The 72,089-nt window shown below is 39.5% G+C and overlaps 1 protein-coding gene, 1 long non-coding RNA gene and 1 pseudogene across 5 annotated transcripts; 1 reads left to right on the top strand and 2 right to left on the bottom strand.

The window, feature by feature from the left end:
• Window positions 1-6,463: 6,463 nt before the first annotated feature.
• Window positions 6,464-6,658, bottom strand: LOC112911812 (cytochrome c oxidase subunit 8A, mitochondrial-like). The gene has a single exon (XM_025988483.1). The coding sequence runs from the start codon at window positions 6,656-6,658 to the stop codon at window positions 6,464-6,466; it is 195 nt and encodes a 64-aa protein (XP_025844268.1).
• Window positions 6,659-22,991: 16,333 nt separating this feature from the next.
• LOC112911817 (uncharacterized) lies at window positions 22,992-61,099 on the top strand. 4 transcript variants are annotated; one of them, XR_011998198.1, is made up of 7 exons: window positions 22,992-23,821; window positions 40,667-40,762; window positions 51,497-51,708; window positions 51,975-52,237; window positions 52,601-52,730; window positions 54,001-55,781; window positions 60,748-61,099. It is a non-coding gene; the product is annotated as an uncharacterized lncRNA (long non-coding RNA). The 4 variants fall into 4 exon arrangements; XR_011998199.1 differs by having other exon boundaries at window positions 23,016-23,764; XR_011998197.1 differs by having other exon boundaries at window positions 23,016-25,143.
• Window positions 61,100-69,849: 8,750 nt separating this feature from the next.
• Window positions 69,850-72,089, bottom strand: part of LOC112911801 (centromere protein N-like) — a 3,002-nt pseudogene continuing 762 nt past the window's right edge.

Below are 72,089 nucleotides of genomic sequence, written 5' to 3'. Positions count from 1 at the left end.
CTGAAGCAGGGAGCCTCTTCTCCTTCTGCCTCTGCACCTCCTCCTGCTCGCGCTCTCTCTCACTCTCTATCTCTCTCAAATAAGTACATTAAAAAATCTTTTAAAAATCCCCTGAGAGAGTAAGAATGAGGTAAGGCAAAAGTTTACTTTTTTAGTCTGAACGGGCTATCTGGGAAAGGCACAGAAAACACACACATACACACTCTTTCCTCCTCTGTATGTATTTTTATCTGTATGTGAATATGTGTCTAATGTGTACACATATGTGTATTAAAATATAATGTATGTGCTTATGGGAAAGAATCTTAAGTTATACATAGCATTGCTTTCTTGGCACTCTATGACTTATGCCATTTTTCTAGGAAGTGATTAAATGGCTCCAAGTTATTTTTCTAAGATTTTCTAGATTGGTACCATAGCAAGCTGGTAGAAGCTGGTAGAAGAAGCATTGCCAAGAGAAAGAAAGGTGCTGTGCTTGAATCTCCAAGGGCAGTGAGTGGTAGACTCACTGCAGCCAGGCTCAGTCAACCCTCTCCCTTATGAAGCTTTCCTTCCTTGGACCTTAATTCTGGACTGATTATACCACCAAGATCCACTGAATTTTCTGTGACAGATCCATGGAGATCCCAATTATCTGGATACCATTTTGAGAAGTAGCAGCTTAGGCCTTACATCTCCAGTGGATAGCCAGGTGTCCACCTCTAAGACTAGACCAAAAGGTGAGTGCTAGTGGCACTGGGTAGGGAGGGAGAAGTGAGTCTCAGAAAAATTAGATAGCAGGTGAAGCTGAATCCTAGCATCTCTCCTTTCCTGAGACACGCATATCTCTCAAGTGCCTTGTCCACTCCCATCTCATTTATTTACCTGACATTTAAAACCTGACCCATTTCCTGGCTATTAATGAATGGAATGTGGACCATTTTCCCACGTAGACAGCTATTTCTATCTGAAAACTTTTAGAGATCATATATCCAGTTCTCTCAATTCTTATCTAGGAAACTGAGTTCCATAATGTGTACAGGATTTGTCCAAAGTTACACAGCAAGTTGTAGAACTGCAAATGGCTCCTAATTCCCTGATCTATGTTTTCTACTACAACACAGTGAGTCTTGACCTCTGTTTTGTTGATTAAGTGCCTTATATTTCCATTTACTTTCCATAGGTGGAAGAACAGATCTATCTCCAGGTTCAGGTTACCCTATTTATGTCTTTCAATGTAAGAACAATTTTTACCAGTTTCCTCATTGATTTACTTCTATATATGTCACACTGGCTCCAGCAAAACTCATTTGTTTGTCAAGGTCCCCATTGCTCAGTATAAAGAAGGAGATGGGCTTTCCAGCCACAACCTGGGAGGAGGACTCTGCCCTATATAACTTCCTATGGCTTGATTCCCAAGGGATTTGATGGACATACTCTTGGAAGAACAATTGGTTATAAAACTACAATAAGTATGATAGTGAGTTGAAAGCCACCTATGGAGGCCCAGATACCTCAATATTAAGGCTAAGAACTGAGCAGGAAAAGCCAGAGATTCTAGATAGGGAGCAAAAAATATTTCCTGTTTGAAACCTCCTTGTCATTGTTTACCCTTTATGCCTGTCCCACAAAGTATAAAATGGTGCACTTCACTTTAAAAAAAGACAAAATAAGCTCCAAGAGTTTCAGTATACTGTTCACAGACATAATGAAATTACAATTTCTATTGAATCCCAATTCACTTCACACTTCTCTCCAGGTTTACCTCCTAATTTACTCATTAGAGGTTTTACCCATTTGTCATTAACCAAGAAAGATCGAGATGCATGTCTGAGTGTTCAACTATCTTTGATATTTTTAAAGATTTTATTTATTTATTCATGAGACACACACACACACACACACACACACACACACACAGAGGGGGGGGGAGGCAGAGACACAGGCAGAGGGAGAAGCAGGCTCCATGCAGGGAGCCCAACGTGGGACTCGATCCCTGTACTCCAGGATCAGGCCCGGGGCTAAAGGCGGCCCTAAACCACTGAGCCACCCGGGCTGCCCAACTATCTTTGATTTCTGTATCTTCAGCTATTTCTTCATTTAGCTTGAGTAGGTAGGTCATATTTTTCACCAAAAGACTTGATTGTTCCTTAGTGTTTGATGCCACAACCTGATTTTAGCAAATAATGCCACTTCTTTTTTTTAAAAAAGGATTTTATTTATTTATTTGAGAGAGAGAGAGAGAGAATGCATGAACAGGGGGGAGCGGCAGAAACAGAGGGAGAAGCAGAGTCCCCAATAAGCAGGGAGCCCAATGTGGGACTTGATCCCAGGACCCTGGGATCATGACCTAAGCCAAAGGCCAATGCTTAACCGACTGAGCCACCCAGGTACCCCACAAATAATGCCACTCCTAAATGGAGAGAAAATAGAAGAAAATGAGAACGAGTTTGGAATATGTTTGTCTTTCTTTTTCTCAGATTGATCTTTTTCTGGTGAGCAGAACAATGGCTATTCAAGTCAGCTCGCACATAGGGCTAGAGATTTGGGATTTTGTAATGGGGGAAGTAGGGATGAGAAAAAATGAGGAATAAAAGAGGAGTGAGTGAAGATGAGAAGTAGGTGAGTATGGGTGCAGGTGTGGAAAGTTAGAAGGGTTAGAATGATAGGAGCAAGTGCTGAAATAAATGTCCAAGAATAGAGGCAGAAGTAGGGAGTAAGGGGGGGGGGAAGTTTTGAAAGAGGAGCTCTAAAGTTTTAGTCCCAGAGCCAAGTGCTACATATTTGAGTGACTGTAGCTCAGAATGTGTGTGTGTCTGTATGTCTGTGTGTCTGTGTGTGTATGTGTATGAGAGAGAGAGAGAGAGAGAGAGAGAGAGAGAGAGAGAGACAGAGACAGAGATAGAGTTTAATGGTTGGCATCCCAGAATTCAGAAGTGTTCAATGGCACACTCATGAATAAATCTCTATTCAGATGTTTTCTCAAGAAGCAAAACAAGAGAAAATGAGTAGATGAGTCTTCAGGGTATTTTAAAAATATTTATTTTAGAGAGAGAGTGTGTGAGTTAGCGGGAGTGGCAGGGAGAGAGAGAGAGAATCTCAAGCAGACTCCTTGATGAGTGCAGAGCTTGATGCAGGGCTCAAACCCATGACCCTGAGATCAAAACCCTAGCCAAAACCAAGAGTCAGATGCCCAAATGACTGAGCAAAGGTGCCCTGAGTCTACAGTTTTTGATTAGACATTTCTACTTGGGATTTTTCTCAGAAACTTCCAAAGTGATATAAACTTGATCAAACAATTAGTGGTGGAAAATATTTCATTTGTAAATGTAGCCAAAACTTTCCAGAGAGGAAGCTGTTTAGTGTTTGTTCAGACTAGTAACTACCTCTAAACCCCTCAGCCAAGGAATTTTGAGGCAGAGAGTAGGCAAGAACATGTGATATGGACCTGTTAGGTATTTTTCTTTAATGCAGTAAAGTTAAACTCAACTTTGTCTTAGATATTCTCCTCCCCACTATTCCTACCCAGGATGCCTATACCTTCAACTCTACAATTCCAACTCAGGTATCTATACAAATTTGCCTATAAGAGCTCTAGGCCAGAACCATGCTGCTCCAGGGGCATCTCTCCGGAGCCCAACCATATTTCATTTTGCTTCTCTCCTTTACCTTCATTTATATACAAAGAAGAACAGTAATATTGTCATCTTCCCTGAGCAAATCGGTTGTTCCCTCTCCTGGGTTGATGGCTTTGTCTGTATCTACTCTATCATGAACTATGACCTCATGTACCCCCTGTTCCAGAATAGTCACTTGATCAACCTGAGCCCCAACATCCCTATGGTGCTGGTAGCCAACAGGAGTGACATGTTGTGGAACCATGAGGTATCACCAGAAGGGATTTCATAGCTTCCCAGTGACCTGGATAGTATTTACTCCAAGATCTCTGACAGGGAGTATGTTTGATAATTTCTAGAAGCTATGTCAGGAGGTGCATCACAAGTATATTTGGAGTGGTTGACAGGGTCAACAACAATGCTTGGGTCAGTGGGAGGTGGGTGGAGAGCAGCAAGGGAGACATGGGGGAAAACACAGGAGGAGGCTCCTTTCTCACCCCGAATCTACCGATATACACACAGGGTCTGACCTCTAAGAGCAAGGCATTTGTTATCTATACCTGAAGAGTCAGAAATGGTGAACTGAGAAATGGAGCATTTTTCTCTCTCTTCCTCTGCTACTAAAACTTCTCGATTCTAAGTTTGTGGTTTCTACTCTTATTGGTTATTTCTTATGGAAGCAGAAACCCTCTGAGAAGATCCATCCCTTCATACATTCTGATGCCTTTCATCAGATTACACCTTCCCTTAGCTTGGAAAAGGTAGAATTAGGTCCCTTGAAATTTTCACTGTTTCTCAGTACTTTAAGGAATACCCCATTTGCAGTTGCTCTTTAAGTCTTCTTTTCTCTTTTCCAAATTATTCATCTATTTCTAAAATCAAAGGTATAACCTTACTTCTGAGATTTCATTTGAGTCCACCTCTTCCTTTCCTCAAATGATCCCAAGGGTCTCCTTCCCAAAACTGGTAAACAACACAGCATCATAGTCTAATGGTTCTGAAGTCTTATTTTCCCCATCCCCCCCCCAAGCCCCTGTTGTGTTTTCTTGCTTCTGTTTCTTTTTTAAATTTTTCAAAATTTTTTGTATATTATTTTATTGGAGTTCGATTTGTCAACATATAGTATAACACCCAGTGTTCATCCCATCAAGTGCCCCCCTCACTGCCCGTCACCCAGTCACCCCATCCCCTCTTCCACCACCCCTTGTTCATTTCCCAGAGTTAGGAGTCTCTCATGGTCTGTCAACCTCACTGATATTTCCCACTCATTTTCTCTCCTTTATCAAAAGTCTCCTTTATGCAAAGAAGCATAAAGTGGCAAGCAAAAGAAAGATGAAATAAGTGTTGACAGCCTAGACTTCAACAAGAAAATCCTTCATACAGCCTGGCACCCCAAGGAAAATATCATTGCTGTAGCTACTACAAACACTCTGTATATATTTCAAGACAAAGTGAATTAGGGTTGACATTCCCAACAGAAGAGCCCACTTCCTGCTTAGTTGAGATAGTTGAATCTAGCATTCGTACCTAAAAAAGAGAGAGGTCCATTGTGGCACCCTTTTCCAGTGTTTGACAATGTGCCATTCGACAACACATTTTTTATAGCTACATGGAGAGATCTCTGTGGATTCATTACTGTGGTGTTCTCCATGTCTGCTAGCCATGTAGGATAGGGCACTTTTAATTTAAATGACTTCTTGCACCATCTTGCCTAATGGACTAGATTGGACTGTATCAACATTGATTTACTCCACTTTTTATGCCTTCCATTGTGATGACGTCAAACACAGTGAAAGCCTTCAGTCATGCTTATGGGATTTAATTGTGTATCCTCATTACTGTATCATTTGTGGGGTACACCTCTCCCCCCTTTTTAAAATTAAATACAGCTCATTCTTACTGTGAAAAAAAATTCACTATTTTTTATATTCCCCAAATGAATGAGACCATATAATATTTGTCCTTCTCCGATTGACTTACTTCACTCAGCATAATACCCTCCAGTTCTATCCACGTAGAAGCAAATGGTGGGTATTTGTCATTTCCAATGGCTGGATAATATTCCATTGTATATATATATCCCACATCTTCTTTATCCATTCATCTTTTGATGGACACCAAGGCTCCCTCCACAGTTTGGCTATTGTGGGCATTGCTGCTATAAACATTGGGGCACAGGTGTCCTGGAATTTCACTGCATCTGTATCTTTGGGGTAAATCCCCAGCAATGTTCTTAGCTGTTTTTCTCCTGCCTACCATTCCTCCGAGTTTAGGTTCCCTGGGATATGCATAATAAAGTGAAGAGGACAGCTAGGTGCAAGGCAGAATATTGATATCATTCTTTAGTGTGGTAACAGCTAAATTTCTGTAAATGTGTGTTTATGTATGCATTTATGAAGGGTAATATTTGGCTCTTAAATTTTGATATTTTCCTAAATAAGTGAATATGAGAAGAGGAACCATTAAATGACAAATATATCTTGTTTTTCAATAAAATACATTATAGCTTCACCACTATTTTAGTGAGGCTGTCAGTCTGACAGAAATGCTATTTTTATGGAAACTCATACAAATTTCATTCCTGATAAGAAATAAGAAGGGAAAGATGCTGAATAGGGTCTACTTGTTTATTTTTTCAGATTTAAATAGATTTTATTGTTACACGGAGGACCTACCAAGCAGGGCCTTGTAAACCAATATATGTAGTTCCAGGATGTCACCATGGAGAAATCAAGAGTTATGATTGCAGAAGAGGTTATTGTAATTGAAGGACATGATCTAGGGAAGGCCAGCCAAGAATGCAGCAAACATGATCAAGATAGGCCAAGGGTGCTCAGGTCACAGGGCAAGGGACAGGACAGCCCCCTTCACTCCCACTTCTTATAGCTCTCCAAATGTGACAGGACCCAGCCCAATGGCAAGAGAAAACATAGGAAGCAGGAGGTGAGCCCAATGGTACTGAGCTGCTCCCATGGCCTGTGGAATGGATCTAGGCACGGTACCAGGAGCCTCCAGGCTAGGCCTGTCAGGCCCCTCAGCAACAATGCTGTCAGTACAGACATGAGCACACAGAATGAGTTCAGACAGTGGCCACAGGAACTCAAGTTTGGGAACCATTTCTTTATTAAAGAGTTCTTACTCTGTGCCAGCTACTGGGACTAGAGCCAAGGATACATTCAAATATGAATAAGCCATGTCCCCTGCTTTCAAAGATACAGCACTATTAGCATCCTACAAATACTTTTATTTTTTAAATTTTAAAAAATTCTATTTGTTTATTTGAGAGTGGGGGAGGAGCAGAGGGAGAGAGAATCCTGAAGCAGACTCGCCACTGATAATCAAATCTTAAAAAATAAATAAATAAAATGCTAGAAGAGTTGATTGAAGGAAACAATTTCTCATGATGTGATCATTAGATAATGCTACAAGGAGAAGTAAGACTTGGATTGGACTTTATATTAAAATGTGTACTTTTCATGTAAAAGCATAGAAATAGGAAGATGCAAAGTTTGGCTGACGTAGAAAGCACATATATGTGAAAAGTGAGTGTGATAAGTAAAAAAGGCAGAAAGAGCATAAGCTGGAAACTCAGAACCCCAAGGCCTGTCTTTTTTTTTAAGATTTTATTTATTTGTTCATGAGAGACTCAGAAAGAGAGGCAGAGACAGAGGGAGAAGCAGGCTCCTTGCAGGGAGCCAAATGCAGAACTCAATCTCTGGGCCAGGGATCACGCCCTGAGCTGAAGGCAAACACTCAATTGCTGAGCCTCCCAGGCATCCCCCAAGGCCTGTCTTATTCATGGGGTTGGTCCTTGATTGGAGAGGCTCTAAAGCTCCCAGAGTCATCACCATAAAACTTTGTCCAGCTCAGATAGGTGACAGAAACTGTAGTCTTTGGCATGAGCTGAGTGAGTAGAATATATAAGGGTGAAAAGAGGGTAAGGAAAAAGAGTATTTGCATAGAAGAGGGAACCTGATCTAGGGCTAGTTAATAAATGCATTGGAGCCTAGGGTCCTGAAAACTAGAATGAGGGCAGAGGGCTAGAGGCAAAAGAAACATGAATTTTCTCACTACCACACAGAAATGCAGGCAGGAAAGAAGAAAGTGTAAGGGGAAATAGGAAAACCACTGTTCCATCTTTGCTAGAATGTGCTACATGACCCTGGGAAGGCCATTGCTCCTGTGTTGGCTTCAGTTTCCCCATCTGTGAAAGGGAAAAGTTTATTCAGTAATCATTAAAATACCTTCCAGTTTTGACCTTGTATGTTGGGTAGTTGGAGACGAGAGTTGTGATGAAGGCTGAGCCTATCTACAATGGGAGTATAGAAGTGGAACAGAGCAGCCTAGAAAGCCCTGGTGCCTGCCTGAAATACATGTAGTAGAGGACAAAGCCTTCCATTCTATTATCATATAAAGCTAATGTATGAAGAATCTTTCCTGAAACTGAAGAGAGAGGTAAGTCCAGAACACTGCTGCCTGTGTGGCTCAATGGACAGGGAACACCACAGAGAGGCCCAGAAATGAAAGTGTCTGTGCACTTAAGTCAAACATCAAGTTAACAGTCTAGCTTTGGTCCTTTCTGTGAACCAATCAATCCCTCCACTGGTTATAGCAAGTCAGTGAAGAGTTATCTGACTTCAATATGATTCCCAGAACCAGGTGGACGTGGTATACCATCCTGTATCACAGAGTCAGTCCTGCATCTGGGAAGAATAGGCAACCACATATACAACACCTATATTTGGAATTCCACCTCAATCAGATTTTGCCAAAATGCAAACATTTGGGGGATGCCTGCCTGGCTCAGTTAGTAGAGTATGTGACTCTTGATCTCAGAGGCATGAGTTTGAGCTCCATGTTGAGTGTAGAGCTTAATTTACATAAAAAAGTTACAAAATGCAAAATGTTATCTGAGAGTGGTAGACGAACTTATTAACTCACAATTAGTCATGAAAATCTTAGCTCTTTTCAAATTATCTGAGTTAGCTGGAGAAAGGGCGGATACAATTTAATAGAGGACCTGGGACTGAAGAAATAACTGAAAGGTTCTGGAACATGGGACATTGGATGGGTTGAACAGTATGCTAGAGCACAAAATGGCATGAGGGAAGGGAAGATTTCCCCCCTAAAAAAGGGAAGGAAGAATTTCTCTCTCTCTCTTTCTTTTTAAAGATTTAACTTATTTATTCATGACAGACACACAGAAGAGGCAGAGACATTGGCAGAGGAAGAAGCAGATTACCTGTGGGAGCCTTATGCGGGACTCGATCCCAGGACCCTGTGATCAGGACCTTAGCCAAAGGCAGACGCTGAACCACTGAGTCACCCAGGTACCCCAGGAAGGAAGAATTTATTTCTTTTTTGTATAACATTATAGCTAATTTTGTAGACTGTCTTCCCAGCTGATCTGTAACTTGAGGTTCTAGTATGTTCATGGCTATTTCCACCAAGTGTCTGATCTGTTATCTCAGATTGCTGCTACTGAATTAGGAGATAAGCTCCTAAGATCCAGTCATGAATGCCTTCCGTGGACAAGGGATCTTGTACTTTTGTAGGCAGGCTTAGAAATGGCTACTTCCCTTCCTAGGGATGCTTATTACCTTCTCCTCTCTGTCAGATTTTAACTTCCTGAGCTCTCCTCATTAATCTATGATCTGAATAAGGATATTAAGTGTAGGACTAGGCAGGAGAGGATGACCACAAGAAAAGTTAGCAACTCCCTACTTGGTCTGTTTCCAATCAGTCCATATTTAAAAAATATATATCTATTCACTTATTTTTTAAAATTCCAGTATAATTAATACATAGTGTTATATCTGTTTCAAGTGTACAATATAGTGATTCAACAATTCCATACATTATTCAGTGTTAATCATAAGTATACCTTCAATCCCCTTCACCTATTTCATCCATCCTCTCACCCACTTCTCTGGCAACCACTAGTTTGTTCATTATATTTAAGAGTCTGTTTTTTTGTTTGTCTTTTTTTCTTTGTCTGTTTGTTTTATTTCTTCAATTCCACATGTGAACGAAATCATACGGCACTTGTCTTTCTCTGACCAACTTATTTCACTTAGAATTATACCCTCTAGATCCATCCATGTTGATGCAAATGACAAGATTTCATTCTTTTTCGTGGCTAAGTAATATTCCTCTGTGTGTGTGTGTGTGTGTGTGTGTGTGTGTGTGTGTGTGTGTTTGACATATCTTCTTTTCCCATCCATCTATCAATGGACACTTGAGTTGCTTCCATAAATTGGCTATTGTAAATAATACTGCAATAAATATAGGGGTGCATATATCTTTTCAAATTAGTGTTTTTGTTTTCTTTGGGTAAATATCCAGTAATGGAATTACTGGATCATATGGTTAATTCCATTTTTAGTTTTTTGAGAATCCTCCATACTGTTTTCCATAAAGGCTGCACCAATTTGCATTCCTACAACAGTACACGAGGGTTCCTTTTTCTCCACATCCTTCCAACACTTGTTGTTTCTTTTATTTTTGATTTTAGTTGTTCTGACAGGTGTGAGGTCATATTGCATTGTGGTTTTGATTTGCATGTCACTGATGATGAGTGATGCTGAGCATCTTTTCATGTGTCTGTTGGCCATCTGTATGTCTTCTTTGCAGAGATGTCTGTTCATGCCTTCTTTCCATTTTTAATTGGATTATTTGGGGTCTTTTTGATTTTGAGTTGCCATAAGTTCTTTGTATATTTTGAATATTGACCCATTTTTTAATATAATCCGTCCATCTTAACTGTCAGAAATTCACCCTAAGTGCTGAAATCTGTTGATAAAAAATACTTTTCTATACTTTTCCAACACCTTCAGAATAAAGTCCATCACCAATTTTTAATAAAGTTTTTCAGAAAATGAGGAATAGAGAGGAAATTTCTCAACTTGATAAAAAGCATTTAAAAAATACCAATAGATAACATTATACTTAATGGTGAAAGATTGAATATTTCCCCCTAAGAATGGGAGAAAGGAAATGATGTTTGCTCTTATCACTCTGATATGTTACTGGAAGTTCAAGCCACTGCAGTAAGGACAGAAAAATAAATAAAAGGCATTCTAATTTGAAAGAAAGAAATAAAACTGTCTCTTTTTCCAGAAGACATGATTGTCTATGTGAGAATTCAGAGGGATCTACAAAAAGTCTCATAGAATGAATGAGTTTAGCAATGCATCAGGCTACACAATCAACATACAAATATCAACTGAATTTCTGACAGTTGATATTCTGACAGTAATTACGTAGAAACTAAATTTAAAATGCTATAGCATTTATAAGCACCACAAAGAAAATAAATAATACTTAGGTATAAACTTAATTAAACACATATAGGATTTGTATGCTGAATATTAAGTATTGATGAAACAAAGCAAAGAAGACATAAATAATTGGAAAGACTAACCATGTACATGAATTGGAAAATTTAACACAGTAACTATGTCAAGCTTCCCTAACTGATCTATGAGTTTAATAACACTGCTATCAACATCACAGCTCATTTTATAGACACAGAAAGACTTCTAAAATTTACATGGGAAGAGTGAAGCAAATCACACATTTCACAGAGGACTAGAATATCTGAAACAATCTGAGAAAAAAATAGATTACAAATAATTATTCTATCTGATACAGGCCTACTACCTATCTAGTATAACCAGAACAACATGGTATTGGAAGAGATATAGCCACATAGATAAGTAGAAGAGCATAGAGAACCCAGAAATAGACACACACAAATATGTACAATTGGTTTTTGTTGAATTTGGAAAAGCAATTCAATGGGGTGAGGATAATCTTTTTAAAAACTTTTTAAATTTTTATTTTTAAAATATTTTATTCATTTATTTGAGAGAGTGTGAGAACACAAGCAGAGGGAGGGGCAGAGGGAGAGGGAGAAGCAGACTCATCTGCTGAGCAAGGAGCCTGACTTGGGGCTCGATCCGAGGACCTGGAGGTCATGACCTGAGCCAAAGCCAGACACTCAACCATCTGAGCCACCTTGGTGTCCCTAAAAATTTTTTTTAAAGGTTTACTTACTTGAGAGAGAGAGAGAGAGAGAGAGAGAAAGTGCACACATGCATGAGTCAGAGGGGCAGAGGGAGAGGGGGAGAGAATTTCAATCAGACTCCAAGTTGAGCATGAATCCCGAAGCAGGATCTCATGACCCTGAGATCAAGACTTGAGCCAAAACCAAGAGTCATCTGACTGTACCACCTAGTTGCCCCAAGAAAAACCTTTTAAATACATGATGGTGGAACAATTGGACATAAATTGGACATAAATAAGCAAAATGAACCTTTGCTTGAGTCTCATATCTTTTAACATTTAACTCAAAATGAATCACAAAATTAAGTGTAAAATGCAGAACTATATGATTTTCAGAAAAATATAGAGGAAAATCCTTGGATCTTAGGGCAAATAATTCATATATTTGACACCAAAATGTGATAAGACATTTCACTGTGGTGCCTATACAGATGGCAAATAAGTCTATGTGAAGATGTTCAACATTATTAGCCGATTGTGAGATACAAGTTAAACTACAATAAAATATCATTATACATCAACTAACATGCTTAAAATGAAAACTAGTGACTACAGTAGATGCTTGTGAAAGGCCAGGGAAATTGGATCACTTATATATTGCAGCTGGAATGTAAAATAGTAAATCACTCTGGAAAACACTTTGGCAGCTTATAGACTAAACATGCACTATCATATGATCTAGCAAATCCATTCTTGGGCATTTATCCCAGAGAAATAAAAACTCATGGTTACATAAAAACCCTGTAAATGAATGTTCATAACATCCTTATTCATAATAGCCAAAAATTGGAAACAATTCAGATGTATTTCTGCAGGTGAATGGTTAAACAAACTGTGACACATACATAACATGAAACACTATTAAGCAATAAGAATGAACTATTGATACATATGACAACTTGGGTGGATTTCCATTGAATTATGCTGAGCAAAAGACCCAATCCCCAAAAGTTACACTGTATGATTCCATTTATATAACATTCTTAAAATGCCAAAATTATAGAAATGGAGAATAGATTAGTGATTGCCAGGGCTCAGGATGTGTGTGGAGAGGGTAGGACAAGAAAATGGCTGTGGATAGAAAAGGACAACAGGAGCCATTCTTCAAGGGACAGTAATGTTTTGTATTTTGGCTATGTTGGCATCATTTTCTGGTTATAATATTTTATCAAGCTTTGCAAGATTTTACCATTGGGTGAAACTGAGTAAATGACACATGGTCTCTCTGTATTAGGTCTTACAACTGCATGTCAGTCAATCTATAATAATCTCAAAAGAATTTGACATGAGAAACTCATTTAACTCTTTGAAAAAGATTTTATTTATTTATTTATTTATTTATTTATTTATTTATTTATTTATTTATTTGAGAGAGAGAAAACGTGAGCAGGTGGGGAGGGGCAGAGGGAGAGGGAGAGAGAGAATTCCAAGCAGACTCCACCCTGAACGCAGAGCCTAAACTGGGCCTTGATTTCACAACCCTGATGGAGATCACTACCTGAGCCAAAACCAAGAGCCAGATGTTTAACCAACTGAGTCATCCAGGCACCCCAAACTCATTTAACTCTTATTTCCACTCAATTCTGAGCAGAAGAGTTACTTTTGCAACAATTATGTGTTTAATGAATGATACTAAAGAGCAGTAAAAAGGTGGGGCAGGAAGTAAGTTGCCAAGGAAAGGTGCATAAGGTTTGAATAATGTGTAGCTGTTTTTAAGGCTTGCAAATGGTTTTAGTTTTGCTTATTTTGAAAATGGAGGGATGCCTGGGTGGCTCAGTTGGTTAAGACTCCAACTCTTGGTTTCAGCTCAAGTCATGATCTCATGAGTCCTGAGATGGAGTCCCAAGTCAGGCTCTGTGCTCAGCAAGGAGTCTGCTTGGAGATTCTCTCCCTCTGCCCCTCCCCTCCCCTCCCTAAATAAATAAATAAATAAATAAATAAATAAATAAATAAATATTTTTAAAAAAGAAAATGAAAAAGAATTTATGCATGGGAGAGTATAAGTTTGTCATGTTTCCAGGGAATGTATGCTTAAAGCCGCTTGACTAATTAGAAAACACGCTTTTGGAGTACAAGAAGATTTAAGTGAAACTACATTGGAAGTGTTCTTTAGGTTTGCCTACTAGGTCTAGACCTGAACTATCATTCAGAGACCTAGAGTATCCTGTGATTAGTAGGCCAATGCTAGAAATATGTTTAACCAAAGACAGGATTTGAAATGGATGGGGAACTGAAATCTGGAGTCCCAGGAGATAGGAGAGTGGAGTCTCAGTCCACTATAGTGACATAATCACAATGCTATATATGAGATCCTCAGGACATATTCATATTATAATTGAAAGTTTGTACCCTTAGACGGGTATCTCCCCATTTCGCCTACTCTAGCCCTTGGTGACTGCCACTGTACTCTCTATTTCAAAGAATTTGACTTTCTCGTATTCTATATATAAGTGGCATCATACAGTATTTGTCTTTCTCTGTCTGACTTATTCCACATACCACAATATCCTACAGGTTCATCCATGTTATTGAAAATGGTAGGATTTCCTTCTTTTTTATGGCTAAATAATGTGTATGTACATGTAAATGTTGTGTGTGTTCACAGATATATACATATACAATCACATTTTTAAAATTCATTCATCTGTCGATGGACACTTAGGTTGTTTCTATATCTTGGCTATTGTGTAATCATGCTGCAGGGAATGTGGGAGTGCAGATATCTCTTTGAGAAACAGATTTTATTTCCTTTGTATATATACCCAGAAGTGTGATTGCAGGATTGTATGGTAATTCTATTTTTAGTTTTTAAAGGACTCTCCATACTGTTTTCCATATGGCTGTACCAATTTACGTTCCCACCAACAGTTCGCAAGAGTTCCCTTTTTTTCTGGGTGTTGAGTTGTATCAGTTTTTTATATATTTTGGGTACTAACCCCTTATCAGATATGTTATTTGCAAATACCTTCTCCCATTCGATAGATTACCTTTAAGTTTGATTGATTGATTCCTTCATTGTGCAGAAACTTTTTATTTTGATGTAGTCCCAATAGTTTATTTTTGCTTTTATTTCCCTTGCCTCAAGAGACATATATATATATAAATAAATGTTGCTATGACCAATGCCAAAGAGGTTACTGCCTGTGCTGTCCTCTAGGATTTTTAAAAAGATTTTATTTATTTATTTGACAGAGTGAGTGAGAGACAGAGTACCGGAGCAGGGGCAGAGAGAGAGGGAGAAGCAGGCTCCCCTGCTGAGCAGGGAGCCCAACTTGGGGCTTGATTCCAGGACCTCAGGATCATGACCTGAGCTGAAGGCAGACACTTAACCACCTGAGCCACCCAGGCGCCCCTCTAGGATTTTTAGAAAATGTATTCTTTTTTATTTTTTAAATGTTAAAATAATTTATTATTATTATTATTATTATTATTATTATTATTATTATTATTTTAGAGAAAGAGCAGATGCATAAATGGAGAGAGCAGAGGGAGAGAGAGAGAATCTTAAGTAGGCTCCATGCCCAGCACAGAGCTCGATGCAGGGCTTGATCTCACTACCCCGAGACCACGACCTGAGCTGAAATCAAGAGTCAAACACTTGACTGAGCCACCCAAGCACTCTTCATCTAGAATCTTTATGGTTTCAGGTCTCACATTTAGGTCTTTTTTTTTTTCACATTTAGGTCTTAATCCATTGTGAATTTATTTAAAAAAATTTTTTAAAGATTTTTATTTATTTATTCATGAGAGACACACACAGAGAGAAGCAGAGACACAGGCAGAGGGAGAAGCAGGCCCCATGCAGGGAGTCTGATGTGGGACTTGATCCTGGGATCCCGGGATCACACCCTGAGCTGAGGGCAGATGCTCAACTGCTGAGCCACCCAGGTGTCCGGTGAATTTATTTTTGTGTATGGGTAAGAAAGTAGTCCAGTTTCATTCCTTTGCATGTAACTGTCCAGTTTTCCCAATACCATTTGTTGAAGATGAAAGCCATTTTTTGAAGATCTATTTATTTTTTGAGAGAGTGAGAGATATATAGAGACAGAGATAGAAAAAGAGTATGACCGGGGGAGAGAGGCAGAAGAAGAGAGAGAGAGAGAGAGAGAGAGAGAGAGAATTCTCAAGCAGACTCCTCGCTGAGCCTGGACCCCAATGTTGGGCTTGATCCCAGGACCCTGAGATCATGATCTGAGTTGAAATCAAGTCAGTTGCTTAAATAACTGAGCCACCCAGGCACCCCAATGAAAGCCATTTTTGAAGCAACTTTATGTAACACTTGTTTTGTTACTTTGAGTTGACATACAGAGCTTACAATACTAAATCTCAAAAGGCCAGGGGGTTAAGCTAGGATGATTGTGTCATATGTTACAAACTGTAGAAGTATGAGAAAATCAGAAATTAATTTTGGTTTGGGTTTCCTAGGAAGTATTCTTAGACAAGTTAAGATAGAATTAGGTTTTAAAAAGTTGGAGTTGGCAGCTCTGAATTTAAGATCTTGTTTTGTCTCTTTTTCCTTCCTGACTTTAAGAATCCACAATAGGGCCTCATGTGGCAGTTTGGTATGGTTGGCACCCACGGGATAGGATAGATTTTTGGAGACAATGTGAAGTAGTGCTTCTATCATGGACTCTGGCATTAAGACAGATCAGGTTCAAATGTCAATCCTTTCTATTTCTAGTTTGCGTGATCCTGAGCAGATCACCTCATATCTCTGAGATTGATTTCTGCATCTGTATGATGAAGACTACTCATAATGCCTCTTGTAAATATCAAGTCAAATAATATATTTAAAGCTTTTACATGGAATATATGTTCAATGGTAGTTATCATTGCAGAGAAGGGAAGCTAACACAATGAAACAACTTGAAATAATTCTGATGCTGCTGGTTTGCTGGACCTATCCCTCCTTGAGAACCACTGATCTAGCCTATTGGCCTATTAGACTGATAGATACCATCATCAACAACAAAAAACTATGTGAAACAGTCGAATATACCAATTTGAATAGAATTAATCTGAGAGGTGATAAGAGAGAAACAGTATGCGTGGCAACTATGGCCATTCTTCTTTTACTACTGATAGCGTACGCTACTCAAAATTGAGACCAGGTCAGTTTCTGGTGGATTATTTTAATCAAGGTTATACTTATTTGTTGAATTCTTTTTAAAGAGGTGAGCTGCAGTCTCTTCCTATCCCATCCTTTCTGGAGAGGTAAACTTTGATGTGCTATCAAATCACCTGGGGCTACACATCAACAATTAAAACATCAACAATTCATTATTTCTCATGATTCTGTGAGTTGGGTGGGCTCAACTGGGCAGTTATGATTAATATGGTATTGTCTGGAGTCATTCATGCAGCTTCTTTTAACCAGGAGTTTGACTATGGCTGGAAAACCCAAGATAGTTTTGGTCACTTGTTTGGTGCCTTAGCTGGGGTAGCTGGAATGGCTGGAAGCTGCTGGGCTTCTATCAGGGAAATCAAACTATTTAAATATAGGCCAGGGCCCCAATATGTCCATGACCTCCCCCATTTTTGGCCAACATTTACTTTCTAAAATTGTTATAAAATACACATACTGTAAACCTTAACATTTGAACCATTTTAAAGTGTACAATTCAGTGACATTTAGTACCTTTGAATGCTGTGCAACCAAGTCCAATATCTAGTTCCAGAACATTTTCATGACCTTAAACAGAAAACTCTTCCATTGAGCAATTCCCCATTCCCCTCACTCCCTCCAGACCCTGGCAACCATGAATAGCCTTTCTGGCTCTGGACTTGCATTGTCCAGATATTTCATATAAATAGAATGTTGCTATATGTGATCTTTTTGTGTGTGGCTTCTTTGAATTAGCATAATGTTTTTGAAGTTCATGTACCTTGTAGCATATCTCGGCACTTTATTCCTTTTATTGTTCAATAATATTTCATTGTATGGCTATACCACATTTTGTTACCCATTCATCAGTTGATGGACATTTGGATTGTTTCCATCTTTTGGCTACTGTGCATAATATTCTTAATTTCCCTTTCAAATTATTCATTGCTAATGTATAGAAAGACAGTTGTCTTTGGTATCCTGTGATTTGGTATCCTGTACCATTGCTGAATTCATTTATTAGCACTAATAATGTTTTTTATTGCTTTAAGATTATATATATAATATATGATATATTATATATATGACTAGATGATATATATATGACTAGAATATATATAATATATTATATGTATATGACTAGATGATATATATATATATTATCTAGTCATCTATGAATAGAAATTGTTTTACTTCTACTTTTCCAATTTGGATGTCTTGTATATTTTTTTCTTGCCCAATTGCTTGTTTTAGGTCTTCTTCAGGACAATGTTGAAAGCAGTGGTGAAAATGGGCATTCTTGCTTGTTCTTGGTCTTAGGGGAAAAGCTTTCAGAATTCCACCATTGAGTGTGATATTAGCTGTGGGTTTTTAATTTTTAAAAAATGCCCTTCAACAGGTTTAGGAAGTTCTCTTCTATTTATAGCTTGTGACTGTTTTTGTGTCAATAAAATGTTGGATTTTATCAAATGTTTTTTTTCTATATAAATTAAGATGATGATATTCAGATGTTGAAATACTCTTAAATTCCTGGATAAATTCCAATTTGTCATGGTGTATAAATGTTTTATATGGTGCTGGATTTGATTTGTTACTATTTTGCTGAGAATTTCTGCATCTGTGTACATAAACAATATTGGTTTGTAGCTTTCTTTTTTGTGATGCTTTCATCTGGCTTTGGTGTCATAGAATGAGTTAGGAGGTGTTTCCTATTCTTTTGTTTTTTGGAGTAGTTTGAGAATGGTTGATGTTGATTTTTTCTCAAACTTTTGGTAGATTACCCAGTGAAGCCCTTTGGTCCTGTAGTTTTCTTTGTTGGGAGATTTTTCATTACTGATTCAATCTCCTTACTTGGTATAAGTTTGTTTAGATTTACTATTTCTTCTTGAGGCAAATTTGGTAGTTTGTGTGTTTCTTGGAATTTGTCCATTTTATCTAGGTTATCTAAATTTTCGGCCTTCAATTGATCCTAAGAATCACTTATTACTATGGGATCATAGTGATCACCTGTTATGTGATAATTATAATTATTTATTACAACCTTAGAAAAATAAAAAAAGGTAAAATCCCATATAGAGGATCTTGAGCTAGTTAGAAGATCCTTACAGGGCACAGGATCCGACTTTTCTATCTGATGATCCTTCTCATAGCATACCCACTAATTCCGTCATTGGCTTTCCTACCTTTAGAGATTAGCATCTCACCAGTTTTGGGGGTAGTTTGTTCCATCTCTGGACAACTCAGAGTATTCAGACATCCTTATTTATATAAAGCTATACACAACACAGCTCATCATTTTTCTCCCATTGTAGACAGTCCTTATGAATTGTAAAGATTCACAAGTATTCTCATGTCCATAATATGTCCTAGTTCCTTTAACTGCTTTTCACTAATGATGGCTTTCAGGGCCCCCACCAGTCTGTTAATTTGACTCTGAACGCTTTATGAAAGTCCTTTTTCAGTGGCACTGCTTTGAAGCCAAGAACAAACTTCCACTCAGGAGAACTGTTCAAATAAGAGGGGTTTGCGTATTTTTCTTTCATTCTTTTTTTCTGTTACTGAACTTGTAAGAATGTTTCCCCCTTCAACTCAGACCTTAGTTCAGGTTAGTTGAAGACTTTCCTTTTCTTCTGGCTTCTTTGTTAATTTCATGCTGCCATCTGCTGGCTAAGTCAAGTAGTTCTTGCTTTTTTTTTTTTTTTAAACTAGTTGAGGAGAGGAATTCTACGTTAACAAAATGACAAGCCTAAAAGTAGAATAATTGGAATCTTTCAGAAACAGGTCTTGATTCCTTCCTCCTATGTAATTCCTGGTGTACTCCATGCATTTGGGAGCCCAAAGTAGAAGGTATGGACACAGCGAGGGTATAGCCACAGAAAAAAGCCAAGTAGTAGTAAAGGCAAAGGGAAGAGCATGAAGTAAAGGACTGTGGTCTGAGGGTGGGGGTGGGGGAGGAATAATTAAAGCCCAAAGGTGATAAATGGTAGGAGAGAGCAGGGCTTCTCTAAGGCATGCAGGATCTTAGGCAAAAATTTGGAGGAATCCTTTCAATGTAACTAATTAAAATGTATTATAAAATTCATGGGTCCATGTGAGGTGTAGTAATTTAGCAAAGAAGATTTAGAATGATGTGTAGAAAGAGGTAGTTGCAGATTTGTTTATTAAACAGTTCATGTGAAAATTCTTCATAATGGCCATGTACCACCTCTTCCTTTTCAGGTCCCAAAACCATTTTTTCAAGTTCCTTTTTTGTCAAATGCACCATACCTGGCTAATTTTATACTTCCCATTATAAGAAAAGGTAGCAACACTGTTATAACTTCCAATGCAATGACTCTTTGGAACCGATTTGTATCAAAAGAATAAAGATTTCTTGCCTCCACAGTTCTTTGTGTTGGCTGTGGATCTTAATAGCCCAGAGCCTGGAAATGTCCTGTGTCTGATGTCAGTGACAGTCATTGAGAATCAGCATCTCGTCACCATTTTGGTGGCCACATTTCACCCAATCCCATGAAAGAAATTACTATGAGACCCAATAGAAGTAAACTGCTAGGTTGGCTGCTCTTCAGGAACTAGAACCTGGCTGCAGAACTCCAGGACAACCAATTTATAGTCTGTCTTTTACCTTTTAAGGTGTTTTTGTGAAACAAAACATTTTAATTTCAAAAAGTCAAATTTATCAATCTTTTGTAGCTGATGATCTGAATCTTGCTTAAGAAAAGTTTCCTTAACCCAAGGTCTAAAAAGTATAGAACATTACCAAAATTGTAGAATATTCTGTTGGACAGAGCTATATTAGGCAGGCCTCGTTACCCTAATGATTGGTAGCCTATGCTAAAGACACAATAAGTTCTATGTTGGGAGGGGTGGTCAGATTCCTGGTAATACTATTAGTTCATGGCCTATAAAGAAGGAGTTTAAGATTGGTTCAGGTGACCTGATAAAAACATTATCTGATGATAGTTGGTTTGCTTTTCAAGTCCTACAGGTAAATCCAGGCTGAGAGACCCCGTGTTAAGGGAATAGTACTTATATAATCATTGTTTTTCTCTGATGACTGAGTGATATCAAAGTGGTTGTAGCGACTGACTTTTACAGGTATGGTTATTTTTGGAATGCAACATGATCATTACAGTGATTTATTTATTTAGTTTGTTTAAATATTTATTTATTCATGAGAGACAGAGAAAGAGGCAGAGACATAGGCAGAGGAAGAAGCAGGCTTCTCCAGGGGAGCCCAATGTGGGACTTGATCCCAGGACTCCGGGATCATGCCCTGAGCCAAAGGCTCAGTCACTGAGCCACCCAGGTGTCCCTCATTACAGTGATTTAGAACTCCACACAAATTCCACAATTCTCACTAGAAACTCTAATACACGAGGCAGTTTTATCAACAGAATTATTTCACTAAAGTGCAACCAAAGCTATAAATCTTTATTCTGGGATCCTCATGCTGTCACTAGCTTTTAAACCAAACACAAAGAAACCAGTATCCCTCAATCTCAATGTACTAACTTATACAACAGGATTCCTTTTCCTCCTATTTCTTTCACTAGAAACTTGTGAAAACTTAAATTAGGGTGAAATCTTAAAGGCATTCAGAATTATAATCCCATTTCCTGTCCCAAATCTGGAAAGCATAGCAGGTCTTGTTTGTTGGCTTTTGCTCCACAGTTAATTTTTGGGTGTTCAGGAAGGCTCTTGTGGAAAATTATCCTCCAGACTGAAATTCTGTTAATAGATTCTCTTTGTGTTAAACATTGTCTTCTCAAGGGTAGCACTTGTACAACACAATTTCCCTCATTTGGAATAACATGTCAGATGCTTTTTTGTGCGTGAACCAAGAGCACTTAGAAGATGGAGTGTATCCTTTAAGGAAGAATTTTAAAAAAAGATTTTATTTATTTATTCATGAGAGACACAGAAAGAGACAGAGAGACAGGCAGAGGGAGAAGCAGGCTCCCTGTGGAGAGCCCGATGCAGGACTTAATTCCAAAACCGCGGGATCATGACCTTGAGCGGAAGGCAGATGCTCAACCACTGAGCCACCCAGGTGTCCCTGAGGAAGAAAATTTTATATACTTTATTATTTTCTGGAGACTGGAGGGTATTGCTTACCTGATAGCATTTGGATTAATAGTTACACTTTTTAGTTCAGCCAGTGGGAATGTATTGCCATAGGCAATGTATCCTCTGACTTTCTAAGAATCATTGTGTGATACTTAGTTTTCATTGTCTCCCTCTGGTTCTCCATTGTTTCTCTGATAAACAATATAGGAAAGTTAATGAGATTGAATCTTCTCACTGAAATAGCCAGGTTTCTGGGGGGCAATTTTGGCTTTTATAAGAGCTTTTGCCTATCAGTTACTGTCAGTGAGTGAACTTCACTGCTGTGACCTTAGGATCAGTTCAATGTTGGGGGTCATCAGATTCATGGAGGAAATAGGAAAATACTAAATATTAAGGTCTCACGGTTTAAAAATTGCAAACAGATCACAGACAGTACAGCTTCTTGATTATTTAGTGGCCAAAATGACATTCTGTGAATTACCTTCTGTTCCTTCCTTTCTCTTGCTCACCGTTTGACTTAAAAGCACTTCTATATCTCCATGATCGGGGGGCCATACAAAGGCAGAATGCTGGAGTAGAAAATACACGGACTCAAAATCATGGTGTGTGACCTCATGCATATCATATAACAGCTTCATTATCTATCAAACATAGGAACAAACGGGCACTATCTCATTAGATAATGAAAGGGAAAGTCCTTTGGAGAGGGTTCTAACCTTAATGTAGTACCCTTCCTAGCTGTGGTGGGGGAGTTATACCTTCTGGCTGAAAGAGGTATTGGGATTCTTTATCAACATATCAAAGCTTACTTCCTCCTTCTTCCCATTTCAAACAAAACCAAACTAAACTAAAACCCTTTCATTTGCTATGTTGTTTGTGGAGAATTTTAGCATTAGTTATCTAATTTGACTTCCTCAACGTCCCTATTCTATAGATAAGAACCCACTGAAAGCCCATTGAATTTGTGCTCAAGAAATGAAGGCTACTTCCAGTCTACTGTTCTTTCTAACGTTGCTGTTTTCTTGAAATATCCCTTTTTCTTGTTACTGGTTAAATTTTGAACCAGTTAAACCACAAAGATGTCTGGCTTTCAATCTTCTAGGCCACTCCTCTTCTACTCCCTCCGCCCTCAGGTTCCCTCCCCCTCACTTCTTAAAGCACTGCAATTTGCTGCTGCCGCCATATTTCTTCCCTTCCCGGGATGGAAGCTCGCTAACAGTGGGTGTCTTCGCCCGTGTGGTTCTTTCTGGAACGTTTTCCAGCTCCAACCACCCCTTATGGCGTATTTCTTTAAGAAAATTCACCCAAATTCCATAAAATATCTTAACAATTCTAAACTTTCTTCGAGTGTTTTCTTGACACCTCCTCCCTATTTTTCAGGTATTTGGGATATTTTTAGGCAATTTTCCATTTTAAAAGAATTTTTCATTGGAATGATTTTTGGTTGATGCCTCTGTTTTTTCGTGGTTTGCTTTTCTTTTTCCTTCTTTTTTCTATATTTTGCCCATCGGGGCTGCGGATACCGGGTTTTATTATTATTATTCTTGCCCAACGGGGCTGTGGATACCTGCCTTTTAATTCTTTTTTTTTTGTTTGTTTTTAAATTTGCCCATCGGGGCCTCGGATACCTGCTTTTATTTTTTTTTCCCCTTAGCCCATCGGGGCCTCGGATACCTGCTATGCCCCCCCCCCCCCCAACTCCCTGGCCCATCGGGGCAATGGATACCTGCTTTAAAAAAGTACTTTTGGCCCATCGGGGCTTCGGATACCTGCTTTTATTTTTTTTTTTCCCTTGCCCATCGGGGCCTCGGATACCTGCTTTAATTTTTTTTTTTCCTTGCCCATCGGGGCTGTGGATACCTGTTTAGATTTTTTTTTTCTCATTGCCCATCGGGGCCTTTTATGGATGGAAGTGTTGTTTTTTGTGGTTCGTTGAGCTATTTGGAATGTCTGCAAATTTATGCTGCTAATCGTTTGGTGTTGTGTGAGTGGACCTACGGCTTTGGCTGGGAGATGACTTTGCAGTTAGGCTAAGGGGTTAGGTAGGCTGGGGAGGAAAGATGGCGGCCACTTTAGCTGGTCGGCTGAGAGCTAGTTGTTTGTGCCAACTATAAATTAGGGAACTAATATGGATAACGGGACAGGCAGAGGCAGTTATATGCGTTGCATTAGCTAAATGTTTTGAATGAGCTGATTTGGGGGCTTGTTAGAAGCTTTGCGTGAACCATGGTATCATGAGGTAGAAAAACAGTATGGTCTTGTGTCATGTTGCAAGAGGCTGGTCGAAAATAATAGGGAGAAGACTTAGGCACAGGGTTCAAAATGGCGGTTTTGGGTTTGCGGCATTGCTCAGCATGGCTCTCTGCTTTGTTAGAGTGTCCAAAATGGCGGACCCAATTTTGCCGCAGTGTTCATGTGGCGGGAAGGCCACCTAATGGTGGTGTCTTTGTTCTGGTGCACAGCATGGCGGTACAAATATTCTGTTACATAGTAAAAGATGGCGGCTGGAGTACTTGCCGCAGTGTAAAACATGGCGGGCTTTTGTCTTGCCGTGTGCATTTCCTGACAGGTTTTGCCGCAGGGACAATATGGCAGACCTTGTCATTTGGATATCATGGCAGTTTGTCACGTGGACGTCATGGCGGGGATTTTTGCCCGGTACATTCTTGGCGGGCTTTGCACCAGGTGGGCCTGCCGCATTGTTAAAGATGGCGGGCATTGTCGTGTTTGCCGCGAAAAGTGAGAGAAAGGTGGGATGGACAATGTTGGATTGCCGCATGACCCACCCAATCAGAAGGGGTGGTAGAATTGGGCATAGCCAATTACTGGAGGATGGAATTAGACTGTGTGAGTTAGCATAGCACCACACAGCCGTCTTTATTCAGCCAGTCAGGAGGAAGCAGAGGAGCCATGTTTGTACGTCTTCTCCCAGTGGGTGGTACCCAAGGTCTTTCCAAGGACACTTGTCTTTACCACTTTCCTCCCCTCTCACTTGCTCCCTCCCCTCTAATTTGCTCCCTCCCCTCCAGCGTTGCTTCTTGCAGTGTTGGATATTTGGCTATGGGCTGAACCTTAACCCCCATTTCTCTGCATTGGTGCCATGGCCTAAGGCTAGTCTGACCCCCCCCCCCCCCCCGCTCTTCTGCAATATGGCTAGGGGCAGTGCTCCATGCCTGCCAGGTGTGAACCTGGTGGTGAGTCCTGGCAAGAACCAAAATGGATCACGATGATCCTTGGCCAACAGGTGGCAGAAGAGGAATCTCTACCTTCCTCAAGAGGAACACCTACCCTGTGGCTAATGCTGGGGTCGGGTTTTGATTATATTTATTTCTTGGGTGTCAGTCTTACATGGTTTGATTATGTAGTTTGCTAGTATTGGTTTTAAGCTTTAAGTGACTATTCTGGGAATGTATTTAGGAGCTTATTTGTAGAATTCAATTACATTTAATGAGTTTTCATTTTGGGGTTCCTTAAAATTACTTAAAGTTTTCAATTTCTTCTTTATAAATTGCTTAAACATTTTTTGGGCTTTAGATATTCAAAGTCAAACTGGCATTTAAAAACTTTTTACTATTTTTTAACTTTCAAATTGACTTAATAAACTACTTCCTTTTGGATTTTTGAAGTCTTAGGACACAAAATAATTAAAATTTTAACTTGATCAAATGTAATAAGGAATATTTGAAGGCCCACTCCAGTCCAGGCCTTGCTTTGTTCCCATCTTGAAGGCTGCACTAATTAATAACTTCTCTATCAGGAAACTTGACTTGCTGTGGTCTTGTTCCTCTAGTCAAAGATTACTGATTGTCAACTGCCCACAATTTCAATTTTACATGGTGCCTGGCCTCCACAGTTCCCAGATCCTCCCCAGCCCTGCTCCCAGCAACCCCCGCCCCGACCTCTAGCACCAGCGCTTCCCATTACTGATTGTCAACTGCCCACAATTTCAATTTTCCGTGGTGCCTGACCTCCACAGTCCCCAGATCCTCCCCAGCCCTGCTCCCAGCAACACCCCCACATCTAGCACCACCCCTTCCCCTGCCTTGTGTCCAGCCCTGCCCCAGCCCAGCCTTACCACTAGTTGCCCAGTACTAGCCCCATTTGCCCAGTCCTAGCCCCGGCCCTGGCCCCGGCACCAGCCCCGGCACCAGCCCCAGCCCCGGCACCGGCCCCAGCCCCAGCCCCAGCCCCAGCCCCGGCCCCGGCCCCAGCCCCAGCCCCAGCCCCAGCCCCGGCCCCAGCCCCAGCCCCGGCCCCGGCCCCGGCCCCAGCCCTCACCCGTAAAGTTATTCCAATTGGCATTGATTTGGTGCTAAAAATAATTTATCCATTGCTCATCCATAAGACTGAATACCCTCTCTCCCTCTAGCATTGCTGATTTTATGAGTTGACTACCTGAGTCCTCATTTTTAATGTACACAATTACATTTGTCCACTATCCCATGTTAGAACAAACAATCCATGTACCATTGTGTTAATGTTAGAAAGTGTTAGTTGAGAGTTTTATATCAGACACCCATTGTTCATAATTTTGGTTATTCATCATCCCTCCCCTGCCTTTGAGGAAGGAGAAACCATTCCTCTGTCATTGCTGCAGTAACCCCAGCCCCAGTTTTCTGGGCAGTGTTCATATATTGTGCTGATCACCTGAACACTACACTGAGTGAAATTTTAATTGTCCATAATCCCACCTATTGGCTAAGATCACAGTCCTAAACCCTTTTGCTGAATTCAGGAGTGGCTGCAGAAAACATGAGTCTTTAAACAGTTAACATGCTCATCCCAGTTGTATCAGCCTTGTTGAGTAAACAAAGGCACCCTACCATGTTTGTCCTGCTTCTGGGATTAAAGTACCAGATTTAAATTGTACATTGTCTTGTCCAGTGATCAGTGACCCTCAGTCTCCTTGGCACTGCTACTAGGAAATGCTAACTACCTGGGACCATGTTCCTTGATTTATTAATGAGTGTAATCCCAATTGTCCATACCCCTGTTCATTACACAAGTCCTTTGCAACTTCTTTGCATTATGGCAGAGGTGCTCATCCTCAAAGTCCTTTACTTTGGGATATTAAGGAGTACAATCATTATTGTTCATGGTCCTGCCTAAAAGATAAGACCTACTCATGCTCTTTTCATTTCTCCTAGATAGTACAGACTACTTACCACTTTGCATTAATATGTAAAATCCTCATTTCCCATGGTTCCACCAGTTAATCTGGGATATAACCTTATCTTTATGCCATAGCTTATGAGTTCTGATTACCCAAGGTCACTTCTCTTAAACAGTTGATGTACATAATTGCATATATCCATGGTGCTGTGCAATAAAAAATGGAATCCCAACTCATTCTAACCTCTCTGGGATATTGTTAGGGAGTGCAGATTATTCAGAAACTCAGTTCTTGGACAGTTAATTTACACAGTTGCAGTTGTGCAGAGTCCTGTCCATTTGAAAGGGCCACTGTATCCCATTTGCATACTATAATGTGGGCTGATCACTCCAGTATCCTCTTGAATTGATAATTTTCAAATTGCATTGGCACACGGTCTGTGAACTAGCCACACCCACTCCCTTTGTAATTTAGCAGGGGACCTTTACTACTCAGGAGCTATACACTTAGGACAGTGTATGTATACACTATTAATTGATTAGACTGTGTTTTTTGTATCAGGAACCCTGCACCATCTTTACATCTTAAAAGGTGTTAATTACCTAAGGCTCTTAAAATTGTTCATGTGCAAAATTGTGATCTCTAATGTCTCCTATTGTTAACCTAGAATTCCATTCCCACCTAACTCCTTTTGGATTACTGCAGAGGCTACTTGGGCCTTTAAGGTGCTTAAGGCAGTTATGGTCAGTTCTGTTAGTCTATGTTCCCATCCCCTCTTACTTTGCATTACTGCACTGAATACTTGTAAATGTTAATGTTCTTAATTGCAGCTATTATTCTTTCTGTTAGTCTAGGATTCTATCCCCTCCTGCTCATTTTGCATTAGTAGAAAGAGTACATGGGACCGTTAAAGTGCTTAAATGCAGCTCTGTCCCTCAAGTTAGTGTGGGATTTCATCCTTTTCAACTCCCTATGCATTACAGCAGAGTAGTTGGGGATCTTTAAGATCCTCAAAGGCAGCTATGGTGCCTTATGTTAGTCTGGGAACCCATCCCCTCCTACTTCCTTTGCATTTCTACAGAGGATACTTGGGACTGTAGTGTGCATAATTGCTGTCAGAGTCCTTTCAGTTTGTCCAGGATCCCAATCCCTTCCCTCTTACTCAGTTTGAATTATACAGAGTACAAGGGACTGTTAATGTGCTTAAATGGCAGCTAAGGTCTCTGTTAACCTAGGATCCCTTCCCTATCTAAATCTCTTTGCATTATTCTCGAGGGTACCTGGGACTGTTGGTCTGCATAATTGCAGTTCAGGTCCCTTCTGTTAGATCCTGTCCCCACCTGCTCCCTTTGCATTATCATGAAGGGTACAATGGGACTATTAATGAGCTTAATTGCAGCTATAGTTCCTTCTGTTAATCTAGTTTCCCAGGCACTCCTACTTCCTTTGCGTTACAGCAGAGGGTACTTGAGACCTTTAAGGTGCTTAAATGCAGCTGTGGCCTCTTCTGTTAATGTTCCCATGCCCTCTTAACTTTGCATTACTGCAGAGGCTACTTAGGACTGTTAATGTGCCCCTTGCCACTGTAGTCCCTTCTGTTTGTCTTGGATCCCATTCCCTCCTACAGCATTTGCATTATCACAGAAGGCAAGAGAGACTGTTACTGTACTTAAAGGCCGCTATGGTTTCTTCTCTTGACCTGGGTTCCAATTTGTATCTAACTTCCTTTGCATTACTGCAAAGGATACTTGGGACTGTTAATGTCCTCCAAGGCAGCTCTGGTTCCTTACATCACTGTACGGTTCCATTCTTTATAACTCCCTGTGCATTACTTGAGACCTCTAAGGTGTTTGATTACAGGTATGGTCCCTTCTATTAGTCTAGATTCTCCTATCCTCCAACTCCCTTTGTATTCCCTAGGATTGTTTTTGGGACTGTTTAAATGTGCTTAGTTGCAACTGTGGTCTCTTTTGTTAGTCTGGGGTCCCCTGCCTTCCAACTCCTGCACACAGCAGAGGCTACTTGGAACTATTAATACGTTTGATTTTAGCTGTGGTCCCTTCCCTAGGGACCCCCTTCCCTTCTATTCACTTTACATTAGAATGACAGTGTACATGGAACTGTTAATGTGCGTAAATGTAGCTCTGTTTCTTTTTTTTTTTTAAATTATTATTTATTTATGATAGTCACAGAGAGAGAGAGAGAGAGGCAGAGACACAGGCAGAGAGAGAAGCAGGCTCCATGCACCGGGAGCCCGATGTGGGATTCGATCCCGGGTCTCCAAGATCGCGCCCTGGGCCAAAGGCACGCGCCGAACCGCTGCGCCACCCAGGGATCCCTGTAGCTCTGTTTCTTATGTTAATATAGGATTCCATCCTCTATAGCTCCCTCTGCATTATAGCAGAGGGTACTTGCCACCTTTAAGGTGCTTAAATGTAGCTGTGGTGCCATCTTAGTCTAGGATCCCATTCTCCTTCTACTCCCTTTATATTACATGGCAGGGCATTTGGGACTGTTTATGTGCTTAACTGTAGTTACAGTCCCTTCTGTTAGTCTAGGATCCTATGTCCTACGACTTACTTTGTTTTAGAACAGATAGTATTTGGGACTGTTGATGAGCTTACTTGCAGCCCTCGTCCCTTCTGTTAACCTAGTTTCCCCATGCACTCTTAATTCCTTTCATTTCAGCAGAGGGTACTTGAGACCTTTAAGGTGCTTAAGTACAGATATGGCCCCTTCTGTTTCTGTTCCCACCTCCTACTTCCTTTGCATTTCTGCAGAGGCTACTTGGGACTATTAATGTGCCTACATGCTACTACAGTCCTTTCTGTTTGTCTAGATTCTTATCCTCTCCTGCATGGTTTGCATTTTACCAAAGAGAGTACAAGGGACTGGTAAGGTGCTTAAATGCAGCTGTTGTTTTTTCTGTTAACTTAGGTTCCCATCCCGACCTAATTTTCTTTGCATTTTGCAGAGGGTACTTGAATCTGTCAATGAACTTATCATAGCAGTGGTCGCTTCCGTTAGACTAGGAACCCATCCCCACATACTCCCTTTACATTATCATGGAGGGTACATGGGACTGTTAATATACTTAAATGCATCCACAGACCCTTATGTTAATGTAGAATTCCATCCTTCCCAATGCCTTATGCATTACAGTAGTTTTAACCTTCAAGGTGCTAAATGCACCTCTGGTCCCTTCTGTTAGTATATGTTCCCATCCTCTCCTACTTTGCATTAACTTAGAGGATACTTGCCTAAAATTTGCTACAATCCCTTCTGTTAGTCTAGGATCCCATTCCGTTCCACACTGTGCATTACCACAGAGGGTACAAGGGATTGTTAATGTGCTTAAATGCAGCTAAGATCTCTTCTGTTAACCTAGGACCTGGTCCCCACCTAACTCTGTTTGCATTATTGCAGAGGGTACTTGGGACTCTTAATGTGCTCTGATGCAACTATGGTCCCTTTTGTTAGACTAGGATCCCGTCCCTACCTACTCCCTTTGCATTATCATGGAGCGGACACGGGACTGTTAATGTGCTTAAATGAAGCCATGGTCCCTTAAGTTAGTGTAGGATTCTATCCTCTCCAACTGCCTATGCATTGCAGCAGAGGGTACTTGGGATTTTAAAGGTGCTTAAATGCAGCTATAGCCCTTCTGTTAGGTGATTTTCCCATCCCCTTCTACTTCCTTTGCATCATTGCAAAGGTACTTGGGACTGTAAATGTGCCTAATTCCCACTGCAGTCCCTTCTGTTTGTTTATAATCCCATCCTCTTCTAAACCATTTGCATTGTTACAGAAGGTACAAGGGACAATTAAGTGTTTAAATGTAACTACTATCTCTTTTGTTAATTTAGGATCCTGTTCTCTTACTGAGTTCCCATGACCACAGTAGGTACAAGGGACTGCTAATTGTGCCTTATTGCTGCTATAGTCCCTTCTATTTGTCTAGGATCTTCTAACCTCCTACAGGGGTTGCAATACCACAAAAAGTACAAAGGACTATTAATGTGCCTTAAAGGCAGCTGAGGTCTCTCCTGTTAACCTAGGATTCCATCTCCACCTAATCCATTTGCATAATTGTAGAGGGTACTTGGGACTGTTACTGTGCTTAAATGCAGTTATGATCCCCTGTGTTAGTGTAGAATTCCATTCTAACACGCTATGCATTACAGCAGAGGGTACTTGGGACCTTTAAGGTGCTTAAATACAGCTATGGTGCCTTCTGATAGTCTAGGATCCATCCCCACCTAACTTCTTTTGCCTTACAGCAGAGGGTACTTGAGATCTTTAAGATGTTTAAAAGCAGCTGTGTCTCCTTCTGTTTATGTTCCCATCCTCTCCTGCTTTGCATTACTGCAGAGGATACTTGGGACTGTTAATGTGCCTAATTGCTGCTATAATCCCTTCTGTTTGTCTAGGATCCCATCCCCTCCTACAGGGTTTGCATTACCACCGAGGGTGCAAGGGATTATTAGTATGCTTAAATGTAGTTATGGTCCCTTCTGTTCGACTAGGATTCCATCCCCACCTATTCCCTTTACATGATCATGGTCGGCACATGGGACTGTTAATGTGCTTAAATGCAGCTACAGCCCATATGTTAGTGTAGGGATTTTATACTCCAACTCCCTATGCATTACAGCAGGGTAATTGGGACCTTTAATGTGCTAAAATTCAGCTACGGTGCTTTCTGTTAGTCTAGGATCCCATTCCCACCTTAACTTACTTTGCATTACATATAGGGTACTTGAGACCTTTAAAGTGCTTAAATGCACTTCTGGCCCCTTCTGTTTAAGTTCCCATCCTCTCCTACTTTGCATTACTGCAGAGGATACTTGGGACTGTTAGTGTGCCTAATTGTTGCTACAATCCCTTCTGTTAGTCTAGGATCCCATTCCATTCCACACTGTTTGCATTACCACAGACGGTACAAGGGATTGTTAATGTGCTTAATATCTTTTCTGTTAACCTAGGACCCGGTCCCCACCTAACTGCATTATTGCAGAGGGTACTTGGGACTTTAAAGGCGCTCAAATTCAGCTATGGCCCCTTCTGTTAATGTTCCCATCCTCTCTTACTTTGCATTGCTGCAGAGGATACTAGGGATTGTTAGTGTGCCTAATTGCTGCTGTAAGTCCCTTCTGTTAGTCTAGGATCCAATTCCCTCCTGCTTCCTTTGCATTTCTGCAGAGGGTACTTGGGACTTAATTATAGCTACAATCCCTCCTGTTAATCTGGGATCCCATCCCCTTCTATTCACTTTGCATTAGCATAACAGTGTACCTGGGACTGTTAATGTGCTTAAATGCAGCTCTGTCCCTTATGTTTGTAGGATTCCATCCTCTTCAACTCCCTATGCATTACAGCAGGGGATACTTGGCACCTAAAGGTCCTTAAATGTAGCTGTGGTGCCTTTTGTGGTCTAGGATGCCAATCCCCTTTTACTCCCTTTACATTCTATGACAGGACATTTGGGACTGTGAATGTGCTTAATTGTGGTTACAATCCTTTCCGTTAATCTAGTTTCCCACGCCCTCTTACTTCCTTTGCATCACAGCAGAGGGTACTTCAGACCTCTAAGGTGTTTGATTACAGCTATGGTCCCTTCTGTTAGTCTAGGATCTCCTATCCTCTAACTCCCTTTATATTCCCTAGGATTGTCTTTGGGACTGTTAAAAGTGCTTAGTTGCAACTGTGGTCCCTTTTCTTAGTCGAGGGTCCCATCCCTTCCTACTCACTTTGCATTACCTGGGAGTGGATTTGGGACTACTAAATTGTGCTCATTTACAACTGTGGTCCCTTTTGTTAGTCTGCGGTCCTGTGTCTTCCAACTCCTACACACAGCACAGGCTACTTAGGACTGTTAATGTGTTTAATTTTAGAACCTATGGTTCTGTTAGAGGATCCTAGTATTCTCCAGCTCCCTTTGTATTACAGCAGAGGGCGTTGGGACAGTTAACAGACTTAACTGTAGCTATGGTACCTTCTGTTAGCCTAGTATCCCAGGCCCTCCATTGCCTTTGTGTTACCTGGGAGTGTATTTGAGACTTGTATCACTTAATTGCAGCTGTTGTGTTTTCTATTAGTATAGTTTCCCATGCCCTCCTATTCAATTTACATTACATTACATTACATTACATTACATTACATTACATTACATTACAACAGTCCTTGGGACTGTTAAGATGCTTAATTGCTGCTCTTGTACCTTCTGTAATTCCTAGGATCCCATCTCTTCCTACTTTCTTTACATTACCCGGGAGGATTTTTGGGAGTGTTAGAGGGGGCTGCACCACTAAATTGAACAACTTGTTAGTATAGTTTCCCATGCCTTCCTGTTCTCTTTGGATTACAACAGATGGTACTTGGTGTTAGAATATTTAATTGCAGGTATGGTCCCATCTGTTAGTCTAGGACCTCATTCTCTTCTCCCTTTACATTACTGAGAGATTTGGAATGTTAACGTGTTTAATTACAGTTGTTGTCCCTTCTGTCAGTCCAGTTTCCAGTCCCTTCCAACTCCCTTCGCATTATCAAGAACAGATTTGGGACTGTAATGTGCTCATTTGCAGCTGTGCTCCCCTCTGTTAGTCTAGCATCCCATGCCCTCTAACTCCTTTTCCATTACAGCAGAAGATCTTTGGGACTTTTAATGGGCTTAATTGCAATCCTAATCCCTTTTATTAACCTAGGATCCCACATCCTCCAGCTCACCTTGCATTACCTAAGGATGTATTGGGACTGTTTAAATGCTCAGTTGGAGCTGTGGTCCCTTTTGTGTGTCTATAATTTCCCGTGCCCTCTTACTCTTCTGCATTATAGCAGTGGGTACTTGGGGATGTTAAAGTACTTAATTGCTGGTGTAGTAACTTTCATTGGTTTAGGATCCCATCCCCTTCTACTCCCTTTACATTACCTGGGAGGATTTTTGAGACTGTTTAAGTGCTCATTTGCAGCTATGGTGCCCTCTGTTAGTCTAGGATCCAATGCCCTCTAACTCCCTTTGTATTACAGCAGATGGTACTTGGTATTGTTAATGTGCTTAAGTACAGGTGTGATCCATATTGCTAGTCATGACCACCTCCTCCCTTTATATTAGCTGGGAGCAGATTTGGTACTGAAATACGCTTAATCACAGCTGTGTTCCTTTCTGTTAGTTTAGGATTCCTATACCTCCAACTCTCTTTGTATTATATCAGAGAGTACTTGGACCTGTCAAATGCTCTGCTGCAGCTATGGTACTTTCTGTCCTGTAGGATATCATGCCCACCAGCTCCCTTTACATTATCTGGGGGTATATTTGGGACAGATAAACTGCTTAATTTTAGCCATGGTTCCCTTGTTAGTATAGTTTTCCATGTACCTCTGTCTTTGCATTATAGCACAGAGTACGTGGAATTGTTAAAGTGCTTACTTACAGCTGTGGTCCCTTTTGTAATTTAGGATCCCATGACTTCCCACCCCCTCTACATTACCTGGGAAAGTATTTGGGACTGTTAAGGTGTTAATTGCAGCTGTGGTCCAGGATCCCATCCCCTCTACTTTCTGGGACTGTTAAAGGTCCCATTTGCAGGTGTGATCCTTTCCACTGGTCTGGGATTCCATGCTCTTCAAGTTCATTTGGATTATCACCCAGAGTACTTGGGACTATGAATGTGGTTAAATGCAGGTTTGGTCCCCTTCTCTTAGTCTAGGATCCCATGCCTTCTAACTCCTTTTACATTACTTGGGAAAGTACTTGGGACAGTTTTTGTGTTGAGTTACAACAATGGTTCCTTTTTTAGTCTATGATCTCATTCCATCTCCCCCAACTCCCTTTGCATTACCACAGAAGATACTTGGGACTATTAAAGGTGTATCCCACTCACACCCTGTTAGCATTATGGTAAGGGATGCTGAACACCAAGCCCCTCACCCCCTTTTGTGCATTGTTAAAGTGCATAATTGCATTTGTTCCTTTTTCTCTGCACTAGATAAGATTTCACTAATTTCCCTTATATTCAGCAGTGGATGCACTTTATTTAAGACCTTTGTACTAGGATAAAGTGAACCATGGTAATTGACCACACTGTGTCTTTCATTTAAGTTCCTTGTACTCTCTTTATATTAATTACCTCACTTTTTTCTGGAACTATTTGTGTGCAAAATCCTTCTCTTCAAATTAATTTCCCACTCTTTTTATATTACATCAGAGAATGCTGGTATCTCAAAGTTCTTTTCTTGGGATTCTTGATGTGCATATGCCCTCTTGATAAGCTAATATCCTTACTTCTTAGTACTATACCAGAGGGTACTGACCACCTGAAGTCTTTCTGTTGGACAGTTAATGTGCCCAATTGCACTAGAATCCCAGCCCCATCACACCTTCTCTGTGTCAGGGGTGTTGACCAACTATGACTGCTTTTTCTACACAGTTTATTTTTTTTTCCCTACACAGTTTAAATGTGCATAATTACGGTAATCCATGCTCCTTTATGTTAGAATAGGATCTCCTCTCCTTGCCCCATTTACATTATTGCAGGGGCTTCCAACTAGCCAAGATTCACTCTCTTGAACTGTTAATGTGCATACTTACATTTGCTCTTACCTGTGCACCAGGTAAGGATCCTCCCCATACTATTGATATTCCAGCAGGAGGTGCCTACTACTCAAGATTTTATACACTAAAACAGTTAATGTGCACAACCTTCCTTGTCTTGTACATATTCAGTTGTCCATAACTGTGCCTTTTAGTTCAGGACTTTGCACTTATTGAAGCAGAGGTGACTGATCACTTTAGAGCCTTTCTCTTGGGACTCTGGATGTGTGTAGTTTCAGTTGTCCACTGTCCTTTGAGTTAACTTGGGTCCCTGACTCTTCACAGCCTCTAAGCTTTACTGCATGGGATACTGTCAATTTAAGGCCCCTTTCTCAAACAGTTAATGTGCATGATAACAATTACATTAGGATTCTTCCCCTTTACACTGCCTTTGAAGTACTACAGAGAATTCTGACCCATAACGTCCCCCTTTCTTGGCCTGTTGAGGTGCATGATTGTATTTGTCTGGATTTCTGTGTACTAGAGAAGAACACCTCTCCATACTCCCTTTATTTAATATTATGCAGGGAGTGGCCCCTCTACAAGGCTGTTACACACTTGAACAGTCAAGGAACACAACTGTAACTGACCATAGCTATGCACCATGGACATTAATGTGCCTAATTGCACATGGCTCCTTCCATCGAATAAGGTACTACTGTCTCAGACCCCTTTTATAATAAAGCAAGGATACTGGTCACTAAGGCCTTTTTTCATGGCTTGTGATTATGCCTGATTGTATTTGTACATGGTCTTGTACACTAAATAAGGACACCCCTCTCCCCACTCCCTTTACCTTTTAGCAGGGAGTGCCCCTTACTTTGAGTTCCTTATATTTGTACAAGGTACATGGTTTTAATTAACCATACCATATCCCTTGAGCATTAATGTACATAATTGGAGTTTAGTTCATCCTACCCTGTTGTATGTATTTGCAATATACCAGGGTTGCTGGCCCTTCACTTTTCCTATTAATGTGCATAATTGTATTCGTCTGGGTTTTTATGCACTAGATGGGGAGACATCCCCCCACCCCTACTTCTAAGCCTTCCAGTAGGTGGTGCCCACTGCTAAGACATTTACATTTGGATAGTTAATGTGCAGAGTTTGTAGTTTTCCACCACCTTATTGCTTCCAGAACTCATACCTCTTTGCACTGCTGCAGGGAATACTATTTTCTCCCAAAGTTCCTTCTAGCAAACTGCTAACATTCATAATTGAAATTATCTGTTGTCCTACAGCCTCACCTACCCTTTGCAGTACAGCAGAGTGTGTTGATCAACTAAGGTCCTCTTTTGGTGTTAATACGTGCCATTGGATTTTTTCCTGTTTTGTGCACTCAATAAGGACCCTACCTACTTCTTAGCGTGTTCAGCAGGTAGTGTCCACTACTTAAGACTCTTTCACTTGAAAAGTTCATGTGTAAATTTAGTTAGCTAAGAACACCTTATGCTAGAACCCCTGTACCATCGGAGTTGGAGTAAGGAGATGCTATTTACCTAATGCCCTTTCTTTTGGACTTTAATGTGTATAATTGCAATTGTCCATCTTTTCTAATGGACTAGGATTGCATCCACTCAAACAACTTTTGCACCAGGGGCATGTTAACCATAAATGAGCTCTTCTCAAGATTATTTATATACATACTTGTATTTGTTTATGGATCTGTGCAGTGTGAAAGGATGTTCTATGCCCCTACCACTGCCTTTGGATTGTTGCTGAGGAGTGCTGTCATGACCTCAGCTCTTGGACAGTTGCTATGCACCACTAGCAATGATGGGACCTACGTACCCCCTTTGTATATTTTAAGGGTACTAGGGCCCCTCTCTTTTGGGCTGTCAGTGGGCGATTATCTATGTTCCCTTCTGTTAGATTTAGGATAATGTTCCCTTAAACCCCTTTTGCATTACTACAGGGGTTGCTGACCACACAAAACTTCCCCTGGGATTGTTAATGGGCACAATGGCATTAGCAATGGGTTTTTCCTTCCTGGCCTTATTAGGCAAACACTCCCATCTGCATGGCATAATAGAGTATAAACATTGTAATATGCCGAGAACTTGTCTGTCAAATAGCAACTCATATTCCCTCTCCTTTTGTATTGCTCCTATGTATCAAATTCCAAATAAGTCATGGTCTTCCCTTTATCTTCCCTTTTCCCCACGCTCACGCTTGGACACTTCTTATGGACTATTCTCACAGTTTCAAGTGTTCATGTATTCAGCCATGAAATAAGATTGGTCCCCCCCCCCCCAACCCCCTGCCCCTTTTGCATTATTGCTGGGGAATGTTTACTGGGTAAGGCCGTTCTCTAGGACTTAAAACATTAACAATCCCTGCTGTCATTGCCTTACCCACTTTATATTGCTATAATGCCTCAGTTGCACCTTCCTTGGTCCCAGCCATCAGACATGGACCCCTCCATTTCTTTGCATTACTTCTGAGTAGTGCTGACTACCCAAAGTCCCTTCTGTGTTATTAACACAGTGCTGATTATCACATTTTTCATCTCATCAGCCCAAGATTTTCCTACCACTTTGATGTTATGTGCAGCATTGACTACCAAAAGCAGACCTGAATTAGGTGGATGGGCCTTCACTCCTTTTTCTGCATTTGTTAATGATCCCGATTCCAGTTGTCACATTCTGGGACAGGAACTGTCCCTGCCCACCTCTGTTACTACTTTACTGAGCAAAATGCTCAAGGCAAGTCAGGCCTAGAAAGGTGGATTGCCACTCTTTATTTTGGATTTTCAATATAAGTATCAGTTGAAAATTGTCTACCCAGGAAGAAAGGTTAGCACCATCTGTGCATTCTTCCTTCCAGAGCAGATTGCCTGGCCAAGAATCTCTCTTCTCCTCTTGTATATTGCTATTTTACAGTGCCTGTTGCCAGGTACAATAAAATGCTGTTTGCAAGATGGAATTGTAAACCTGGTCATTTAATTTTCGAAGTCCAAAAACCCATTTATACCGTGTACCTGATGACCAGTGTCTCTCATTTTACTGAGGGTGGTGGGTCTGTGGATACACACTGTGAATATTCTCAAGAGTTCTAGAGTAGAACTCTTAAGACATATATCTTTAGGCTCTACCACCATTTAAAAATCATTATTTGGGCTTTACCACCATTCACTTTTAGAAAAACTACCTAAACTTTCTAATCCTTAAATTTCTTCATCTGGAGCATCAACCCCCCCCCCCCCCCACTTATTTCAAGAAGATTGCTGTAAAAGAATGAAATGAGAGAACATATGCTGAGGCACTTTTGAAAACCATAGTTCACCTTGATTAATGTATTACATAAATAAAATGTATCTTGTTTAATTCTGCTAATTTAAAGTAGCCGTAGCACTACACTGAAGCGAGGACTTAGAAATAAATGATGGGACCAATTTCTCTGTTATGTATTAAAGGAAAAATAAGCCAAGATCTAATCATTCTTCTGGACATAAATTTCAACAGTGAGATAGCTTCCTGGTAAAATGAATAATATCCTAGCCTCTAGTGTGCAGGATGTGGCAGAGAAGTGTCTAATATGGAACTGCTGAAGCAAATAACTAGTTATCACAACAGCAGTTCTTTGTAATCACTGAAAAAGAATACTATTCCTCTGACAAGTATGTCAAAAGATCCGCCCAGCTCAGGGTTGCAGTATGCACTACTAGCTCCTTGGACAGCTGTGAGAAGAGTCTCTGGCTCTTTAGAATACTGTAAGTACTACTTTGTAGCTATTAAGTAATCTTTCCCCTGTTCTATTTTCTTTCTCTTAAATGCTAGTGTAGAAAAGTCAGAGGGTCCTCCTGTAAGTTTCCTTCCTTGTTCCTACCTCATCTGCAATTATATATATTTATATGTATATAAAATATATCACCATATGAGTTAGCAGATATTGTATACCCTGCCCTATGCTAGGTCACACTGAAGTGAGGGGTAGAAACGATGTGGTCCTATATAACCTCATTCTAGCGCTGGTGTATTGCTAAGGAGCTAATATAAGCACACTTGAAATACCTTTAGGAAATGATAATCAAGTGCTGCAGTGTGTGAATTGTAAGTTATAGAGTTTTAAAAAGGGAGCTCACTAAGGTTTGAAGTTAGTTGGATAAACTTAAAGAGTGAGGTGGGTTTACTTTATATGTGGTCCAGTTGGTTTATTTTAATGTAATTTGGTTTTTACCTCTTGGAAGTATGAAAAGTGAAGAGATAAAGCCTAGCTGTTGTATTTGGCTATATGACAAGGCTGGGAAATTGTTCATTGTTAAATCTCATTACAGGCTTGAATTTTTCAAGGTTCAGGGATTGGGGGTATAATTTTGATATGTTGGCTTTTTGTATCTTTTTATTCTATCTCTGCTACAAAACAGTAGTAATGCCTTTTTAGTTTGAGATATTTATGGAACCTGTTTTGCAAGAAGGCAATAGAGAAGTGTAAGTTTTATAAGAAAGCCATGACATTGCCCACTTACAGAGTTAATTATACCCTTTCCTCTTCACCTTTGTCAATGGATACCTTGATAAGCTAAAAAGTTTAGCCTCCCTGATGTAAAATACAGAGTCCAGCTGAAAAAAATATTAACATGAAATTTGAGACACTTTTTTTGGTGTACATCCATGCATCCTGGCAAGAATAAGAACCATATTAAGTGGGGCATGTCTTACTGCTCATTTTAATTCATATCCATATTTCCTCATGGCTCCTTTTCCACCAGTATCTAAAGACATCTCCTGGTATTACTGATTGGGGGCAGTATACAAATGGCCATGAGCCTTAGAAATGTGGTCTATGCCATTGTTTCTCAAACTGAAGTAATTTGTCAGGATAAATGCCTCTTAAAGGAACATTTTCTGAGATACTAGAGAATATATGTTTTGAGGAACACTGACTTAAAGTTATTTGAAATGTAAACATGTTTTCCAGTTTTAAGGTATCTTTATTAAAGATATACAATATTTTATATAATTTATATAGGATTTAGGAATCCATGAGGATATATCCACAAACCCCAGGGTTCTTATCACCCCAAATTGAGAAACACTGGTTTATGCCTATGAGATCTTTTATTGTTACTAATCAAATTATTCTGTATTAATATACAACTATATTTATTGGAATTTATTTTAAAGGGATGAATTCTGAGCTGGTTCTGTACCCCCATTCAAGAGGAAGGATGGATCAATTTTAAGTGGATTGAAGCCTGCACTAGACAGCATCATCCAAAGGTGAATCTTGGAGTTGTATTTCAATTCATTGCTTGAGATAAAGTCTAGCATTTGTAAAATGGGATGCTCTGGAAATGTGGACATCTTCAAAATTGAAATAATCCTTGTGTTAACAAACTTTATTGGGTCACACACTGGAATAAATAATGAAACCAAAGACATGATTCCTGTTAAGGAGGATGCCAAAATGAACAGATCATTATGGTGTTGGGCAATTTGATGTATACTATAAAAATGTTGGGAAATTCTATGGGGCACAGAGGAAGAAGAGTGGAGGAAACACGGTTACTGAATGAAGTGATGGCTAGGGGAGCACCTTGGTCAGTTTGATGATAGAGTACATAAGCTGAGGGCTTACAAACACTAAGCCAGTAGTATTTCTTGCTTTTTGCAAATGCATTTTAATGAAGCACATATTTTCTTAAATAGTGATCACTTTTTAAGATTTATTTATTTATTTATTTATTGCAGAGAAAGCAAGAACATGGTGGGGGCAGAAGGGAAAAAAGAGATAAACACAAGCATATTCCACTCTGAGCATAGAGCCTGACCTGGGTTTTTTTTTTTTTTAATAATAAATTTATTTATTTTTTTATAAATTTATTTTTTATTGGTGTTCAATTTGCCAACATACAGAATAACACCCAGTGCTCATCTCGTCAAGTGCCTCCCTCAGTGCCCGTCACCCATTCATCCCCTCCCCCCGCCCTCCTCCCCTTCCACCACCCCTAGTTCGTTTCCCAGAATTAGGAGTCTTTATGTTCTGTCTCCCTTTCTCATATTTCCTACCCATTTCTTCTCCCTTCCCTTCTATTCCCTTTCACTATTATTTATATTCCCCAAATGAATGAGAACATATAATGTTTGTCCTTCTCCGATTGACTTATTTCACTCAGCATAATACCCTCCAGTTCCATCCACGTCGAAGCAAATGGTGGGTATTTGTCATTTCTAATGGCTGAGTAATATTCCATTGTATACATAAACCACATCTTCTTTATCCATTCACCTTTCGATGGACACCGAGGCTCCTTCCACAGTTTGGCTATTGTGGACATTGCTGCAAAAACATCGGGGTGCAGGTGTCCCGGCATTTCATTGCATCTGCATCTTTGGGTAAATCCCAAGCAGTGCAATTGCTGGGTCGTAGGGCAGGTCTGTTTTTAACTCTTTGAGGAACCTCCACACAGTTTTCCAGAGTGGCTGCACCAGTTCACATTCCCACCATCAGTGTAAGAGGGTTCCCCTTTCTCCACATCCTCTCCAACATTTGTTGTTTCCTGCCTTGTTAATTTTCCCCATTCTCACTGGTGTGAGGTGGTATCTCATTGTGGTTTTGATTTGTATTTCCCTGATGGCAAGTGATGCGGAACATTTTCTCATGTGCATGTTGGCCATGTCTATGTCTTCCTCTGTGAGATTTCTGTTCATGTCTTTTGCCCATTTCATGATTGGATTGTTTGTTTCTTTGCTGTTGAGTTTAATAAGTTCTTTATAGATTTTGGAAACTAGCCCTTTATCTGATAGGTCATTTGCAAATATCTTCTCCCATTCTGTAGGTTGTCTTTTAGTTTTGTTGACTGTATCCTTTGCTGTGCAAAAGCTTCTTATCTTGATGAAGTCCCAATAGTTCATTTTTGCTTTTGTTTCTTTTGCCTTCGTGGATGTATCTTGCAAGAAGTTACAAGTGGCCAAGTTCAAAAAGGGTGTTGCCTATGTTCTCCTCTAGGATTTTGATGGAATCTTGTCTCACATTTAGACCTTTCATCCATTTTGAGTTTATCTTTGTGAATGGTGAAAGAGAGTGGTCTAGTTTCATTCTTCTGCATGTGGATGTCCAATTTTCCCAACACCATTTATTGAAGAGACTGTCTTTCTTCCAATGGATAGTCTTTCCTTTATTGAATATTAGTTGACCATAAAGTTGAGGGTCCACTTCTGGATTCTCTATTCTGTTCCATTGATCTATGTGTCTGTTTTTGTTCTAGTACCACACTGTCTTGATGACCACAGCTTTGTAGTACAACCTGAAATCTGGCATTGTGATGCCCCCAGCTATGGTTTTCTTTTTTTAAAATTTCCCTGGCTGTTTGGGGTCTTTTCTGATTCCACACAAATCTTAAAATAATTTGTTCTAACTCTCTGAAGAAAGTCCATGGTATTTTGATAGGGATTGTATTAAACGTGTAAATTGCCCTGGGTAACATTGACATTTTCACAATATTAATTCTGCCAATCCATGAGCATGGAATATTTTTCCATCTCTTTGTGTCTTCCTCCATTTCTTTCAGAAGTGTTCTATAGTTTTTAGGGTATAGATCCTTTACCTCTTTGGTTAGGTTTATTCCTAGGTATCTTATGCTTTTGGGTGCAATTGTAAATGGGATTGACTCCTTAATTTCTCTTTCTTCAGTCTCATTGTTAGCGTATAGAAATGCCATTGATTTCTGGGCATTGATTTTGTATCCTGCCACGTTAGCAAATTGCTGTATGAGTTCTAGCAATCTTGGGGTGGAGGCTTTTGGGTTCTCTATGTAGAGTATCATGTCATCGGCGAAGAGGGAGAGTTTGACTTCTTTCTCAATTTGAATGCCTTTAATGTCTTTTTGTTCTGACCTGGGTTTGATCCCACCACCATGAAATCACGACCTGAGATGAAATGAAGAGTTGGATGTTTAACTGACTGTGCCACCCAGGTGCCCCTAGAGTGAGTCACTATTTTTTTTTTTTCATGGATTTAGGGTCAGAAGGAATGAGATACTGGCAAATTTCCAAGTAAGTTCTGAACTGAGAATAAGAACACCTAGTATTTGATTCTGACTTCATCCTTGATCAAATCACCATACATTGAAACTTTAGTGTCTAGGGATGGCTAATGAATTATGACAGAGACTTGATCATCTCAATCCCTGAAAATGACATTTTGTCATTTGGAAAATTGAAGGCGTTTAAGGTTTTTTTTTTTGGCATTTCTCTTAAGTGGTTATTATGTTTTCATTTCTGACTTCTTCATTATAGAACTTTAATATACAGGATTGGAGGAAGTTTTCTGACCCTGGTTTTGTGCGTTTTTTCCCATATCCCCCTTTAGTTTTTCTACGTATCCTTTTGTAACTTATCTACACATTTCTCTAGCCACCTCCCTAAATTGTATAAGATAATAAGACCTAGGACTGCTATGGCTGAACATTCATAATTTCTTTTCAGGATATCTGGGCCCTGGTTAGCAAGTGTATACCTGCACGGGAGTTTTTGACTTAAGTAAAGAATTTTATTTTATTTTTTTAAAAAGATTTTATTTACTAAATCATGAGAGACCCACAGAGAGAGAGGCAGAGACATAGGCAGAGGGAGAAGCAGGCTCCATGCAGGCAGCCTGACATGGGACTGGATCCCGGGTCTCCAGGATCACACCCAGGGCTGAAGGCAGCGCTAAACCGCTGAGCCACCTGGGCTGCCCTAAATAAAGAATTTTAAAAGTTGATCTGCTAAAATATTCTTATTTGTGAAAGTGTCCTGGGAGAATTTTTTTGCCAGCTTAAAGAGAAGAAAACTTATACCTCAACTGAGTGTGCTGTTCCCCAATTCTTATATGTTTGGATTGCAAAGACTATTGATGTGTATGGTTAAACAGAGCTAATGCCTTCTGCCCCAAGTCTTACAGATTGGCTTGGATGAAAACTTGATTTTCTCATTACCATAGTTTTGAGACATACTCTAGACAAATAGCACTTAACACTGGTGTCCCTAGAAATCGAACTCAAGTTGGATCTCAAGTATATGTTTGAGACTTAGCTGATCCACTGAATTTAACAAGTTAAACTTCAATGGCCATGCATCGTTATATATCATTGTATTTATGGCTTTGAGTTGGCTGCTTTTATTGGTGATTTAGGCTTTACTTCATTGCTCTCTTCCTTGACCTTTCCAAATTAGAACACTGAGTTGTGGAATGTTAGGCTCCTTGTATACTCTGTACAAATGAGTTTGATAAAGAACTTTCTTTTACTATTTTGATTCTTATATTGGAAATCAGCTTTTGATTTCTTCATGTTAGGGCGAGAGATTGAAGAAAAATTTAAATTTTACCAGTGCTAGATTTCTTAGATGATGGGTAGACTTAAAAATTATTTTTTTGACCAACTTGAATGCTATTCTAGTTTCCCCAGAAATAATAGAAGCTGTGCAGCAGACCCAAGTGATACCTTTTTATTGCATAAAATATATAATTGAATGCTTGTAACTTTCAAAATAGGGATATGGCTGGGAGATCAGTGTATATTACTGGGTTTTATTATAAAATGTCTATATTACCTAATCCATAACTCTGAAAACTTTTAGCATACTATATTTTTACATTACTGGATCTTGTAAAATATCTAGATTACTTTAATCCATAGCTGTGATAACTTTTGGCATACTGTATTTTGTTAATATGCTTGCCATTTTATAGTGTAATTGGTATGCTGTTACTCATAATCTATATATCATTAGAGTTTTCCAGCCCTACATGTCTCCTTTGACTGAAAACTGGCTATAAATCACTGCCTCCGTTTTATAATGGATTGAGTAGGTCCTTCCATATGGTCGGTGGATGAACAGGAATAAGAGTTTAAGTTGCTAATTTGAATAACTTTTTGATATTATGAATTCTTAATATTTGGGCCTCATGTTTCAACTTTAAAACTGACTACAATTAAATCTCTAAACAGAAAAGAAAAAGCAAGTCTTTAGGTCAGATTTGCCAACAATGATGATACCTACTGTAGCAAAATCTGGAAAACAGAATTACCAGTTCTCAGATTCTATTTTGCTTGCTTTTAAAAAAGCACCTCAATTTGTAAGTCTTCAGAATCTATTGGCAGATTTAAAAGAAAAAACTTTCTTATTTTAGAGGCTTACAGAATGGTTTTGAAGATAGTACAGAGAGTTCCTGTATACCCTGCACGCATTTTACCTTATTGTTAACATTTTATAGTACTATGATACATTTGTCACAATTAGTGAACAAATATTGATACATTGTTGTTAACTAAAGTCCATACTCAACATTTTCTCAGTTTTTCTCTAATGCTCTTTTTATGTTCTAGGATCACATCCAAAATATCTAATAGTCATATTTTCCTTAGGCTCCTCTTAGTTATGACAGTTTCTCAGACTTTCCTTATTCTTAATGGCATTGACCATTTTGAGGACTAATAGTCAAATATTCTGTAGAATGTCCCTATATTGGAATTTGTCTGATGTTCTTCTCACGATTAGACTGGGCTTGAGTTTTTGGGAACAAGACCATAGCAGTACACTGCCATTCTTCTTTTCTCAAGTACATACTATCAATATGACATATCACTGTTGATGTTGACTATTATCATTTGGCTAAGGTACTGTTTGCCAAGTTTCTCCACTAAACATATAAAATTATTTTTTCCTTTCCCATACTGTATTTGAAGGGAAGCCACTATGTACTTAAAGAATGGGAAGTTGTGTTCCACCTCTTTGATGGTTAGGGTCTACATAAGTTACTTGGAATTCTTCTGCACAGGAAATGTGCCTTTTCTTCCTTAATTTATGTACTTATTTGATAATTAATTTATAGCAATATGGACTCATGAATATTTATATTTTAGATAATAATTCATTATTACTTATTTTTGTTCAGAGTGTTCAAGCTTTGGCCTTTGGGAGTTCTTTCAGTTGACTCGTTGAACATAACCCCATCCTTATTGAGCATTTTCTTACTTTCTGACATTACCAAGATGGTCTAGGCTCATTTGTTTGTCTCTTATCCCAGTTCTAGATCTACTGTTTCTTCAAGGAGTCCTGATTCTTTTTATTGGAGAACAGTATTAGAAATCAAGATGTGAGTGTTATTTGTGCTCATTGCTCCTGGGTGTCATGGCTCCAAAACCTTCTGAGTTGATGAGACTGAGGGAATATACACATGCATATTAACCCATATGCATGTATTTATTTATATTTATATATGTAATTTTCATTTTAAGATAACCATGGGTTTATACAGTTGTTTCCAACTCTAACCCATTACCCCATGAGTTGTTATAGTCTCCTCTCTTTGCTTATCTGTTACTTTCCACTCCCAGCAGCCTGGCTTTGTTGGGAGATTTTTTTATGTTCATGTAGGGTAGATGAGAACATTGACAGTTGCCTCTATGGGTTGATTTAGGTAGATTTTAGCTATAGGTTGATTAAAAGCTCCTGAAACTAAAAATGACTGTTTTATGCTAACTGGTTGTCCTAGTTTTGAAACATAGAATAGGTTCCAGAAACAAGCCTTTCTTAAAAACTAGGATCTATCCCAATATCCACATTTTGCCCCTCATTTTCAGATTAAATTGCTTTGATACACGTAGGTAATCTGTTCCTTGGTTATGCATTTATTTTCTCAGTTTTTTCTGATACTTAGAGTACCTTGAGAACACTGAGGTGGGAGGGAGGAGAAAGATGTGTTCTTATGTGAGGTAGGGAAAAATCCATTTAGTGAGCTCCAGCTACTTTTCCAAAGTACCAATATAAGATTCAAGGAGTAGATTTATTTCTTGGCAACATGTAATTCAAATGCAATTTTCAACAGTTTAATTTTATTTGATTTTATTCAAGCTAATGGGTCTGCTGATTTTAAAGTGTTCTGATTAATGTCACAGGTATTGCATATAGAGTAGTAGCAAAATAATATAAATCTGTATTGGGCATAATTTGAATATTTATGTCAAATATTTGAGACGCTGTTTCTGAAATCTGTATAAGAAGTTTGACAGTAGGGAGCTGCTGCCTCACATTTTTCCTTTCTTCCTTCCAAAATTTATTATGAACATCTTCAGAAAAGTTGAAAGATTTGTTTAGTGAACACCAACATGTTCACCCCTTAGATCCTACAATTACTATTTTGCTGTAATTTTATTAAACTTTTAAATAAACGATTTTATTTATTCATGAGAGATACACAGAGAGAGAGAGTCAGAGACAGAAGCAGGTTCCACACAGGAAGCCTGATGTGGGATTTGATTCCTGGACTCCGGGATCATGCCCTAAGCCAAAGGCAGACACTCAACCACTGAGCCACCCAGGCATCCCATCTCTCTTGTGCTTTTTTAACGCCCTTAACCAAATTACCTTTTTAAGCTGCTGTAAGCTCTTGTATACTGCATACCAATGCTGTATTTTTTCATATGACACAAAACCCATTTATATATTGTTTTCCTCTGTTCTTTTCTTTAAGCTCCAGGCAACAAAAGTAGTACTGCTTGCCACCAATCTGGCACTGAAATTCTTATTTTTTTAATGTAGTCATCTAGATGATCTAGACTGTTTTATGGTAAAATATAAATATGGTAAAAAATTTTATAGAAACCTCCTATACCCCTGAGTAGCCTTGCCCATATCTCAGGGGCAAAAGACCTGAACTGAGAGACAATCTGGGTTTAGGTACTGGCTACCTACTTACTTTTTGTATAAATAACATTGATGGAATCTCATCTTCAGGGCTCCCAGTTTCTTTATGTAGAGAATGAAATGTCTGATTACATGATCATAATACCCTTTTTAGCTGTGATGGTTCTGTGGCTTGGCAGTTTTGGAGTACTTGAATCAGCGGGCCAGCTATGCCACTTGGTTTTTAAGTCTAATGTATGTTGTCATTTTGTTCAGCTATGAGATGAGTGATCAGCAGTCCCAAAATTCTTGTCAATGAATAAGGAACTCTAATACATGGTTCTGTATCAGTTCCAAAATGTAACCATTTTTATCTGGCCTTAGATTCCCTCTTAGGGAAAAGGAATCTTCTTGAATATTTCATCACTATAATAACAAAACTAGAAGGCTTTGATCTAAAGCAACCATACTCTGTAAATATGGTTCAGAAGATCTGAGGAGACTGTGGAATAGTCATTTCCTTTTAGGTATCTTAATTAGGGTGTGTATAAATGAATTTGTACTTCAATCCATTAATTTAAAAATTCTTTCGGTACATTTACTTGTACATAGAACGTCCATTTATCATCATTAATGGGGTTTTAGGAAGGAGCAGACTAAATACATACAAATATGTATGAACTGCCATGTTTAACTGGAAGCCCGAATTTGGGGATAAAGTATCTAATTTTAAATTCGATAAGGATGGGGAGCATGTTGCCAAGAGATTTTGAAGCCCGTTGGGCTCATATTGAGAACATCATAGAACACTGGTTTGGCTTCACTGTACATCTTCTCTAGAGAGTAGAGTTGAATAAGTGATCTTTCACATACTGTTGTTAGAACTTCTTTGATATTTATATAAAGGTCTTTATAATGGGAATTCCTGATCAGGAATCTGGAAGCCATACCTGGTACTTTACACACCATAACAAAGTGCCTTCAGGATTGTGTACTTGGTTTACACCTGGCTCGGTGAGCTCCTATCCTATGGTAAAGGCGACTAGCCAATTAATAAAAATGGTCAAGGCGATTGTACTGTGAGGTAATAGTGGCAATTGGTCTGCTACCTTGCATCTTGTATTTTCCACAAGAGGATGACCTTTAGGTTGTAAATTTGGTCAGCCCTTAAGATGGATATTGCTTTGACCCACATTTTCATTTCATTTTTCTGTACTTGCCTAATCCTTCTCTGATACTGCTAGTACTTGATCTTATAAGACCTTAGGGAGACCAAACAGGCTAAAGAGGAGAGATAGGAGATGCCAATATCTAATGCTTTAGGTTAATGCTTCCAATTTCTTTTGTTGAAGATTTCTCAGCAGTTCTAGTGTCCTCCTGAGCTTTATCTTCTCAAGGAAATTCCGAGCATGTGAAACCTGAGGATTCCAAGTAGCTGTAGCAGTTTCACATTCAGCAGATCTTTCTTTTTGAGAATTTGGATAAGCTCCAAATAATTTTTAAGATGATGGCTTTCAGACCACCTGGAAAAAAAAGATAGTTTGGGAAGCTCATCATTATGGGAATTCCGTCTTTAGCTTTATGGACTTAAACTTCCTGTTTAAATCTACCATTTAAAACAGCATGGACCAGTTTTTATCAAGTCGTACAGTGGTTTTATTTTTTTGCATATCCATATATATTTTAACTTTATAGATGAGTTTGGCCTATTATTTCATTTATTCTTCAGAGCTAGGCTCCAGTGAGGTCTGTAAGGGCAAGCACACTTGATCCCCATTTCATAAACAAAGAACGAGAGATGCAAAACAATATATTACTTCCTTTCACATCTCATAGCTACTTAGAAAAGACTGAACAAATCTATGCCTTCTGATTAGCAGGCATTGAAATTATTTCCACTTTTCTCTGGCAGACTGGTAGTTAAGTGTTGAAGATTTGTTGATGCATAGTACCATCTCAATATATGTCATAGCCCTGTTTTGGCAGGCCCAATTCTATTGTCTTTGTCATTTCCTTGTTTTAAAAAGTTTTTTTTTTTTTTTCCTTGTTTTAAAAAGTTGAGGATTGGGGCGCCTGGGTGGCTTAGTCGGTTACGCCTCTGACTCTTGATTTTGGCTCAGATCATGATCTCAGGGTGATGAGAATGATCAAGTCCTACATTGGGCTCTGCACTGGGCATGGAGTCTGCTTAAAATTGTCTCTCCTCTCTCCTACTACTCCTCCCTGCTCTCCTACCTCCCCCCATTCATTCTTTCTCTCAAGAAATAAAAAAGTTAAAGGGTTTTTAATTTGAAGAACCATAAAATTGTTGAGAGGTAGAATAACAGGGACCCGAGAGTCTGTGTAAGCTATTTACTGGTTTCCTAGCTTTCTGTATATTGTTTTTCCTTTTGCATGTATTTGCTTAGCTGTTTTACTTTTTTATTTTTAAAGATTTATTTATTCGAGAGAGAGAGAGAGACAGAGACAGAGACAGAGAGAGAGGCAGAGACACAGGCAGAGGGAGAAGCAGGCTCCATGCAGGGAGCCCGACGTGGGACTGGATCCCGGGTCTCCAGGATCATGCCCTGGGCTGAAGGCGGTGCTAAACCGCTGAGCCACCCAGGCTGCCCTTTACTGGTGTTTTATATGTCTTTAACCATTCTTGATTTCTCTGAAGTCCTGGGACTCTGGTGCCCCATTTATATAAGCTGTTCAAGAAATGTACTATATAGATTGAGTAGAAAACAGTTTTGTTTACCTTGGCAATATTCTATCATCTTCCTGCTTGCCATATGAGTTACAAGAGAGAAATGCTATAAAACTAGATGGAGAGGCACTCTCATTGAGGTAGATTGTTCAGTTCTTAAAATAGTGCTTATAAAAGAAACCTGAGGCAATGTGAAGAAGAATTCTTAAAGAACTCATAGGGTCAGATCACATGGAAGCTTTTGACTTGATGGCTCACTTGGTTGAGAAACTTCTATTTTCAACTCTTAGATTTCTTGAACCTCACTATATTTTATGATAAGAATACCAGGGTATTAATAATGCACCTTAGACAAATGCTCATCAGTGGAGACTGAAGAATAAAGCACAGTATGGGAATTCTGCTGATTTATTCAGCTCTAAATTGCTCTTTGAGATGAGGGGAAGTTCAAGGAATGGAGCTGGAATGAATAGAAGAATTTGCATGTTGCTAGGCTCATAGCTAGGATAATAGAGCACTATGCAGTTCTAAATCTTCACCCCTCAATCCATCTGAGGAAAAAGGCAAACACAGTTTAACTACTAGTTGCTAATTGGGAGAGACTTTCCTGGTGTTCTGCATTTCAGTAACTTATTTTTCTTTGATCTCTTCTCCAGATGTTCCTCAGAAGAATAGGCTTGTTGCTCTACAGTGTTAGTGACCCGTTCCCTTTGACGATCCCTAGGTGGAGATGGGGCATGAGGATCCTCCAGGGGAAAAGCTCACTACCACTAGGCAACAACCCTAGGCCAGGAGGTTCTACTACCAAGATTTTTCCTTGGGCCCAGGGAGGAAGATGAAGTCTCAAAACAACCACCACACATTAGAGGTGGGTAAGTTGTCTCTAAAGGCATGGTGAATAGCTATTAATTTTGATCTTGTATTACATTGCACTTAGCTTTCCACTGAGTTTGTTTCCATCATTATCAACTGTGTCTGCTATGATAAAAATAGCTTCCTTACTAACCTGGGAAGTGACTGGGTGTGAAATGGGTGAAAATGATATTAAGAGAATAGCAGGCTGTAGGAGTTAGGATGTTTACCATGGGACTAGTGTGTGGTAGAGACTTACAGCTAAATTGTTCTTTCTTTTAGGAGAGCATGGACAGTAACTGCCATGTCTGTGACATTGATCATGGTCAGATCGTCATTTTGGATCCTTTCGTCCCCAAAGTCTTTCTTGAGGCCCCGTTGGAGAATTTTGACAATCGTTTACATACTTCAAGATACCTTAGGATGTCTTTGGGATAAAACATGAAACAAGCTGTTAGAGAAGATAAATAGGAGTTATATCATTTCTGCTGTACTTGGTGATTGATGGAGCCTGACCAGAAATGGCATAAAGTTTCTATTGTCAGGTAAGACTTTGCATACTCTAGGGTAGTGATAACAGAAGCTGATTAGGGGGATGTAGGCTGGAAGATGGAAATGACCATTCAGTAAGTAGTAAACTTTGATTAAATAGATTTTGTACATACTATTCAACTAAGAATAAGACTATGATTTGATGGTGTTTCTAGTGTTATTAGGCAACACATTTTTCTGTCTTTGCCATAGTTTTCTATTCTGTTGAATAAAAGCTTCAACATTATATGTTTCTAAGTGTTGTACAGGCATTTTCTATAGCTCATTAATTTGAATCTTCTCATAACTCTTGCATAGTAATACTCAGTTAATAGTTGTATATGGCACTTATATGGTTTCCTTCTCATTTTTTACAGCTCCTGATTGTTCCCTTTTTATCTACCAAATCATTGTCTCCCAAAAGCAGTGCAGAGGGCAAGAAAGTGGAACATATCAAAGGAAGATCAACATGCCTGGCATGCTAGCATTTTAGAACATCAGAATGAAGTAAGTTGTTGGTGTTGTAATCCTGTGAGTATTATTTTAGAGCTCATCGCTGTTTGTTCTATGTTTGTATGGGATGAGAGATGATAGTCTAACAGGGAGTTGGTATCCAATATGAGATCTAAGGATAACCATTAAACCTATATTACCAAATGGGTTCACTGAAGCAACTCAAAGATACTGCAGTCTGCATACCAGTTGCATTCAAGTAATTGAGAATTACCATGTCTCTTCTTTCTCTTCACTGCATAAATACTTTGCCATTCTTAGAAGCCTAAACCATAGAAACCTAAAACAAAAAAGTGTTTTTTTTTGTTTTTTGTTTTTTTTTTTGCTGAAAGCGTGGCTCTTTCTCACCTTCTCTTGTGAAAGAATCTATCTGCAGTTAAGATTTAGTGTTAAAGGAAGCCCAGTCTTTGAAGCTGCCATCATACTTGTGAAGCATGTGAAAATGAAGTTAGTTTTTTAAGGGATGGGGAAAAGTGAAGATATAAAGGGAGAGGATTGACTGGGTGCTCTAAGGGTCCTTTTATAATTAGATATCTGTGGCATCTTGTTTGGTTCTTTTGGAAATCCTTGTAAAGAGTTGAAGCAGAATATTAAAAGGTACACTTTCTTTCTTGATTTTATTTATTTATTCATGAGAGAGACAGGCAGAGACACAGGCAGAAGGAGAAGCAGGCTCTGTGCAGGAAGCCTGATGCGGGACTCAATCCCGGTACTCCGGGATCACGCCCTGAGCTGAAGGCAGACCCTCAACCACTGAGCCACCCAGGTGTCCCAAAACATTCTGTATTTAAGTCTTCTGCCATTCATTAGGTGTATGGCCTTTGTCAATCTAGAGTTTTTGGTTAGACTTGTATGTGAATGTTAAATGAAATCATGTATGTATATACAGTGTTTAGTAGTCTCTGGCCCATGGTAAGTAAAAGATAACCCAAGAAATTTCATAAATTCATTTGACACAATACAGGTGACCACTTAAATCATCTAGTGGCAGGCAGAGTTGCATGTTTTGGTTCTATTTAAGAAATTTGTAAGGTAAAGGTTTATATGTAGAAAACATCTATGTTGTTGGTTATTATAATGATTATTACTGTTAGTAATATAAGTAGTATTAGTACTAATAATAGCTTATTTTAATTATTAATGCACTTTTTGTTGTCTTCTTTTTGTGATGCTTCTCATATGCCTCTGTGTCCCTTACTGTATTTTGTCTTTACTTATTTCTTCCTCTGAATGTCTGCCTTGGCTTATCTCTTCCACTCAAAAGTGTGTATTTCTTTGCTTGTCTATTTCTTTTTTAAATCTCTTTGGTTGTCCTTCTATCTAAAGTGTGTCTTAGCCATTCCTTGATTATTTTGTTAGTTTCGTCTATGTGTATCTTTGTCTCCTTTTGTTTTTTGTTCCTAAGAGTGGTCTGTGCCTTGTCTTAGATGTCTCTCTCTAGTTTTTTCATTTTGTTTCTGATTCTCTCTGCTCTCCTAGATCTGGCTCTTCTTTCACTGTTCTTCCCTTCATTGTCTCTGTGTCACATGCTATGTCCTTTTTGTTTATTTCTTGTTCTGCCTATACCTCTCTTCTCTTACTGTTGTGAACTCTGATTGTCTTCCCTTCCTCTTCATGTTGGTTTGACATTTCACCTTTTCCTCATTCTGGGCTTCCCTTTCTGCTTTTTCTACTCATTATCTCACATTTCTCTTTTATATGTATTTTTTTCCTGCCTCTCTTGGGGGCAGTTTTCTCTCTTTTCTCCTGATCAGTGTTTCTTTGTTCTTTGTGACTTTCCATTTCAGCATTCATCTCTGTTCTCTTCTTTCTTCTCTGCTTTCCCCCTTCTGCTTACCTTTGAGTATTTCAGCCTTTTTATGTGTCTGTGTTTACCCCCTTTGGCTTTATGGAGTCCCCTTGAGTCCTTGCATATTTTGTGCATTTCTATGGTCACATGTGTGTGTTTGTGACAGAGGGGTTTCCTAACCCCTTCCCAATAGGAACTGAGTGCCAGCTATCAAAATAAGTATTGCAGAGCTGTTCATTATGCCAGGACACCCTATGAGATGATCTAAGAACTATGATGGACAGAAAGTGGAAGGCCCATAATGGATAGAAGGCCCAACGTAAAATAAAGATGGTTTGAGACTTGTGACCTGAAGACAAGCATGGAAAACCTGTGATTCAAGATAGATGGAATCCTCAGGCTTGAGACCATCATGGCCCTGGCAGCTATGATTTAAAATGGTGGCCCTTGTTGGATAGAAGACCTGTCTGAGTTGGATGGAAAGTTCACATCTTGAGTTAAATACGAGTTCAAAGACCCAGAGTGGGAGACTGAAGGCTTAAGCATGGGGACTAATGGAATGTCTGAGACCTAAGACACAAGGTATAAGTGAGATAAAAACCTAAGATACAAGGATGGAAGGCCCCAGAGGACTCCTGCCTTTCTAGATGGACAGAGGCTGAAGAGAAAGATATATCAAGACTAATCAGGTGGGCAGCTAGAAGCCCATGACACAGAATCCGGGAAGGAAAGAAGCCCCAAGACCAGAGGAAATCCCAAGATGAGAACACAAAACACCAGCTTTTTTCTATTCCTGTCCTCCCTACTCATGGACATTTTCAGTTCTCCCTTTCCAGTTCTTACATTTTCACATAAACCCACTTCTTGTGAGAAGCCCTTTTTGATGTTGCTATTGCCTTCAGGAGCCATATCTTGAGATTGGCAATATTATGCTTGGGCCAGTCTTAAGCCAATTTTTATCACAGTTTTGAGCCATTTATTAAGTGTTTATTTTTTAAATTTCCATTTCTCTTCATCTCTACTTCTTGAGAGAGACATATAGGTAACATTGTATTTCAGTTCTCCCTTTTCCTTAGAAGCTCTAGGCTGATAAGCAAAGGCAAGCATCAGGCTGTTGGGGGAAAAAAGTGCCAGGCTATCTAGAGAAAATGTGAAGAGATGTTCCAGGCCAATGAGAAGAATTAGACAAAGAATACCCAGATGTGCCAGCCTGTTGAGAAGCACCAGCCTGCAACACCTTTCTTCTTTGCTCTTGGGTGAGCGGGATTCTTGGGGTTTGGGATTCCTAGTGATGGTTATAAAATTGGGCCTGGGACAGAGTAAGGCCCCAAGGAGACAGTTTGAACTCCCTGCTTATAGTAGTGGCCTAATAATTTGGGAGATTGTGCCAACACTGCTCCTGGGTTTAATACCCACCTCTAGGCTTAAAGGTGAGAGAATTTGGGAAGATTGAGCATGTTTAATCCTTTCCTTGATTTTTTTTCCTACCTTACCATGAGAAGATAATTATAAGTAATTGAGAATATATGTGAAAGCACTGTAACACACAGAAAACACAAGGCATTCTTATTAATACTATATTGGCAGCCATGCACAGCTAACATTTAAAGTGCACTGTCAGTTGTGAAGCATTATATAAATCAGGAGTCATCACACCCTTTCCATAAAGGGTCAAATGGTAAATATTTTAGGGTTTGTGGGCCAAATGGTCTCAGACATCTTTTTTTTCTTTTACAACCCTTTAAAAAGGAAGAACTATTCTTAGCTTGTGAACCAAGTAGATTTGGTCTGGCAGCCATGGTTTTATCACCTGTGATGTAAATACCAGGGACTATATGCTGAATAATATTTTTCCTGGGTGTCTGTCCCTATGCTAGGCACTAAGGATACAGTAATTATTGATGATCACATCCTGGTGACCTGAAGAAAAATATGTGAACGTGCTTTGTAAATTATAAAGCACTTAAAGGTTTATCAGTTTGATTTGATCAACAAATACTGATTACATAGTAACTCTATTCTACTGTACTAGACACTATAGATTCAAAGATTAACAGAAGACTGAATAAAGTACTTTGTCAAGTCTGTAATACTATGCAGAATTGTTTGATTAGGAATTGTTTGATAAACGAATAACTCCTGTATTTGTGGCCATTGTGTTTCTGCTGCCCTGGTAATTTTAAGTAAAAATACAGTATTCCAGGTAGCAGAGAAACAAACACATGGAAACTGCTTTGAAACCATAGGATACACTACAAACAAAAGGGATTAAGCTATTGTGAGCACTTAAAATGTGCCAGATACATGCTAGGTGTTACAGATTGTCAAAGGGAGAAAGTGTTATTATGGAATTAAAAATTTCAGATCATGAAGGGCATATTAAAGTGTTTTATAAACTAAAGCACTATATAAATACTAGTGGGTTATATGTTTATTAATCGATGAATATTAATTATCTTTTACGGGCCAGGTACTGTTTGAGTACTGTGAAATCCAAGATAATGCTCCCATGTAATAAGAGGTAGGTTTATGTCCTAGACTACTTAGATGTAAGGAATTAGATATTGTTTATTTTAATCAAGACTTTACTGGGCATGTCTAAATTATCACCAGTGTATTTTCCTAGGTGACAAGAAATTAGAATGATTGAGATTGTCCTTGCACTTTTCTTTTTTTTTTTTTTTTTAAGATTTTATTTATTTATTCATGAGAGACCCAGAAAGAGAGAAGCAGAGACACAGGCAGAGGGAGAAGCAGGCTCCATGCAGGGAGCCTTATGTGGGACTCAATCCCAGGATTCCAGGATCACGCCCTGGGCTGAAGGCAGACACTAAACCGCTGAGCCACCCAGGTGTCCCCACCCTTGCACTTTCTAAAGTGCTATATAAATGTAAGATATTAGCTGTTTTCTGTGTGAATAAAACCTTTCTGTGAAATAGGCATTTTCTCTACAAAATTCTCATTTTGTGCTTGACATCCACTATGATGAAGGTGGTATGAATAGTTATACAAACTGAGGGTTTAAATACTTGTTGAATGAATGAATATCCTCAGTTGCTTAATAGGTGAACTCATTATTACAGGCACTATAGAGATACACAGACTTAACATTTCATTGTGCTTACAGTTGAAAATAAAACAATATATGTTAGTGTTTTGGGAAGTCTACAGCACCGTGTAAGTTTAACTACTTATTTTCTAATTTGGTGCTGAGTAGTAGTATAAATTATATCACATTCATCATTATACTATGAAAAAAGTTGAAAATTTTTTAAGGAAGAATTGTTAACTATTGAACACTCTGAATATATAATAATGATTAAATATCTGATAAATGTAAAACTGGATAATAATTGTCTATTATGTGCCAATCTCCTTGCTAGGCATTGGGGATGTGAAGATAAACCATCTTTATTGTTTCCTGGGTAGCAGCAGATAATGTATAAAATAAATTTACAAGTTTTTAAACTGCCATACATATAAGAAATACCTGCTGAATTATTTATTATTTATTGATTATTTACTTTCTTTTATCCCCAGAGATAGCAGCTGGGGATGTAAAAACTTATTATCAGAGATCTGTGTAAATTTACAAAGCCTAGTGTTCTATAAGGAAATAACTTGGCTTAATGAGTGATTACTGGTTACTTTCTATAAAAGAGCTTATTTAATAAAAACATGGGAAAAATGCCATCGTGCCAGGCAGAATGCTAAATGCTGAGCTCTGTGGAAAGATAAAATCTCAGAAATGTACTTGCTCCCAGGCCTGGCTGAAGAGATGGGAAATATTTTTAAGAAGCAGGGTGTTACAATTCTCTATCAGTCATTAAAATGTTCAATGCTGAAGGTGGAGGTGAATTATTTCCACCTTGGCCTGGCTTGAGTCATTAAAGGAGTAAAAATAAATCACTAAGGTTTGCTTTTAGATTCATTAGATATATACAACATTTTTTATGTGGAATACATCATTCTAGATCCTAAGAGAATTGAAATGGGCCAAGTTAAGAATGCATTAGAATAAAGATTATAGATGAAGATAAGAAAATATCATTGAGTTTTGAGTAAATATTTGAATGCTTATGTCCTGGAAGGTATTATGCTAAATAAATTCGTTGAATGGGTCTGGTCCAGAAAACCCATTGACTTGTCTTGGAGATTAAAAACATAGAAAAATACGGCACATGGTTCTTTTAAAATTAAATGAAGACATTACTCCTAGTTCTAGAGAGTCCCAATGTCGTCACATGCTCATTGACCTAGTTTGAAGCCAGCAGACTGATAAAAGGGCACCTAGGGCTTACCCTTGAATTAATTAATTTACTATTCTGTTTTTATTATAAATGAATGACTTAAGATGAGAATTGAGATAAAACAACTAGTTTAAAAACATTTGCATATTGGCCTGGCTTAGAGTCAGAAAGCACCTTGAGTAATAGATTTTTTCTAGATTTTCCATATTTTGTAAAAATTTATTGACTCTGAATAAAGTACTGTTCTCAAATGGTGCTCCTGAAGAAATGGAAAGGTCCTTGACAAAAATGTAATTTAATCTCATTAGTTTTTGGTGGAAACATAAGAATAAATTTAATAAGAGAATGCAGTTCTTTCATTAGTTGAAAAAACTTTTTTTTTTTGAAAAAACTTTATTGAGCAGCTGTGACATTAAGACACTAAGAATAAATGATCACCTTCTCTTTGGCATGTTTTGTAGAGTGGGAATAAGAGAGGACTTTCTATTCATACAAACATCAAAGAAGGTGATGTTAAATTGGAATGGATCTGGTATGAAAGGCACTTAGTTTATTTTGGAGATTCAGTAAAACAAAACAAAACAAAAAAAATAGAATGAAATTCTTCCTTAAATGGAAGTGTCTCTTTCAAGGCATTCTCTTAATTGCTAGTCAGAAAACAAAAAAGATCATGACTGAAAGAAAGTTGATTTTTTTTTATTAGCTTAGAGACTAGAATATAAGATGTTACTGTTCATTTCTTCATTTATGCATTCTACAGAGTTGAGTGCCTGTTATGTATAAGGTGTTTTGCTATATTCCCAGTTTGTCCCAGAGACAAGAAAAAAATGAATTCTTTCCTAGAGAACATTTAAACTTTCCTTTTGGTTTGTTTTGTGGTAGGGACATGGCTCAGTGCTTAGTACCTTAATAATGTTGTGGTTTTTAATTCCTTTTCCATGTTTCTTCTAGTACTCTGGCCACTACAATAAGCAGGGTTTTCAATTGAGCTAGCTTTTTAAGTATCAGGAACTTTCCTTATAGTAGACACTTTATTTTTACCGATCCATCCCTCAGGAAAAATGGCTGTTTTTGTAATAAATGTTGCCATTAAAATGGCTTTTTTTGTATTAAATATTAAAGCCACTGCTGGGCAAGAGGAGGGATGACAACTAATTCCCAATCCCCAGTCTCACTGGTAACAGCCTTGAGAAATCACTCATACTCAGGCCACATTTGGTTTTGAAATGCATTTACCAGTTTTATCTGCTTTTAATTCTTTACATTTTACATTCTGACAAATAAACACTGCCTAAATAGATCTCTTTGAAGAACGATCCTCAGATGGTACATAACATAATGGGAGAGACATGATTTCTCTTTTGCAACAGCTTTGCAACTTAACCTTTAGAAATCTCACCATCAAAACATGTTTCAGGAAAGGATTTCTTAGAGTGGAATTATGTCAGTGAATAAAAATAGCTTAACAATTTTACCATGTTTAATTTTTAAGAATAGAAATTGGAAATAATTGGCAAAAATTTGAGGTAAACAACAACAAAAAATTCTCAATCTAGGCCTAACTGGGTTTTGACCTTTTCTACTTTTAAATCACTCACAGAGGGTGGGATTAGGAGGAAGAGTGAAAGAGAAGGTCAAACCAGTCTCTAAGGGCAGCCTGCTTGTGCTTTGGATTGGTTTTAAGAGCATTACTACTTCCAAATCTAACTAGGGGATTGCCTTTTTTCAGTTTAATGCAATTCCAATAACTGGTCATTGTTGAGATGAAGACACAGTACTTTCTCCCCACTCATTTCTATAAGTTTTTGAGAAACATTTTTGGGCTAAATGGTTATCAACTAAATACTAATGTTTGGCTTTTAATATGTGGTATTAGCTGGATTCTGTAACACTTGTATTTTCAGGTTGGGGTTGGGGAATGCATTATTGGAAATTGGAAAGGAGAAAGTAACTAAAAGCCTTCCTTTCACAGTTTCTGGCATCCTAAGACTACCCCTACTGATAAGGATAAGAACATGCTGTCATCTGATTTTTATGGCATAAATGAAATTGAACAAAATGGTTTTTTAAAGGAAATTGCTTCGTCTTTACCTTTGTACCAAAAAGGGAATCTATGCCAAATACTTCGATAAGTGGGAAGATATACTTGGACTTATGAACTGATGTGAAATGCAGAACCTTTGAGCTTTAAGTGTTTTGAAGATTGAAAAATCTTACTCAGCATCAGTGACCACAAAAACAATCTAAAGCCATCTACATGTCACAACTGAAACAAATTGGGGAATGTGTTTTCTAATGTCAAATAAAATGTACTGTTTTGAAAATTTTGTATTTTGATGTGACAAGTTCTACCTCAGTGTTCCTAGATACACTAGTAATCTCATTTTTTTTCTACCGTAATCACCCAGCTTGGATAAATGGTTTGAGGTCTCATTTGTTTATTACTTCAGTTGCTTTGGCCAGGGATACTGAGATGTACAACCTAATAGAAAGATGTGAGAAGCAAAAAAACTATTTAGGTACCAGGGTGATACAGGAGTAAGGCATAACAAGACTTTTTCTAAGGATGTGGAAAGTAGGATGTATTCAGGAAGGAAATCCCTATAATTAATGAATCCTGACTCAGTCAATGGATTTTTGGTGTTCGTAGAACTCTGAATGATTAAATGCTGAATTGTGAGATTGGTGACTTCACAGGCATATGACTCCTTGCAGTGCTTACAGGCAGGAGTTTCTATTCCTTTTTTGGCAAATACGCTGACAGACACTGTCTTTGAAGAAAGTCTTAAGTCCTTATGGGCCAAGTGAATTCAGCACATGTGCGTGGAGAACTCATTATAACCTTGTAATACATGAGTAGGGTGTCAGGTGATAAAATTGACGCATGTCATGGTGTGTTGCTTCTGAAAGAGAATGGACCTCGGTAATCCGTGCTGATTTATTTTCATTACCCTACAGGGCTGTTTCTGTTGAACAGGAATAAGTTGGTGGAGGAAAAGTGGAGAGGTTAAGAAAGAGTTCCTCAAAAAATAAAAAAAAAAAAGGAAAGCGTTCCTCCTGAGGTTATTCTTGGGTGTCTAATGAGGCTTTGACTTCGCTGGCAGCTCTGATTCCCTCATGGGCTGACTTAACCAGTCTTCTTGTCATTTGCTCTGCTTACTCCTGGATTTGTGGTACCATCAGTGTTCAAAATTCTAAATTTCCTCTCCTCATATGGAGAGGAAATGAAAAGCACCATATATTCTGCTTAATGAGAAGTTGGATATGGCAATTTTCCTTTTTTTGGGGGGGGGTATTGAGCTCTTTATTTATTTTTTTTAATAAATTAATTTTTATTGGTGCTCAATTTACCAACATACAGAATAACACCCAGGGCTCATCCTGTCAAGTGTCCCCCTCAGTGCCCATCACCCATTCACCCCCACCCCCCGCCCTCCTCCCCTTCTAACACTCCTAGTTCGTTTCCCAGAGTTAGGAGTCTTTATGTTCTGTCTCCCTTTCTGATATTTCCCACACATTTCTTCTCCCTTCCCTTATATTCCCTTTCACTATTATTTATATTCCCTAAATGAATGAGAACATACACTGTTTGTCCTTCTCCGATTGACTTATTTCACTCAGCATAATACCCTCCAGTTCCATCCACGTCGAAGCAAATGGTGGGTATTGGTCGTTTCTAATTGCTGAGTAATATTCCATTGTATATATAAACCACATCTTCTTTATCCATTCATCTTTGAATGGACACCGAGGCTCCTGCCACAGTTTGGCTATTGTGGACATTGCTGCTATAAACATCGGGGTGCAGGTGTCCCGGCATTTCATTGCATCTGAATCTTTGGGGTAAATCCCCAACAGTGCAATTGCTGGGTCGTAGGGCAGGTCTATTTTTAACTCTTTGAGGAACCTCCACACAGTTTTCCAGAGTGGCTGCACCAGTTCACATTCCCACCAACAGTGTAAGAGGGTTCCCTTTTCTCCGCATCCTCTCCAACATTTGTTGTTTCCTGCCTTGTTAATTTTCCGCATTCTCACAGGTGTGAAGTGGTATCTCATTGTGGTTTTGATTTGTATTTCCCTGATGGCAAGTGATGCAGAGCATTTTCTCATGTGCATGTTGGTCATGTCTATGTCTTCCTCTGTGAGATTTCTCTTCATGTCTTTTGCCCATTTCATGATTGGATTGTTTGTTTCTTTGGTGTTGAGTTTAATAAGTTCTTTATAGATTTTGGAAACTAGCCCTTTATCTGATATGTCATTTGCAAATATCTTCTCCCATTCTATAGGTTGTCTTTTAGTTTTGTTGACTAAAACAACTTTTTTTTTGCTGTGCAAAAGCTTCTTATCTTGATGAAGTCCCAACAGTTCATTTTTGCTTTTGTTTCTTTTGCCTTTGTGGATGTATCTTGCAAGAAGTTACTGTGGCCAAGTTCAAAAAGGGTGATGCCTGTGTTCTCTTCTGTGATTTTGATGGACTCTTGTCTCACATTTAGATCTCTCATCCATTTTGAGTTTATCTTTGTGTATGGTGAAAGAGAGTGGTCCAGGTTCATTCTTCTGCATGTGGATGTCCAATTTTCGCAAAACCATTTATTGAAGAGACTGTCTTTCTTCCAATGGATAGCTTTTCCTCCTTTATCGAATATTAGTTGACCATACATTTCAGGGTCCACTTCTGGGTTCTCTATTCTGTTCCATTGATCTATGTGTCTGTTTTTGTGCCAGTACCACACTGTCTTGATGACCACAGCTTTGTAGTACAACCTGAAATCTGGCATTCTGATGCCCCCAGCTATGGTTTTCTTTTTTAAAATACCCCTGGCCATTCGGGGTCTTTTCTGATTCCACACAAATCTTAAAATAATTTGTTCTAACTCTCTGAAGAAAGTCCATGGTATTTTGATAGGGATTGCATTAAACGTGTAAATTGCCCTGGGTAACATTGACATTTTTACAATATTAATTCTGCCAATCCATGAGCATGGAATATTTTTCCATCTCTTTGTGTCTTCCTCAATTTCCCTCAGAAGTGTTCTATAGTTTTTAGGGTATAGATCCTTTACCTCTTTGGTTAGGTTTATTCCTAGTTATGCTTTTGGGTGCAATTGTAAATGGGATTGACTCCTTCATTTCTCTTTCTTCAGTCTCACTGTTAGTGTATAGAAATGCCATTGATTTCTGGGCATTGATTTTGTATCCTGCCACGCTACCAAATTGCTGTATGAGTTCTAGCAATCTTGGGGTGGAGGCTTTTGGGTTTTCTATGTAGAGTATCATGTCATCGGCGAAGAGGGAGAGTTTGACTTCTTCTTTGCCAATTTGAATGCCTTTAATGTCTTTTTGTTGTCTGATTGCTGAGGCGAGGACTTCCAGAACTATGTTGAACAGCAGTGGTGAGAGTGGACATCCCTGTCTTGTTCCTGATCTTAGGGGAAAGGCTCCCAGTGCTTCCCCATTGAGAATGATATTTGCTGTGGGCTTTTCGTAAATAGCTTTTAAGATGTCGAGGAAAGTTCCCTCTATCCCAACACTCTGAAGGGTTTTGATCAGGAATGGATGCTGTATTTTGTCAAATGCTTTCTCTGCATCTAATGAGAGTATCACATGGTTCTTGGTTTTTCTCTTGCTGATATGATGAATCACATTGATGGTTTTGCGAGTGTTGAACCAGCCTTGTGTCCCGGGGACAAATCCTACTTGGTCATGGTGAATAATTTTCTTAAAGTGTTGTTGGATCCTCTTGGCTAGTATCTTGTTGAGAATTTTTGCATCCATGTTCATCAGGGATATTGGTCTGTAATTCTCCTTTTTGGTGGGGTCTTTGTCTGGTTTCAGAATTAAGGTGATGCTGGCCTCATAGAACGAATTTGGAAGTACTCCATCTCTTTCTATCTTTCCAAACAGCTTTAGTAGAATAGGTATGATTTCTTCTTTAAACGTTTGATAGAATTCCCCTGGGAAGCCATCTGGCCCTGGACTCTTGTGTCTTGGGAGGTTTTTGATGACTGCTTCAATTTCCTCCTGGTTATTGGCCTGTTCAGGTTTTCTATTTCTTCCTGCTCCAGTTTTGGTAGTTTGTGGCTTTCCAGGAATGCGTCCATTTCTTCTAGATTTCCTAATTTATTAGCATAGAGCTGTTCATAATATGTTTTTAAAATCGTTTGTATTTCCTTGGTGTTGGTAGTGATCTCTCCTTTCTCATTCATGATTTTATTAATTTGAGTCTTCTCTCTCTTCTTTTTAATAAGGTTGGCTAATGGTTTATCTATCTTTTTAATTCTTTCAAAGAACCAACTCCTGGTTCTGTTGATCTGTTCCACAGTTCTTTTGGTCTCGATTTCATTTAGTTCTGCTCGAATTTTAATTAACTGTTCTGCTGGGGGGGGGGGGTGTCCATTTGTTGCTTTTTCTCTAGTTCCTTTATGTGTAAGGTGAGCTTTTGAATTTGAGTTCTTTCCAGTTTTTGAATGGATGCTTGTATTGCGATGTATTTCCCCCTCAGGACTGCTTTTGCTGCATCCCAAAGATTTTGAACGGTTGTATCTTCATTCTCATTAGTTTCCATGAATCTTTTTAATTCTTCATTAATGTCCTGGTTGACCTTTCATCTTTTAGCAGGATGGTCCTTAACCTCCACGTGTTTGTGGTCCTTCCAAACTTCTTGTTGTGATTAAGTTCTAATTTCAAGACATTATGGTCTGAGAATATACAGGGGACTATCCCGATCTTTTGGTATCGGTTCAGACCCGATTTGTGACCCAGTATGTGGTCTATTCTGGAGAAAGTTCCATGTGCACTTGAGAAGAATGTGTATTCAGTTGAGTTTGGATGTAAAGTTCTGTAGATATCTGTGAAATCCATCTGGTCCAGTGTATCATTTAAAGCTCTCGTTTCTTTGGAGATGTTGTGCTTAGAAGACCTATCGAGGGTAGAAAGACCTAGATTGAAGTCACCAAGTATAAATGTATCATTATCAAAGTATTTGTTCACTTTGGTTATTAATTGGTTTAAATATTTGGCAGCTCCCACATTCGGGGCATATATATTGAGGATTGTTAAGTCCTGTTGTTGGATAGATCCTTTGAGTATGAGATAGTGTCCCTCTTCATCTCTCACTATAGTCTTCGGGGTAAATTTTAAGTTATCTGATATAAGGATGGCTACCCCTGCTTTCTTTTGAGGACCATTTGAATGGTAAATGGTTCTCCAACCTTTTATTTTCAGGTTGTAGGTGTCCTTCTGTCTAAAATGAGTCTCTTGTAGACAGCGAATAGATAGGTCCTGCTTTTTTATCCATTCTGAAACACTGAGGCTTTTGATGGGGTCATTAAGCCCGTTCACGTTCAGAGTTACTATTGACAGATATGAGTTTAGTGTCATCATGATATCTATTCAGTCCTTGTTTTTGTGGATTGTTCCACTGAACTTCTTCTTAAAGGGGAATTTTAAGAGTCCCCCTTAAAATTTCTTGCAGAGCTGGTTTGGAGGTCACATATTCTTTCAGTTCCTGCCTGTCTTGGAAGCTCTTTATCTCTCCTTCCATTTTGAATGAGAGCCTTGCTGGATAAAGTATTCTTGGTTGCATGTTCTTCTCATTTAGGACCCTGAATATATCCTGCCAGCCCTTTGTGGCCTGCCAGGTCTCTGTGGAGAGGTCTGCTGTTACCCTAATACTCCTCCCCATAAAAGTCAGGGACTTTTTTTCTCTTGCTGCTTTAAGGATCTTCTCCTTATCTTTGGAATTTGCAAGCTTCACTATTAATTGTCGAGGTGTTGAACGGTTTTTATTGGTTTTCGGGGGGGATCTCTCTGTTTCCTGGATCTGAATGTCTGTTTCCCTTACCGGATTAGGAATGTTCTCAGCTAGGATTTGTTCAAATACATATTCTGGCCCTCTGTCCCTTTCGGCGCCTTCGGGACCCCCTGTTAAACGTAGGTTTTTCTTCCTCAGGCTGTCGTTTATTTCCCTTAATCTGTCTTCAGAGTCTCTTAATTGTTTGTCTCTTTTTTCCTCAGTTTCCCTCTTTGCCATCTACTTGTCTTCTATGTCACTCACTCGTTCTTCCACCTCGTTAACCCTCGTTGTTAGGACTTCTAGTTTGGATTGCATCTCATTCAATTGATTTTTAATTTCTGCCTGATTGGATCTAAATTCTGCAGTCATAAAGTCTCTTGGGTCCTTTATGCTTTTTTCTAGAGCCACCAGTAGCTTTATAATAGCGCTTCTGAATTGGCTTTCTGACATTGAATTGTAATCCAGATTTTGTAACTCTGTGGGAGAGAGGACTGTTTCTGATTCTTTCTTTTGAGGTGAGGTTTTCCTTCTAGTCATTTTGCTCAGTGCAGAGTGGCCAAAAACAAGTTGTATTGGGAAAAGGAGAAAAAGAGAAGGAAAGAAAAGAGAAAAAGAAAAAAGAGAAAGAAGAAAAAAAGGGAAAAAAGAGAAGAAAAAGAAAAAGAAAAAGAAAGGTGAAAAAAAGGGGTGGGGGAAGCAATCAGAAATCAAAAAGAAAGAAAAAAAACACAAAACAAAACAAAACAAAAAAAACAAAAAACACGGGGGAGTATCTTTTGATTCTGTATACTTTAAGTCCCTTGACTTCCTCTGGAACTGGTCCGTCTAGCTGGTCTTCTGGGGAAGGGGCCTGTTGTGCTGATTTTCAGGTGTTAGCACTTGGGGGAGCTGCTCTGCCCTCTGCCTGGTGCAGGGCTCAGTGGGGGTTGTTTACCCCGTGAGGCCCCAGGAGGAACAGCCACAGTGGCTACCGCAGCTCTGGAAATCTGGATGCAGCCCACGCAGTAACTCCGGGGCTCTCCGTCTGCAGGGCCTGGAGGCTCTGGGGCGGGACCGCTGATCTGCTCAGCCCCGGGCAGGAGTGTCCTTGCTGTCCTGGGCCTCCCCGGCCTCTGCCTGTCCCGGGGGGAGGCCGGATCCTGGGCTGTGTCCTGGTGCCCTGTGCTTGGGTGCCTGCGCTGTTGGATTCGCGCTCTGGCCGCGCAGCCCCCTCTGCGGAGCCGCTGCCCGAGCCTCTCCAAGCTGTTCCCGGAGCCGCGCAGCCCCCTCCGCACGGAGCTTCTTTTCTGCCCCAGCCGCCGCCGAGCTGCTCCCGGAGCCGCGCAGCCCCCTCCGCGGAGCCGCCACCCGAGCCCCTCCAAGCTGCTCCCGGAGCTGCGCAGCCCCCTCCGCGCGGAGCTTCTTCCTCCGCCCGAGCCGCCTCCGCTGAGCTGCTCCCGGAGCCGCGCAGCCCCCTCCGCGCAGAGCTGCCGCCCGAGCCCCTCCGAGCTGCTCCAGGTCCCGCCTTGCGCGCTGCAGCCCTTAGGGAGCTCGGCACACTCTCCTGCGCGCGATGCAGGTGCCTGTTAGTGTCCCAGGGAGCCTGAGGGCATCCCCGCCCTCCTGGGTCCTCTTCCAACTCCCTGCAAGCCCCTTTCCACCCGGGAAGGTTGGTGCAGCTCCTCCTTCTCCGGGTCGGGGCTCTCTTGTCCTGGGGACACTCGCCCCGGCCTTAGCCTGGCTCCTCGCGGGGCCCCTCCCCCTTGGAGGCCTTTTGTCTCTTTATTTCTTTTTCCCCGTCTTCCTACCTTGATAGAAGCGCGAACTCTTCTCACTGTAGCATTTCAGCTGGTCTCTCTTTAAATCTCAGGCCGAATTCGTAGATTTTCAGGATGATTTGAAGGTTATCTAGGTAATTTGTTGGGGACAGGTGGTTTGGGGACTCTACTCTTCTGCCATCTTGCCCCTCCTCCGCCTTATTAGTCTTTAGACAGGTTTAGAAAATGATAATTGGCATTACTTCATCCAGTCCAGTATTAGATCTATATAACCTGTGGAAACAAGATAATGGGATTAAAATGAGTGGATTATACTCTTTATTTTTAGTCCCTTTGTGTTTGATTTTCACAAAGAGACTAGATATTATCCAGGGTGATGATATTATCCAGGGTGACAATAATTTGGGGATCACTTTGTTCTGTGGTAGAGTTTAGCTAGAAAATAGTTGAAGCCACATCATTGTGTGTGTACCCTGTATGTATGAAAATGGAAAGTAGGAAGTAGTAAACATTCTCAGGGCCAGGGGATCCACTGTGAAATGTGGATAAAAATGAATGTAAGTTTTCTACTTTATGTCCCCAGATCATTTCACTATTGGCAGTGATGTTTAATACTAAAAGCAGTAATCACAGGCACAGATAATCTTGGGAAATAAAAGTCAACATAGGAATGTGTTATAATTTAAACAGTTTTAACACCTACTATTTTGAATTGCTGGCAATCAGTCCTTAATGTAGATATAAGCCACTGATTTAAAGCAGTGGTTGGTCATCACAACCAGATTCATAATTTATGCGACATCTTCATACATCAAATGGGTGGTAGTGTCACCATATCTAAGGTTGGCTATTTCTTCTGTGACTCCATTTACTTTTTCCTTTTTTCTTTCAAAATTTACCAGTTTCTAAGGATCTTTTTTTAAAGATTTTATTTATTTATTCACGAGAGAGAGAGAGAGAGGCAGAGACACAGGCAGAGGGAGAAGCAGGATACATGCAGGAAGCCCAATGTAGGACTCGATCCCAGGATCTCAGGATCTCCCTTGGGGCCAATGGTAGGTGCTAAACCACCGAGCCACCCAGGGATCCCCTCTAAGGATCTTTATTCACAAATCAGTATAGTATTGATGAGTTTGAATGTCATATGTATAGTAATACAGATTATGAAAAGTATCATTCACAATAAAACTATTATTTTATATAACTGAATCATCTGATAAGCAGTAACTTAATGGACACAACTGTTCCCTCTGAATGAACCAGTTTTATGATTTTTTTCCTAGAAAGTTTTGAGTTGAATATAGTTTCTTGCTGCTTATTTCCATGATTCAAGGCTTAAGATAAAATCCTTAGAAACAAGCAATTATAATGTGATGTCTTTCAGTATCAAGGAGAGATAGGAGTGAGAAAAAGGTCATCTTGTCATTTTTTAAAGGTCCACAATTGCTATGCTTTGCAGGGTATGGGGGAGAGGACTTCACAGTAGAGGAGGAAAGAATCAGTTCCAACAATCATGAACATTTCTAAACTGTCAATATCAAGAGTTAATTTCTAAAACACAAATTTATAAATAGAAGCCATCCAGTTAGCTGTTAACTGAAATGCGTATGCAGTATAGTTAGGGAAATACTGTGCTTTCAAAGCCACCTACCTTTTATTAGAGATGCCTAATTTTAAAATAATACATTTCCTTATTGGATATGCAAGTGAGCAACAGAGGAAGTGCTTCATTTGCAATACCAGCTGGTGCTAAGGATTTCAACACTTACAGAAGATGCAAGCTAGAGAACATTTTTAGGCCCCAGGGGGGTTCTTTTCTCTCAAACAAGATGTTTCCATTGAAGTCACTTGAATTTTGTTTCAGTCTTATGAAAATTCTAGTATTGGTTGAGGATAGTCTCCAAATGTTTCTTGAGTCACTCTCTGGACTCTGTTTTTCTATTCTGTTTTCATGAATGATCATTGACTCCATGTATATATCCAGCTCAAGGGTTCGTTCTTGTAGAAGTCTAGTAGAGCTGTGAGTTTCAATGGTCTGATTATACTTTTTAAAAAACAATAGACTTAAGAGAGTCCAGATGCTGGCTATTTAAGTCGATATTCACAATCTTATGGTGATTGTTAGCAACTATCAGTGCCTGACCCAGAAGGGATATATTGCTCTCAGCTCGCAGGAAAATGATGGCATAGGGAATCTGGGAATAATACACCATAGAAGCAGGTTTGTGCTGGTTTGGCTTTCTATACTGTACCCCAGCTAATTTGAACCTATACAGCATTCTCCTCAGTGTCTCTGAAACTATCACATTTATCACATTTTTTGATGCTCTCTGAAGAATTTTTTTTTAAAAAAAGATTTTATTTGACAAAAAGAGCACAAGCAGAGGAAGTGGCAGGCAGAGGGAGAGGGAGCCACAGGCCTCCTGCTGAGCAGAGAGCCAGACTTGGGGCTCGATCCCAAGACCCTGGGATCATGACTTGAGCTGAAGGCAGATGCTTAACACCCAGGTTCCCATCTCTGAAGAATTTTCTTAAATGAATGTGAATTGTTCCATATCAAAAAGGTCAGTGTCTTCATCTGGTCATTTATTCATCTGAAAAATATCCCAAACTTTCTGGTGCCAATGAAATTAAGTATAAATGATGTCTAAAAGGTCTGCATCATTGAGACTTGCACACTTCTCCCAAAGCAGAACCAAGTCCCGAATGAGAGATTCCTTTCTATGCTGGAAGTTTATGGCTTGCAGTTGATTTTCAGAGAAAAAAAAAAAAAACTCAGGCTTTGAGTATTGTCATTTCAGTAATTGGGATTTTCTTATTTCTTATTTATTTATTTATTTATTTGATTTCAAGTTGTTTAATTCTAGTTAGTTAACATATATGGTAAGATTGGTTTCAGGTGTAGAGTTTAGTGATTCATTACTTATATATGACATCCAGTGCTCATCACAAGTGCCCTCCTTAACACCCAGCACCCATTTAGCCTACCTCTGGCTGCCTCCCTACATCAACCCTTAGTTTGGTCTCTATGGTTAAGACTTTCTCATGGTTTGTTTTTCTCTCTTTTTCCCTCCTTCCCCTATGTTCGTCTGTTTTGATTCTTAATTTCAACATATGAGTGACATCATGTGGTCTTCTGGGAAGGAGCTGCTACTCTGATTGTGGGCCAACTTGCCGTAGTAAAGATGCACCTGCAAGGTGCAGGGGGGCAAGCCTTGGTGGCTCCAGCTTCCACTGAGGGCAACTGTGTTGCTTACTGAAGTCTGTCAGTGCTGTTAGGCATGGGGAAAATGGTGAAGCCCTGCTGTCCTGTTCCCAGAGTGGAGAATTCACGCCTGCCACTGTTCAGGCAACCCTCACAGAAGAGTGAACAACCTCCCCTTCTTGTGTCCCTGCATCTCTGCCTCTCTGTCTATTCTAGCTTGACTGCCTGCCGGAGTGGCACAGTACTCCTGTGTTTTATCTCAGGCATGCAGCAGTTTCAAAACGCCAAGTTTTAGGGATCCTATGTGGCATGGACCTGTTCTGATCCCCTGGGGGGAGGTCTCCTCATGGTGTGACGGTGATGCTTAGTTCCAGAAAAGCAGTCACACTACCATGCAGAGGCTTGCAGTTTATGATAAAGCACAGTAAAAAGCTGGGACCAAGGTTTGCTGCCCTCAGCAGATATCTCTGTTCCTATGCTAATGACCAGAGCAATACATTAGTGCCTGCCAGCTCTTTTGTCCCCTGAGAGGCCCTGCCACCTCTCTCAAGTTCACT

Source organism: Vulpes vulpes, chromosome X, assembly GCF_048418805.1.
Source record: "Vulpes vulpes isolate BD-2025 chromosome X, VulVul3, whole genome shotgun sequence".
NCBI lineage: Eukaryota > Metazoa > Chordata > Mammalia > Carnivora > Canidae > Vulpes > Vulpes vulpes.
This window is presented reverse-complemented; position numbering and strand designations above follow the sequence as displayed.

Bases quoted from the DNA above. Each gene is read 5' to 3' on its own strand.
- LOC112911812 (XM_025988483.1), bottom strand. From the start codon at position 6,658: ATGTCTGTACTGACAGCATTGTTGCTGAGGGGCCTGACAGGCCTAGCC.